This window comes from Cydia splendana, chromosome 19, assembly GCF_910591565.1.
Source record: "Cydia splendana chromosome 19, ilCydSple1.2, whole genome shotgun sequence".
NCBI lineage: Eukaryota > Metazoa > Arthropoda > Insecta > Lepidoptera > Tortricidae > Cydia > Cydia splendana.
This window is the reverse complement of record NC_085978.1, coordinates 5,839,918-5,912,006: the sequence shown is the minus strand read 5'-3', so window position 1 is coordinate 5,912,006 and position 72,089 is coordinate 5,839,918. Positions and strand designations below refer to the sequence as shown.

Below are 72,089 nucleotides of genomic sequence, written 5' to 3'. Positions count from 1 at the left end.
ACACCCTTAATATAGCAACATCCATAGACTACGAAAACCACTTAGTGTTGCTTGTTAGTCTCCATAGGCTACGGTGGCCAAAATCGAGAAAACAACTGTCTAAAAATTGAATTTAGCGCGGAGCAAGTACCAGGGCCTCATGAGTTACGAGAAGGTGTCGTTACCAGCTCGCTGTAGGGCGCGGGGCGCGGCGGCCGGGTCGCGTACCAGTATGAAGGTATCACAGCTGTTCGCGAATCTTAGCTGTATACTTTTGGTTTGGTTTGTTTGTATGATTCTACTAGTTTAAAGTATTATTTTTGTTGACTAGTAGAAAAAGTATTGTATACAATAGTGATATAATCAAGCTTTTCAATCTCGTACCTTACTTAGGCAACTCAGCAAGCTTCGTTGCCTAAACACGGTACTCGACTGAACAACTCTCTATTATATCACGATTGTATAAAATACTATTTCATGCCTTTCATCTAAATCTAAATCCATTCAGCGGTTTAAGCGTGAGAAGGTGACAGACGGAGAGACAGTGACTGTCGTTTTTATAATATTAGTAGGTACGGATCTTGCCACCGTTATGCGACTTATGTGTCCGCTAATTAAGCCATTCACACACGAACGTCGCATCGGCCGGCGACATGTTATCATTATCATTATCACATTCCATACTTTGATTGGCGTGAAAAGGTCAAAGGTTATTTTTACTCTGCGATATCGCAGTAATACGGTGAATGAGATGGATGTGATATTGTTACTATTTATGTATTTCTCATTTAAGTACATAAACGAAATAAACTAATAACTAAGTAATTAAGAAAACAATATAACTTTTATTTTGTTCATAGTTTTTATAAAATACTTCATTTGCCTACTTTTCATATTACATATATGTAAATACGTAATATATTTAGACATAATTTGGCAATAATTGTTAAGATTATTTATGAAATTTTTATACACATTCTAAACTATTTATAAAAGTTATAAAACATGAGCATACCTATGTATGTACATAATACTTAATTATCAATTCATCATAGTGTAAAAGGTCTATCAGCTACCTATGTAGCTCCTTACATAGTATTGCACTTGTGCCCTTCATTGCATAGACTTGGAGCTTTGTAATTTGTAATATACCTAAGTAAGCACATACAAGAAATTCCTAAAAACCAGGGATATCAGCTAATCTATAATACCGCAAATAAATACAATGAGTGCATCTACCTATAAAATAAATATATTCTTCAGTCCATAAACTTCACTATTTATTCTTTTCTAACGAGAGTCGTAATCACAATTTTAATAATACATCACTATCAGTTATAACACCATCAATGAACTCGTTCCATTTCTTCTCAAATGATTTAAATAATTTCGTTTTTCCCTTGTCATCTAAAGCACTGTACCTTATAGAGTTGATCGCCAGTTGCTTCAGCATCCTCAAGTCGGCGTGTTTACTGGCGATGGCCACGAAGGCCACGTAGAAGTCGTCAGACATAGGCTTCGCGCCCCACACGCCGGGGTCGTCGCTCGACAGTACCACGGGAAGACCTAGCGCCAAGTACGTCGCCAGAGGATGGTTCCTCAGGTCCTGGACTAACGATAACACCGAGTTCGATATCACATTCACTTCTATAGCTATGTCATTACGGTGGACGGCTTTAATAAGCGCTGGGTGCTTCATCAGCGCATACCCGTGTCCTATCCTTTTAGATCCCAGCAATATGGCATCAAATAGATTCTCGTCCGTTGCAGTCCCGTACCAGTTAGTTTCACCTCCGTGGAAGTAATAATTTATCTCATCCTTGGCTTCTAATAGGGCTGGCAAGAAATTTTTTAAAGGTTTACCCAAATCCTCTTGGCCTACAAGATCGAAACCTGCGAATATGTTTGGTATGGTCTTCTTTAACTGACGAGCTAAGTTTAAAGATTCACGCACTTGTTCCACACTTGCTGAACGGGCTCTGGAAACTATAATCTTTATGCCGATAAAACCAGGGTTCTCCTTTATGAATTTGTCCGTAACTTCCTTATAAAGAGTCGCTAAATATATTTTATCATGCTGAGTGCCATCTAGCTCGTACAAGCTGGATAAACCGCTGCGCACTTCAATATACAATACATTGTCATTGTAAAAGTCCTGTAAAGCTTGGTAAAACATTTTTTCTCTGACAGGCCTATAGTTTATCAAAGATTTGATCGTGTAATAAACTTTGTTGAACTGTTTCCATGCTTCGTTTACATTTGTATTAAATCCCATATGGTCTTCGGTGCCTAAAGTGAAGTGTTCCTTTAATTTTGCGTCAAATTGGGCTACGTCATCGGATGCGTCTCTGAGTGTGCTCAGGAGATTCCATTTAACCGGGCAAGGTCGCAGCGGCTCGGCGTCGGAGAAGTGTAATTTTAAATCGTCCTCTGTGAGACAAGCGTATAAGTGGTTCTCATACGTCAGCTTCACCATGTAATCCGCGTCGAGCATCAAGGAGCTGTGCACATGCAACGCCGCCCCTTTCGGCATCCGTCGCATCAATTGATACACTTTAGAGTGCTTCATATCGTCTTTATACGTAAAATATGGTCTAGAAAAGTTGAAAAATTGCGGGTTATCAAAAGAGTTGTCCAGTTCTTTCTCTTTCAAGCGCATGAGGATATCGTTGACAGCTTGTTCTTTTTCTGTGAGATGCAGTTTGCCTCCGACAGATTCGTTGAGTTCGAGTTCTAGTAGATCTGCTCTGTTGTGCGTGTAATCGTTGATGATCGGTACGTCATCGTCGATGGCTCGCGCGCGGGACGGATCCGCGGAAAGCAAACACAAAACATTCGCGATCACAATAAGCCGCATGTTGTTGTTTTTTTCGCGGGACACCGGGATAGACTCCGTCTTGACTCGACGCCTCGAGTGCGATTACTGTGGTCAGAGTGTTGACGTCCGTTCGTTTATATAGGTACCTAGCAAGTTTTATTTTTTCGCGGCAAATAGCTTTTACACAGAGAGGAATAAAAAATTCAAGGTAAAAAAAGTTACGCAAAGAAACTCGAGACTGAAGGATCATTATTAAAGTACTCTGCGTTTATCAATGTTACCTCTATAGTTTTTTCTCGCTGTTTGTAAGTTATGGGGTCGGTCATTGAACGTGTAGGTTTGGTTTTTATTGATAGATTGGCGTTTTATGTGAGCGATTTATTTAGGTGTATGGGTCAATGACCAGACAATGTTAAAAAACCGTTATATCGATAAGACGTAAGATTAATCTACGAGTAAATGTGAAATGTTTTGGCTGCAACACATGATTTTAATGACATTAATATTGGAAAAATATTGTGTACGCACCGCACCTACTTTTTTATATATCACGTCGGTGGCAAACGAGCATACGGCCCGCCTGATAGTAAGCAGTCACCATAGTCTATGGACATTTTGACCGCTGATTTGATACAAAAAATGCCTATCTGTGAAAAAAAATCGACACAATTCTAATTTGACTGGTAATCTCCCGGCTTCATCATCAGACGTCGAAACCGCCTTTTCATACATAGTCCGCAATTTCCTTTCTGGTTGTTGTCATTATTGAAAATGTTTTGACACAGCTTGATGTAATCAACCACAGATCTGCTATGCACCTTGTTTGTTGTTTATCGATTTTTTGTGTATTACACTTATAAGCCAAATTTTTGGTTATTTCAGCCAAATAAAAAATAATGCGTCGTATGAGGAAATTAAAAGACTGGCGCAAGAAAGAGATGATTGGCTCCACCGACAAGAGCAAAGCTCTTAAGTTATGATGATGGTGACACTTATAAGAGTTAAGAGCATTAAAAAAATTGTATATATCTATAAAATTGTTTTTCGCTTCTCATAATAATCATAAAATCTAAAAAAAACGGCCAAGTGCGAGTCGGACCCCCGCACGAAGGGTTCCATTACGCATAACACGGCCATAATATCACAGCCTTTTGTCAGACAGACAGACAGTGGAGTCTTAGTAATAGGGTCCCGTTTTTACCCTTTGGGTACGGAACCCTAAAAAGGTCAAGTTACGGTCAATAGGTATACATCAAAATGTGTAAACATACTTTCTATAATGTTAACATCCAGAGAGGAAGATGAGGATTACATTTGTATGGATAACTCATCGCTCTCTTTCCTCTCAATATTGAGTTAGACCAAGAAAAGTCTGCAGCGATTCTGATAGCCCACGCAGCGCGAGTTTAAACGTCAAACTTCTACTACGGCCCCGACACTATCATGAATCTGACATGACTTGTAATGAAACTCCAGCGTTTGGTCCAGTCCGGTCATGATAGTTTTAAATCTCCCTATGAAATTATGACGTAGGTATAAATATTAAATAACACGTGTACTGCGAGGGCTATCAAAATCGCTGCAGACTTATCTTGGTCTATCTCTACCTAATATTCCATTATCAGCAGAGTTGCATAACTTATTTCATCATTAACCGTTTCTCTGTATTAGCTTTATCAATAGGAAAATTGGTCTAAATAAATCGTAAACATCAACTGATGAGTCATCTCTGTATCCTAGCTGAGGGTCTACCGCGAACGACGTTCGGCGTGTTGCCTCTCTGTCGCGCTTGTACATTCGTACGTAAGTGTGACAGGGAGGCAACACGTCGAATGCGGTTCGCGGTAGGCCCTCTGGTTTGCTCTTGCAAGATACCTTGCACTTGCAAGTTGTGACTAGATTTAAAACAAGACAAAGTCTGCAACGATTTTGATAGCACACGCAGTGCAAGTGTTATTTATACGTCATAATTTCATAGAGGTTAGACGTTTAAAATAACACTCCGCGTCCGCACCCCATTTTATCGGTAATATCTGTCATAATCGGCGGTTGAATTCAGCGAGCCAAATTGGCGTTTGCGTCCGCACGGCCCGATTTGATCGGACAATTTAATCAGATTGGAGAAAAATTGTCCCCGTCTGGACACGCCTTTATCTAATTATTTCCGACCGGTTTCTTGAAATTGTTTTTTCACTTGTTGTTTATTTTGCCTTCTAGTAACTTTAACCTGAAAAATAATGTGATAGGCACCGCGAATTAAAATGAAATGCACTACTATGATCACATGTGTCTCGAGAGATGAAAAAAGTTGATTAGGTATAAGTAAGTAGATTTGCATGATTTGTTAGTGTACGAGGTTATGTACCGAGTTAATTATGTACATTAATAATATAATTGGTTTTACGTTTTCAGCGAATCACTAACTGATAAGATATCTAACGAGAATAGAACGTCAAAGGTTGCTGACGGCGATAAAGTATGACATGATCATTCCAGGAACGTAGGACAGACATAATTAAGTACGTTCCTAGAATGTTCTCATATTTTCGAAAGAAATAAACACTATATATTTCGAAAATTTTGATACATCTATAGACATATCTCTTTTTGTTCAGTTATTCAAGAATGCGTAGACTTTTGCGCGTAGTCTGTTCTGTTGCTTTTGATATTGACTGTGTCTACCGGAATTGCAGCACATGCCACGAAAATGTCAATACAGGTGTCTGGTAAGACTAAACTGTAACTCTTTTAGATTCGGTGTCATATCGCACTTGAATTAATCAGTAGCATTAATCAAGAAAAGTAGAATGTCACCCACTTATCACCCGCTTATCATTTGGCCGAGGAATTCGGTTTTACGCCACTCTAGGGCATTCTACATTTCGCATGACAACACGTCCTTACTAGGTATTCTATCAGTTATATGCAGGTATAGGTATATAATCAGCAGATTTCTGTATTATGAGTATATAGGCGCTTTTGAATTTACGACAGTTAACGAGTAAAGCTATATCTTATCAAACGTTCGTCATACGATTTTTGGTCGATCAACTGAATTCATTGAAGGGCAAACCTTGGCTTATCGGTGATACTTGGTAATTCGGTGATAATGCATTGTTAAATTACGCTGAGCTCACAATGCTGAAATGTAAGCAATTAAATCGCTGCCAACCCGATTGCAAGCATCAAAACTAACAGCTGCCAACGATTTTATAGCTCGCATTTCCTCATGGTGAGAACTGTGTAAGATTATAACGGAGTATCACCGAATTACCAAGTATCACCGATAAGCCAAGGTTTGCCTACTCTGTAGTTAGCAGGTACAGGTAGGTACTTATAGAATATTGCATGATTTGCATGCAAGTTCTTGAACCATCTAAATAGGGCTTTATGATCACTTTAACGGTAACCCAAGATAGCGTAAACACCCCCAATACTCGACATGTTAAGACCCAATATTCGACACCTTGCTGTCAACTTTATTGCTATGACATTATGATTGAAAATGTCAATTATTGGACCTGTGTTGGGCACTGGAGCCTCCATACTACGATATCTGACTGGCTAGCATAACTTGCGTTTTCGCGCGCGACTCCATACGCGACTTCAAGTATGGAGTCGCGCGGGAGAACGCAATCAGCCGGTCAGTTTTACTGTAAGTATCTACCTAATGACATTCTAATTAAGACATGACACAATTTGACACAGATACAGTATCAAAGATTTCTTCAGGCTTGTGTACCTACTTTATTTCATTGTAGTAAGGTGTAAATTCGCTACAATCTTTGACTTCGTTCGTACAGTTGATGTCAAAGATATGTTTACATTTTTCGCCTTATTACAAAGGCATAAGGCGCAAAAGTGTAAACATATCTTTGACGTCGACTGTACAGTACTGCTTGTGGAAAAACTAACGCCTGCGCGTGTTTCATAGCAAAGTAATTTTAACAATATTTTGCTCGCTTAGCTTAGCAGTCGTAATGTGAATAGGTCATAGAAGGTAGGATCCTATAGAAGTGGTATACGCGTGCCTCCACAAAACATACGCAATGCGTCACTATGATTGGCCGAATTTATTTGTTATCTCATCCACATATATCTCATTATCCATACTAAAAAACGGTGGGGAACAAAAAATATGTGAGACTGTGACAAGGACAAACAATAATACCTAGCGCTTTCTCTGCTACTCCTACTGAAAGATACGTAAGACTATCCCGTTCTGTCAGTTACCCCCACCACTCATGCCCAATCCAGTTTAATACTAGATTCATGGAATAGGTAAAGTCGCCATCAGGCCCCAATTTCACCACGGTGACAGGTGCGACAATTGTAAAATCACTGTTGCTGACGTCACAGGCATCCATGGGCTACGGTTACCGCTTACCATCGGGCGGGCCGTATTCTTGTTTGCCACCATCATTGTATTATTTAAAAGAAAATTTTTATATCGGAAAAAAACAGCTATTTCTTTTGCGAAAATTCTGACAATTGTCAAGATTTAGAAGAATTGTAGGTAATTCTTGACAGGTAATGAGTTATATGTCGGAATTTCGTGACAATTGTAGTGTTTCTTGTGACAATTGTCATAAACTTAGCAAGAGAAATATCTGTTTTTTTCCGATATAATAAAGTTTTTTTAATAAAACAATGATGGTGGCAAACAGGAATACGGCCCGCCCGATGGTAAGCGGTAACCGTAGCCCATGGATGCCTGTGACGTCAGCAACAGTGATTTTACAATTGTCGCACCTGTCACCGTGGTGAAATTGGAGCCAGATATACCCTTAGAGGATATAACCAACGGAGACGCCATGTCTAAAATTTTCGGTACAAAATAGTCTGCCGTTTTTTGCGGGGGAGGGGCACATCAAATGTATAGGTAAGTACGTCATGTCAGATAAACGTCAGTCCATACATATGGTTGACATGTGGTTGACCATTGGCCGCCTATTTTCGACAGAGGGGAACGCCTGTTAATGGCGGCTCCATTGTTAATTACTCCGAGGATATACCTATCGGAGCGGCACTAGTGCGGTAATTAGCAATTAACGTGCCTATTTTTGTCGAAAATTTAAAGGGCTGTAAAACGTTTTATGTATGTAGTACGATACACGTGCGAATAGGTAATTCGCAACTCGTGTCGATTTAAAACACGTGTTTTAATTTATCACTACTTGTTGCGAATTTCCTACTTTCCGCACTTGTATCATAATGTAGTATTTCCAGCCATTTTACCCGTTACTATCTGATGCAGAAGTTGCTGAGAAAGTGGCTCAGATTCGCAACCATTCTTGTTTTGATAATTTTCTTGAGTTCGCGTTATTCCCTGTCGAAAGCCCTTCATCATGTATTACTATCCCACTAACCCGGGGTTAAGCGGTTAAACCGTTAACCCAGTGTCAAATTGTACTGGTAACCATGGCAACTCCAGGTTTAACCAGTTAACCCCGGGTTAGTGATTGGTGCTAGTGGCCCTAATAGTTACTTATAGGTATGTTTTTTAGTTCATTATTCTATCATCCTTATCTATTAAAGATTGCGGAGACCGCCGCCGTCGGTGACAGTAAACTCGGTATCGTTCAAAAGTTACACTATTCGCCGGCAGATGTCGCGCGTTATCGTGTTTGAATATTGCCTATAGTTAGTGCTGCCATCTAAAATCGAATAGAAGCACTAAACTCACTAAAGTTATACAGTGTAAATGAATAGTTTTTAAAAATAGGGAAATCTGAGGGCAAAAGCCGAAAAACTACCAGATTATTACTAATTCAGATTCAGAATCAGAATCAAGCATCTTATTCGTGATAAACTTAAAACTAAGATTACATAATAGGGAATATTAGGCAAAGCTCTGCGTAGGTGGCACCTTTGTGGCACATACAGTAAACAAACCACATTGACGCATGGCCTACCGCGAAACAAGAAAATCGAAATTTCGTTATCTAATCTCTCTATCACTCTTGCATATTCGAGCGATAAAGAGGCAGATAACTAAATTTCGATTTTCGCGTTTACCGGTAGGCCCTTGTTAACAAACCGCCTTGATGCATCAATGTCGTATTTTATTGTCTGTGAAAACTTGTCAAAAAACAGTTTAAGGCACAGTATGTATAAGCAAAAATAATAGATAGTATAGAGGGGTCCTGTCATTGTAAATTTTGTAGTCACTGTAAATTTACTGCCATCTATCGACACGCGATTAAAACTCAAAATGAAAACGTATAAAGTTATCAAAAAATTTATATATATGGATAAATGATTTTATTATTTTTATATAATTTTGATCCATGTTCATTTACTGATATCTATGTGTTAAAATTGTTAAATATGAAACGGTGTCGTCACGCCATCTAGCCGAGGATAGGCTAAAGGTGTGTGCGGCATCTATTCGAGAATGACTTTTACTTGAATACCGAGGCATGTTTTTTCCTTAGACTTTATTCGTCTTATACGAAGTTACATATGTCTTTGGTATAAGTTAGTCTATGAATTTACTGAGTCGGTAGTGCTGCACTCTGACGGCAGAACATTGCAGTAATATCCCCTATTGATTTATATTTTGTCTATAGTTCGTTTTTATAGCATTAGAAAGAAGGTAAGCGATCTTGACGTGTCTTTTTAGTAAAAATCACAATTGAAAATTAAGGTCACAGCAAATATATTAGAATTATAAATCATATACGATCTTTTACATTATTTTGCTTTCATAAGTAATTATAAACTAATTTTTTAAAGCGTTTTTCAATATTAAAAAAAAGACACGTTTGTGTTTACCTTCTTTCTAATGCTAAAAAAAACTATAGAGTTAGTTATTTTACTAAAATTGTTCCGAGCGTATTGTAGATTGGTATAGTCAGAATCGTAGCTGATGAAATAACGCGCCAAAAGTATCTACCACCCGGGAATACTTTTCCAAATTGTTAAGAGGAAAGGGGGGCGACCGTTTCTCCATACAAACGTAGTCCTCATTTTCCTCTCTGGATATTGACATTATGGAAATTATTTTTACATTATTTGATGTATGTTTACCATAAGACCATAACATAACTATGCCCCTTAGTACGTTGACTTTTTTAGATTTTTTGAATATTGTAAAAATTAGGTGCGAAAAACAGATTACATATACATTTTTAAATACTCTCTAACTCTTATAATAACTAAAATTTCTAAAAAAATCAAGCGTAGGGGCATAGCTGTGGTTAATATAATAATATACAACACATCGTGTCAAAATATTTTCAATAATGTTAATATTCAGAGCGAAAAATTAGGTAGTTACGTTTGTATGAAAAGGCGATTTCACGCGAGTCCTCCATTTTCGTCTAAGCTATTCAAGTATGGTAGGTGATACTTTTGACGCGTAGTAGTCTGATCCGCTACTTTTGATGCTGACTGAGCCTGAACTGAACTTTGAAACTTTGAACCTACTCGACCGTTTAGATTACTTCTTAAACGTGTAGGTATGTAATTATTTTTGTAATTAAGTTACTTGTACATAACCAATTCTGCTTAAATCCGGAATCAGAACAAAAACTCGAAATCCAACTGCATACCGTACGGTCCCCATTCATTCACTGGCCCCCCACAATCATTCGGTCAATTTGACAATTGTATGCCCCTGTTTTGGTAATGCCTGCCCGGACCAAACAAATTCGTCTAAGTGGTTTGGACCCCAAAATTTTCAATTGAATAATGGTATGGCTTAATAATAATATCTGCCTCGTTAATACAGGGAAGTGCAGAGGAAGTGATACTGCGGTCATACTTAGGGCATACTGAAAATTCCTGGAACTGGTCACTTAGAAAAAAAAAGTCTTCTCATATATGGATGCTGATACGCAATAATGTGTCAACCCACATTAATTTTTCAATAAGATGTCAACTCAAAATATTGACGCTTAAAGTTGACATTTTATTGCAAAATGGATGTGGGATGACTCATTTTTGCTAAACACCATCCATATCAGAATCCAGAAACTTTCAGTATGGCCCACGTATTTGGTAAGTACGTACCTATATGGACATATTTTATCTCGTCGGTTCAAAAATTACCTAATGGTTGTTTTTCATTAGGGTAATTCGCCAGTAACTGGCCACCGGCCAATAACTGGCCACCCTAAACTAAAAATTAATTCTATTCACCTATAAACAGAATTCATTTTAGTATAAAGTTTCAACTGGCCAGCCTTCAATAACTAGCCACCTTATACCAAAGACATATGTAACTCCGTATAAGATGAATAAAGTCTAAGAAAAAAACGTGCCTCGGAAATCAAGAAAAAGTCATTCTCGGATAGATGGCGCACACACCTTTGGCCTATGGTCGGCTAGATGGCGTTGACACCGTTTCATATTTAACAATTTTAACACATAGGTCTCAGTGAATGAACATGGGTCAAAATGATATGAAAATAATGATAATGATATAATTTTTTTCGATAGTTTTATACGTTTTCATTTTGAGTTTTAGTCGTATGTCGATAGATGGCAGTAAATTGTCTGTGACTACAACATTTACTATGACAGGATCCCTCTATACTATCTATTCTCTTTGCTTATACTAAAATGAATAATATTTATAGGTGAATAGAATTCATTTTTAATTTAGGGTGGCCAGTTACTAACAGATGGCCAGTTACTGGCGAATTACCCTATGTACAGTCGCCATCAGATATATCGGAGCGGCCAAGGTGCTCACAAATATCGGAACACGCCTCTATTGTCAGGGCGTTAGAGCGCGTGTTCAGATATTGTGAACACCTTGGCCGCTCCGATATATCTGATGGCGACTGTACTAGAAAAAAAAAATCCAACATTTTATCTGTGGTAGGAACATGGAGATAATACATATTTACATAAAATACTTTACATTGGATATTTACCAGTTGCTTTTCGGTGAAGGAAAACATCGTGAGAAAACCGGACTAATCCCAATAGGCCTAGTTTCCCCTCTGCGTTGGAAGGTCACATGGCAGTCGCTTTCGTAAAAACTAGTGCCTATGTCAAATCATGGGATTAGTTGTCAAGCGGACCCCAGGCTCCCATGAGCCGTGGCTAAATGCCGGGATAACGCGAGGAAGAAGAAGACTTTACATACATGCATACGAGTATAAGATTGTCTCTTAAGTTAGTGTACAAAAATAAACAAAACATGAAAAAACACAAATCATTAGTACAAAGGCGAACTTATCCCTTTCAGGGATCTCTTCCAGTTATCCTTGAACAAGTGAGGGAGAATTAGAGAACGGTAGACATAAAAGCTGTACTAAACGGCATAAAAATATAGATGGTCAAGCAAATCTTGTCAGTAGAAAAAGGCGCGAAATTCAAATTTTCTATGAGACGATATCCCTTCGCGCCTACATTTTTCAAATTTGCCGCCTTTTTCTACTGACAAGATCTGCTTGACCAAGTATAAAAGATTATAGTTATTTGTACAACAAGAGATCAAAGTTTGATATTTCTTCGAGTGCTTATTTTGAGTCCCGTGCAAGCGAAAGATTCTATAATAGATTCACGAGCGTAGCGAGTGAATCTAATTTAGAATCTTGAGCGTAGTAAGGGATTCAAAAGCGCACGAGATGTAAATAACTTTGATCTCGTGTAGTACACAAAATTTTTCACCCTAAGCAGTGAGAACATACCTAGAGGGACAGAGATAATAGAACCCAAGTATATCGAACTTGTATTAGACCCCGCATGTTGAAATGACATTTGACTATAAAGGTCACTTGAATGGCATTTTGTCTCACTCAGTGAGCAAAATCGGATTTTGCTCACTGAGTGAGACAAAATGACTCAGTGAGCAAAATCGCATTTTGCTCACTGTTTTTAAGAAGCAAAGTACCCTTGTTCGAGCTGCTGAGGTGAAAAAGATTTTTATTGTTACATATTTACATAATTTATAATATTTTAATTCGTCATGAAATAGATCATAGAGGTAGAGCTGAATACCTATTTGGAAAAGTATCAACATCAGAGAAACATCCAAACAACTAGAGTCTGGCTAGCCAAAAATTGTTGACAGATATTTCGTGGTTGTATCACCAATTGTCTATGATTTTAAAAGAAAGTTAAAAGTCAGTTGTCAATTTATGTCATTCATTCAAATTGTTTGCGGTTTATAAGGGGTTTATTTTAAATAATATTAATAATGTCTATACTGAGTGAGGTTTGCAAACTATTATTTAAGCTCGTGATTAATTACGAGAATGTGCGAAGTCGACGTGTAGCGTTGTATAGGGAAAAACTGCAATGTTTACAACTCCTAAACAAATGTAAACAAATTAGAAGGTTGGTGCTCTATAAATATTTTGATACTTGGCATTTAGCATATTTGGCATAGTACTTATGTATTTTTTTTTGTAATGGATTAATATTACGGTATTATCGAGCTAGGTCTTATTTCTACATTTCATTTTTCGCCTTGTTACAATGGTATAATGGTGAGAAAGTGTTAACATAAGTGTTTATCGTTGACTGTAGCTACTTTACATAGTAGTAGAAATTATGTGAGCTGACTTTGAGTGCACGTCAACGTATATTTAACTTACTTATATCCTTAGGTACCTTACGTGTGCACAGAAAATTAAAAATATTTTCTAGTATCAAAACTATAATTCCTACTACACAAAGTGTGACCAGCCCAAGATTTTTTTAATTTCCCGCCAAACATTTAGGCAAAAAGAATAGATAGTATAGAGGGGTCCTGTCATTGTAAATTTTGTAGTCACTGTAAATGTACTGCCATCTATCGACACACGACTAAAACTCAAAATGAAAACGTATAAAGTTATCAAAAAATGTATATATATGGATAAAGGATTTTATTATTTTTATATCATTTTGATCCATGTTCATTCACTGATATCTATGTGTTATAATTGTTAAATATGAAACGGTGTCGTCACGCCATCTAGCCGAGGATAGGCTAAAGGTGTGTGCGCCATCTATTCGAGAATGACTTTTACTTGAATTCCGAGGCACGTTTTTTCCTTAGACTTTATTCGTCTTATACGAAGTTACATATGTCTTTGATTTAGGTAACATTTCAGTAGCCAGACTCTAGCACCCGCGGGTCTTAACGTTATACCAGTTATCCAAACATCTTCAGAACACAATCACCGCATTACCGACTCAATCTTGACCCTTTTAACTATACTTATAGCATGTAAACATTGGAGGCACGGAAGTGGGGGCACAAAGGAGGCCGCTCTTTGATATTACCGCCACCTGTGGGCTACCGAAGGAAATTAATGACGGGAGTTGCGGCCGTATTCCCAACGGTTGCTGAGAGACCCGGGGGCAGTGGACAAAATAAACGGTACTTTTAACTTTTTTTTACCGTTTCAAAGACATGACTAGATGACGCTGTAGTAGGCACCTAGAGTTAGACCAAGAAAAGTCTGCAACGATTTTGATAGCATACGCATATCGCAGTACAAGTGTTATTTATATACGTCATAATTTGATAGAAGTTTGACGTTTAAAATAACACTTGCACTGTATGTGCTATTGATGATGTGCAATCGGTTACTTATTTGCTACGCTTTCGTTATTATTAGTTTTAGGTATGCCTGTGACCAAGGCTCGAAACCGGTTTTTTCTTCGTACAAAAAATTCCGGTATTATTACGTTATTTTTCGTTCTTTAGTTTATTATTTAATTTTTGATGGGTCAATCTAATAATACGAAGTCGTTACCTAAATAAGTACATGCATGATTCAGTCTTACGGAAAGAGCATAAAATAATTAAAAATATTGGGCTAATATGGGATTTAAAAAAAAACCGGTTCCGAGCCCTGCCTGTGGCAGCGATTAAAAAAGCAGAGATTTGGTTTAAAAGTTAATAGATACTTAGCAGTTCAATAACAATTAATGTAAGATCCGTCCTGACGGTACCATCGTTACTTTTGATTTTAAAACATAAAAGAAACGTTTCTTTTTTAAGTCCAAGCTCATGCTACGAGTAGCTTACGTAGTTTAAAACTGCAGTAATTCACAATCAGCGGCTTTTATATTGGTTTCACTCTGGCGATCGCTCGCTTGGTACACAGGAATATCAAGTATTGTCCATGACAGTATGTACATTAGTAACACAATTAACTAACTATTAATATACCTTATTACGTTGCAATAAGGATTATGAATGGACAGTCCACTGCGTCAACGATGGAACTAGCTGCGGCATATTTATCTGACTATGATTGGACCTTATTTTCTTCACAATAAGGTTTACTATAGACAGTTATTAACGTCAACGGTATGGTAACAAAAAGTGGTGCCGTGCCGATCGATCGCTTGATGACGATGAAAATGTATTGTTGTATTGGCCTCAGTTAATTTACGTTTTACTCGCTAATTAAGAGTTGTCAGGATGCTGTGCTGGTTTTATCTATTTTTACAAGCTTTTAGGGTTCCGTACCCAAAGGGTAAAAATGGGACCCTATTACTAAGACTCCGCTGTCCGTCTGTCTGTCCGTCTGTCTGTCACCAGGCTGTAACTCGAGAACCGTGATAGTTGAAATTTTCACAGATGATGTATTTCTGTTGCCCCTATAACAATAAATATACATACTATAAACAAAATAAAATAAATATTTAAGTGGGGCTCTCATACAACAAACGTGGTTTTTGTCGTTTTTTGCGTAATGATACGGAACTCTCCGTGCGCGAGTCCGACTAGCACTTGGCCGGTTTTTTTTATATTTAACTTGCCCTATTAGTATGTAAGTTAGATAGTTAGTGTGGGTCAAATCTTGGAAGCTAAATGTGACCCACTTCCCGATTTACGATTGAGCTGAAAATTTGCATAAGTACATATTACATATGTAAGTCGGGTGACAATGCAATATTAGGGTACCATCGAGCTGATCTGATGATAGAGACAGGAGGTAGCCATAGGAACTCTGTGATGAAACATGCAATCTATGTTTGGGGTTTTTAGAATTGTCTCGATTAGTATTCGTTGTCTGTGGTAAGAAAAGTACAGTCAGCGATAAAAGTTTGTACCAAAAATGCAATTTTTGTCAAAAACTTTTAAGTTAAGTCTCTGTGCTTGGCTAGGCTACGGAAAGTCCCTTGTGGTGCTCTGGCGCCCCCTTATAATTTAATCTCAAGTACCTAGTTACTTAATATATAAGTATCTTAATATGTATCTACTTACTCGCAAAATGATTGATTCTTAAACCCCCCAACTATTTCTGGTCCAAAACATCCCAGCTATGGTCCAAATTTAACTGTGTAATATTTGAATCTTGCAAGTATACTTCTAAGGCCTACTGTCCACGGAAGCGTAGCTGCATAGACGCGTATTCGTCATTGTACGCTTGGTGTACGCTTGCTTGCAGCCTACATACAAAACCGCACAATTCTGTCCACGGAGCGGCAACGTCGCGTCAGCCGCTCCGTACACCAAGCGTACAATGACGAATACGCGTCTATGCAGCTACGCTTCCGTGGACAGTAGGCCTATTAAGGCATAATATTTTTGTAAATGAAAAAAAAATGCCACTAAATAGTCCATCCACTGGGCCTGAGTACTACATATGCCATGTGGCTCAACTGGCTCATACCGTGATACCAAGCTGAGTGAGGACCATTTAGCGCAACTCTTAATTTTGTGTAGGTAATTATTTTCAGTTAGTTTTAAGGTAAAATATGTTATTGCGCTAATATTTTTCTTTCTTTTCTTTCTATTTATAAAAAAACCGGACAAGTGCGAGTCAGACTCGCCCACCGAGGGTTCCGTACTTTTTAGTATTTGTTGTCATAGCGGCAACAGAAATACATCATCTGTGAAAATTGTCTATTAGCTATCACGATTCATGAGATACAGCCTGGTAGCCTGGTGACAGACAGGCGGACAGTAGAGTTTTAGTAATAGGGTCCCGTTTTTACCTTGTTTTCAAGATGCACCTAAACCGCGTAGGATGCGGACCGTTAGCCAACATATGGCAGACAAAATGGTCGAAAACCGCAATTTGAGCGCATGCGCGGTCGCGCCAATTACTAATTACCTCGCATTGTTGGAAAAAGTTTCTTGTTATGTTTAGGGTACCTACGGTGGGAAGAAAGAGAAACGCAGTTCGTTCAACTAAAAAAAATCGGATATTTATAAATGGTAATTTTCACTTAACTGTGTACTGTGTACACTTAATGGTACCATTAACGGCCGGCTAGCATAGGTAGGTACGTCACAAAACTGACGGTCAATATCAAACCCCATACATTTTGTCAGGACTGTGACGGTTAGACATTACTGAAACACGACTTAAGTCGCGCTTTAAAGTACAAGTTAAAATGAAATGCACAAATATTAAAGAGAGAAAATCTAAGAGAGTACCATAGGTTTCTAAAGGGGCCCACGATTACCAGTTCCCCGCACGATATCAGCCTGTCAGTTAAACGCAAAATTTGACAGCTCGAACAACTGACAGGCTGATATCGTTCGACGAACTGGTAATCTGTGGGCCCCTTAAGGGTATATGGATTACTTGCTAAAAATGACCAGATGTGCCAGATGACCTCAAAACTCTACCGACATGTAAATTTAAAAAAAAAAATGTTTCAGTGGTTACTTGAAAAATGTTTTTACTCTGTAGATGAATTTTTTAAATGACATTTATTATAATCTTATACATACATACATACATACATCACTGGCTCAGTGACCCAAAGAGGATCTTGGCCTCTGACACAAGAGAGCGCCACTCTGCCCTATTCTGCGCCACTTCACGCCAGTTGGGTATTCCGAGGGCGGACAGGTCTTTTTGGGCTTCGTCACTCCAGCGGTATCTGGGACGCCCCGACGGACGTTTTCCGCCCGGGTGCCCCACATACGCTCTTCTCACAGCACGATCCTCCCCCATCCTCTCCAGGTGACCGAGCCAGCGGAGTCGTGTGGCTTTGATCTCGCCAATTATATAATCTATTATATTATAATCTTATACTGACTGAATTTTAATTTTAATATTTAATTTTACTCCCCATGTACATAGTTATGTAAATATTTCTACGCTGATGCATGCCGGCAGAATATGCTGACCTAACACCTTTTACTAACCAACATTGTATGTACCATATTCTTGGAAATAAAGTATTGAATATTGAATATATTGAAATAAAGATAAAAATAAAAAGATACATTTTATTTCTTTTTTTACAAGCTTTTATTCAACTGTCCTGTTAGTATGTACGTAGGTATCTAGTTAGTTAGTGTGGGTCAAATCTTGGAAGCTGTAAATTTGACCCACTTCCAGATTTCTGATTGAGTTGAAATTTTGCTTAGGTACATATGTAAATCGGATGACAATGCAATATGTATTATGATGACATGCCTAATTGCCTATTATGATGGATCTGATGATGGAGACAGAAGGTGGCTATTACAACGCAAACTAATTGTGTTTAGGGTTGTTGGAATTGTCTCGAAGAGTATTAATTGCCTATAAAAAGAAAACTGCAGTCACCGATAACAGCTTGTAGGCTAATTCGCCAGTAACTGGCCACTCTTAGTAATTGGCCACCCTAAACTAAAAAATAATTCTATTCACCTATAAACAGAATTCATTTTAGTATAAGGTGGCCAATTACGGCAATTACTAACAGTGCCCAGTTACAGGCGAATTCCCCTACCAAAAATTAAAGATTTTCCAAAAACTTAAATTATACAATTATCACGGAACCCTCCTCTCCCAGGGTCCTAATATTCATTGTAATATTAAGTTCGCGTGTCAGCCAGGATTTTTTGTGTTCCCCGACCTAAGGGCGTTTTTTACGGGGGTACAGGGTGATTATTGTGTATTAGTAATCAAATTAGCCTGGCGGATGTACACACTCGTATAGTTCCTGTAGATAATTTTATGCGACCTTCGCACAAGCTGGTGTCATAATTTGGATGCAATTATTTGTCATTACCATATTCCTCTTTTTAGGAAATCTAACGATAGGTGAATTCACAATGAGTTTTGAGTAATTATTGGATTGATATGGGTTTTGTTTGGCTTAATAATATATTTCATTAAATATATTATATAGGATGTACATCAGTATATTATGGAATATGGATAGCTACCCAGTTATAATGTCCTACCCCTTACCTAAAAACAAATGTATAAGCTTGTGGGGTAAAAAAATAAACAATAATCCATCCGGGGTAATAGCGGAAGCATGGAAATTTTTAGTAAAAATGAATCATGTCTACTAAAATAATTATTAATAAAATATTGAATGGAATCAGGCGTTACTTAATTAAAACCAAAATATTACTTTGCTAATCCGCGAGAAAAGTTTCTTTTCGCCGATTAGCAAAGTAATATTTTAATTTTAATTAATAAAATATTCTTTATAAAGATAACAGATAACCAACAGCGACATGGCTAGCCATCATTCGCGATCGGCGTGACTTAGGTCGCTGCCCCGTACTTTTCGCGATGAGTTCGCAACAACTCATAGCGAATGAATTACTGGCGTTTGTACAGAACGCCGTAGACACCATGGATGAAGTCAGCATCAGGCAGATCTGCAAATCAAGTTTCAGTGAAGACGACATTTGCAGTGGCAAGGCGCTGCTCTTCCAGACGCTCGGCAAAACTGACCAGATGCCATCCCGTCGGAGGGATGGCGGCGTGAAGAGTCTCCAGGACATAATAAAACTGTTCAAGGAGACCGATCCAGACGACGTGCCTGCCTTCGTTGCGAAGCGGCTAGACCGGTTACCGCCAGTTACCTTTGATCACGTCGACGTCACCAGGCTGCTGAAGGACATAACATTCCTGAAGACGAGTCTGGCAGAAGTACAGGCTAAGTTAGAGGTATCTAATAATACCATAAGTGAGCTACGTTCCGAATTGGCGTTATTACGTAGCGCACATTCGGAATGTAGGTCAGATACCTCTAACATAGCCGTGTGTCACGTTGCGCAGAATGTGTCCATCGGCGGTTTTGAACCCGCGAATTTGGATGCGTCGGCAATTGCTGAGCAGGCGACCGCCGACCCGCGCCCCGCCGCCCGCCCGTCTACGTCACCGGAGACGCGCACGTCACGCGAGAGTACGTTAACCCCAAAACGTTCCTACGCTAGTACTGCCGCTAAGCCGCCTGCTGTGTCCAAGCCTAAGCAGCGGCCGAAGAAAGGGGTGCAGAGCCTTCGTGATCCTGTTCACAAGGACCAATCACAGCCGACTCTAAGGGAGTCGCGATGTGACGAGGACGGTTTCAAGAAGTTGGAGAAGAGAAGAAAACCGGCTCGTCAGAATCAGTGTGGTACCGCACCGACTGGACCGAACCATTTGCTGCGTCCTGCAACACCGTCGACGCTGCTGTATGTGTCCCGTCTACATTACCTTACGAAGGTCGATGACATCGTAAAGTATGTGAAAACGAAGACCGGATTCATCCTGAGGGTCGCGAAGTTGGAATCTCGACACAATGCGAATTTTAATTCGTTTGTGGTGAGCGTTCCGACTGACCATCTAGCGACCTTCACCAAGGAGGAGTTTTGGCCGAAGGGTGTCAAGTTTCGGCGGTTCCGCGGCCGGCTCCCTGACACTGCGGGGTTGCGTAATGCATATCAGCCATAATGTGATATGTAGTGTTTAGTTTTTTAAAGTTTAGTTATAAAATATATTTTTATATAATATGTATGCTAGTTTTAAGGTATTTATGTATGGGCCATTAGTTGCCTGAAATAAAGATTTTCATTCATTCATTCATAGCCAACAGCTAACTATGAATATGTAGGTACCTAAATTTTGAAAAACAAATTACTATCGGCATGTGGTTGAAAACAAAACAATTGACTACTGTGTTTCGTGACACGCCTTCTTCACTTGACATAAAAGATGAAACAATTGTCGTTCTACACAATTCTGCACAATGGTAGCACACAGGCATGTTGCCAATTTTAATAGACGCAGAGCTAGCCCGAAACAGGTATACAGTTTTGGGAACAACAAAAGCGCTTTAGTTAATTAAAATTAAATAGGTACATATTATTATATGAAATGAAATGAAAATTTTATTTCAGGAAACTAGTGGCCCATACATAAATACCTTAAAACTAGCATACATATTATAAAAAAAATATTTTAAAACTAAACACTACAAAGCACATTATGAGATAATTATAGATGGGCAATACTTGCTCGAATTGACTAAGCCTAGCTTGTGTTGTGGGTACTTAGACAACGATATTATATAAGATATGCATGTTTTATGATTCATAAGTGCTCATCACACAAATAAATATCCATACGAAGAATTGAACCTGGGACCATCGGCTTCATAGGCAGGATCACTTCAAACTAGGCCAGAGATGTCGTCAAAAAGTTGCTAAGACCAGAGTCATTTTTGCAGTTTTGAATTTGGAACCTTCTTTTATTCCATTATAGTTCAAAATTCGATTTTAATTTGTTCTTTTTAAAGGAACTTGGGACTTGAACCGGGCTGCAAGTGGCTACTATGCGTCGGTGGTTATTAGTACTGTTGTAGTAGTGGTGGTACTAAGTAGGCTAGCAAACGAAATGAAAAATAGAAAAACGTAACCTTTTGAGTATGAGTTTACGGCGCTTGCTATAGAAACTATGGGTCCTTGGTCGTCCGACACCAAAAAAATTATTAAAAAGGTGTCGGAACGTCTGATAGGTGTCTCGGGGACCACAGAGCGGGCTCCTTCTTTGCGCAGAGGTTGAGTCTGGCGGTGCAGAGAGGTAACGCCGCCAGCATTCTGGGGTCTATGCCAGAAGCAGGGGATTTGGGGGAGGTTTATATTTAGTAGTATTTTAGTTTTAGTCCCTTTAGGTTTTAAGGTATTAATTTTATCACCCCTGCTTTGTGTTTGTGTGTATTATGTATTTTTGATTAATAAATGCCTGTTGAGAACCTTTTTTCTAAAGGTTGCAAGTTCGAATCTTGCCCGAAACGATTAATATGTATATCATTAAATAAATAAAAATTTAATACCACAGGTAATACCTACTTTTTTCTTGGACTAGCTCTTTATCAACAATAACATAATCACACCTTGATTGAACCCCAAGACGTACAAGAAAGATCGCGACATTTGCGACGCCAAACCATAATTTACCTGACCTATTAATTCCAATAACAGAATTAGGACAAAAAGGAACAATACAAATGACAATAATTGTCAACAACTGCTGCACGAAGACAGTTGGGGAAGTTTTTATGTTAATTTATAGAAATTATCTGCGACATTATTTTTTAAGGACATTGTAGTGGTGTTCATGTTCTTTGTAGTTTTTACTGAGCCCCGGTTTAATTCTATGTTGTAAGTAGGTTGTGTATGCTCCTAAAATAATGAGCTAGACGGCTAAACCATCAGGCGCCTATTTCACCAACCTATTTCACCACCACCTATGGCACTTGACACTGACAATTTCTTGTTATGTTTATGAAACAACCAAATCCAAATGGATGTACTTGCTGAAAAAGACTATTTTGATTTTTTTGTACATTCCTGGGTCGGTAAGTAACGACAGCACATAGCGTTAATGTTTACTTATTGAGTAGCTGTAGTGTACGGTGATTTGTCATTGTCACACCTCGGACACTGGCGATCAAATGTATGAAACAAACGCGTTCCTACGCACACAGTCTAAGCTCGTGTAGGTGAACGCGTACCATGCTTGTGTGAGTGAGATAAGACGTGTTAGGGTTCCCGCCATTTTGTTGTCAAGTTCGATGACCTCAATGACTCAAAACTCATTGCGCGTATTAGGAAGAAATAAGAATCGTATTATGCTGTAAGGTGGGTATCTAAGCTCGATTTATACAATAGTTTCCTATTTTGAATCAGTATAAAAGAAGTAACAAATTTTTTGTAAGGAAATTCAGGCCACCAAAATATTACGTAAGTTGAAAACATGATTTTATGTTCATATAGATATTGTGTTGTTTTCAGTGTGATCTGATAGGTTTTATTTAATAAGTATTTGAATATTTTACGTGGCCTCCGCTCTGCGCACCGCGTTGTCGCGTCCTTGCCAGCCGGTAACTGTGAGGTAACCGAGAGCGGGTGGGCGTCACTTTAGGCAGGGAGTGTCCATACTGTACGTTAGTACTCTTTATTAAACTGTGTCATTGTCGTGTTTGGTGTGTAGTGAAACAGGGGCCAGGCGCAGAGATTGCGTTGAAACATGAAATCCTCCTCGTTTGATTTGTGCGATATAGTTAAAGAATCTAAATATTAAATCACTTAAGTGCATTTCTAAATTTAAATGGAGGCTATGATACAACTACCTATAATCAAAATTACACTCGTTACGAAAAGTTCCATAAAGTTCCATAGTAGTAGTTTAAAAATGCATTTTTAGATGATTTTTATGTTTCAACGCAATCTCAATCAATATGTTACGTTGCTGCCTGGCCTGGCCCCTGTTTTACTACTCTGACAATTGTCGCCTGACAATGAGAATTCACCGTACACTACTACACTACTAAGTTAATACCTATTATCATCATCATCATTTCAGCCTATATACGTCCCACTGCTGGGAGGCCTGTGCCTCCTCTCATGCGCGAGAGGGCTTGGGCTATAGTCCCCACGCTAGCCCAATGCGGATTGGGGACTTCACATACACCTTTGAATTTCTTCGCAGATGTATGCAGGTTTCCTCACGATGTTTCACCCCCCGATGCCTAATAATACCTATTATACCTAACTACAATCTAAAAACCTGTCCGCGACACACTTGCCACCAATATTTAATATTAGATTGTCACTGTCAGTGTCAACCGACTAATTGACAATGACCTTGCAAACGTCAAACATAATCACCTAAATTTATCGGCTAAAAACTAGTTCGCCCACTAAGTTCTTTAAATCCCAGTTAAGGCAATGCACGAAATACAGAACTTAAAATCTACAGTTTATATATAAAGCTCAAAATTAACCATAATATAACAATGTAGGTACCTACTTACCTGTTTATGTCATAAACAGACCTGTATGATTATCTTGAAGACCTATGTTATTACCGTATCATGTAAATGTAGGTAATGACACTAATAACATGAATGATATTGATGACTTTGACAGTAGTTGACAAGTTGACAATTGACATGAGTACTTACGCTAAAATCAGTTCAAAGACACCGACAAATGTATTGACATGATGACAATGAGTGATGATAATAAGGTAAAAGTGAGGAGTCTGATGAAAATTAAATGCATCATTTGTAAATCTCGATTCACCGGCTACGTACAGTTGCATTGAAATATGCAACGAACAAGTAACGGTCAAAAAATATTTTAATGTAATTTTTATCAGAATACCTAAGTTGAAACAATATCAGATATTTACACAAAAATAATAAATAAAAGATTGCTTGATTAGATATCGCTAATACTTGATATCTGTATTTAATTAATCACTACCACTGTAGGTTTTTGCTCCCGAAAAACCGGGCTATGCTTATGCGCAATAAAATACATAAATATTAACCCGACTGTACTTATTGTTAATACAAACAATATAAGCGACAGATTGCAAACGGGAGCTTCCGCGGATTGATTTCTTACAACTTTACCATTTTAACTCAAAACATAATGAAGTCTTATTTTCATAGACTGAAAGTTGAAATTGGCGTGATATAGTCGTAAATGTAAATTGGTCAAAAGAAGATGCGTTTGTAAATCATCGAAAAAGCCTAAAATTGCGGTTTTCTTTTGTAACTTGCGGTGTTTACGGGAGAGTACAGTGTATTGATGCAAACAGTCCGTGCACAAAGTGTAGGTATTGCACTTTATGCGCTTGGATTATGTAATAGGTATAATCTGTTCGAGAAACGGAAAACGGTGAAAAATAGAGATAATACTCCTAAAAATACGTGTATACGACGATACCTCATTAGATTCGTAATAATGGCTAGAAAAATGTATTCGAAGCGTGTATTAGCACACAAAAATTATCATGTGTTATAAACAAAAAAAGGGGGAAAACAGTAGATATGTTTTATTTCCGTAATATCTCAAAAAGTATTAATATTTAAGAAACCAAAATTAATATTTTAAAATAGGAGGATATTTCCAATTCAACATTCCCTACTTGCAGAACTGTATCTCTATTATTTATACTTTTTATTCAACGCTGAACACACCCCTCCGCGCCTCATTTTCGGATACGCGCGCGGTGTGAAAAAACGATTATGTAACATTAAATATAATTTTAAAGATATTAAATATTGATTGATTTTTTTTTAATTATGGTAAAACATGACGAAAAACGAAAAATCAAGGTAAAATTGTAAAATATAATACAATATTATAACCAAACTATTAATTTTTTCAGAACTTTTATAACGTGATCTTATTAAGCATGTATATGAGAAGGGCTCTAGAATGCGAGGAAATTTTACAATAGTTATTTATACATTTTTTTTTCGTTTACAATAAAGAAGGAATTTCGAGAAAATTTTGTTCATTAACAAAATAAAAACGTACAATAAATATTTTTTGACGCACTGGACGAGCTGACAACACTGTAGGAATGGAGAGTTAGTCTCATCGCAATTTAAGATGTAATAATTCCTAGTCATTGTGTTGTCACCCGAAACTACAAATTTACTTACTTTTTTATATTTTATTTTATTTTATTTACTCATTTGTACCAATTTGGCTTATTCGAGCCGATTTTTATTTTGTTGTCGACTTTTTTCGACAGATTTTGATAAATTTGGTGAATGGATAGAGTTACCTACAATACAAGCGCAATTTCATCGTAGGGGGTTATTGTGCTAGTTTTCGACCAATTGACGAAATTTGAACATAAACCTACATTGCTACACAAATTTGGACTTATTGCAAACCTTAATGTCTAAATAATATATATTATACCCATATCTTGCATGTAGCAAATTAAAAATCATTCTTTGCTAATCCGTCAAGTGGAGGAAAACTAGAGCATGGACGGAAACTAGCGCAATGACCCTATGTCTTAAAAAAAAATCTGAGTCATGAAAACGAAACTCAATGGAAAATTATATATTTATTTCGTCTTTATTCCGCGTAGAATGAGGAGCTTTTCAAACTTAGCAAATTTTATCAAAATCTTACGAAAAAAACTACAATAAAGTTTATACTTAATCAAGTTTTACAATAAAATTCGGTAATAAATTAATTCCTTCGGTAATTAAGTGAAACTTAATTTACAGATACTTAGATAATTATTACTTAACCTTCTAATTATTAATGACTTTCGAAAAACTTGTTGTGCTAACAAACCCATCAACACAAAATCGAAATCCAAAGAATCCACCACGTTCCACGTTCAAAATTTGCAATGAATATTGACATCGCAAATCAAGTTTTTACAACTAATGAAGGCAACATAAATTGGCAAAAGCTCTCAATGACAGCCGAATTTCGGAAATCGAATACGCCCGGACCGCTTTACGCGTGCAGACACTAACCATCTTATTTCCTTAGTGGTAACGTTGAAAATGGGTTGTGGTTGTGGTGAAAGGAGTTGGTGCGGCTTATTAAATACGCGGTGATTCTGGCTCGAAATTACATTTGGTAACCGATATGCTCGTTACGGCATCATTCGATTGCTCGGAACGCGGCGGGATTCAAAAAATACGTGAACAGAAGCGTCAAATATTGAACGCGGACGGTTGGTGTTCTTTATTCAAAAGCTGAAAGCGGCAAAAAGGTTTATTGGGTAATTTTTATCGTTTACAAATTTACACTGAGTGATTATGGGGTACTTACTGTTGGGTTTTACAAAAACAGCCCTGAAGAAACTGTCATATCCGTTTGTAAAGGGGCCCACTGATTAACAGTCCGCCGGACAAAATTGACAGCTGTATGTAGTTCTGACGACAATACAATAATATGGTACTGTCGAGCTGATCTGATGATGGAGACAGGAGGTGGCCATAGGAACTCTGTGATGAAACAACGCAACCTAATTGTGTTAGGGGATTTTAGAATTGTCTCGATGAGTATTAGTTGTCTGTCGTAAGAAAAGTACAGTCAGCGATAAAAGCTTGTGCCAAAAACTTATTTTCAAAACTTACTTACCCGAAATATCAACAGTTTTTATTGCATTATGTTTGTTCTTTTAATGTAAGTAAGTACTTATTAATTTTTAAACTACGCAATTTAACGGATTTGTTATTTCTCAAAAATAAAGAAACAATGAAAATTAAAAAAAAAACGATAAAAATAGTTCAGATAAGACCAACACACTACAACCCGAATCGGGAAAGCAAATCATATTGTGAGGACAACAACACAATCGTCCGAAAAACATGCTAAAACTACCTTTGAAAACCAATCAATTCTATATCTAATGTCATTACACTAAGGTTTAAAATTGAATGATTTTCTAAATATAGTTATTACAATGCTACAGTACGCTGCTCTCCTAAACCACATGGTGCTATCTCAAAAACAAATGAGTTTGAAAATGGAATTCTACATTCACAAACTTACTGCAATTGGGTGGTTTTTACTACGAAAGTAAATGTCTCTTGTGTCCTTTTGGGTGGTAAAAAAGAATATGATATAGAAGTTGATAAATCGGGAGATAAGGAGGATTGCTACCGTAACCACGAGGTTATTAACTAAATGTGGCCTTGGTTTGATGGTCTATATAGTACCCACCCAGTATCATATGGAAGCCGTAGAAGAATACACTAGCTAAGTGACATTAATACCTATACCTACGTATAGAAAAATACCGAGACATAGATTAAATTCACAGTAAATTTGTGAGGCTGGGTAAAAAATTGTCTTGAAGTAAATATAACTAAAATATTCGTTATTTTGCCACCCGTCCCCAATTTTGCCTTATCATTATTTTATAATGAAAATTCATAAACCAATTAATTACTAAACAAACGCCCATAATACAATTTATAGTGGAATTATGACTAGGTATATATATGTTAGTAATGAAGTTATGCACTAAATCGAATTAAAAAATAGGTATAATATTATACGTACCTAAGTACATTTTTGCGAACTCTTATTTTTAATGAACTACAACATTGATAACGGGGTTCGACTATGAGACATACTTAGGTACCAAATAATACTCTTCTTCTTTATATTTAAGAGCTGTGCTCTTGTCGGTGAAGCAATCTCCAACTCGTCCGGTCTTCTGCCAACTCCTTAACCATAACTTAACTCCTTAACCTTCTGGTATGACACCAAATAAATAGACCGTTTTAATTCAGATAGGTGTTCTCCGAAAACATTACCCTCTTTCATGACCCCTTCCAGCATATCTACGTCCCAGCGGTAGATAATTCGCAAACATTCGGCCCAAACAGCAAACCCAATAAGGGTTGATTACAATCAGTAGGATTAGATATGGAGCGTGACTCGAATGTTGCATGGCGTATGACAGTGATTGTAGTGTTACTAGTGTTGGCGTTTCGGACAATATCGGACAACGTCCTAAAATACGAAACCGAATCATTAGCTCTATTTCAAGATGAGATTTCTCGCTTGCTCGATCTACATAACCCCCTGGGTATTAAATGAATGAAAGTCACGGATCGCAATAGACTTTGACCATGCTAACTTTGCACAAACTTGACAGTTTCATACATATTACTATAAGCTCCATACTTCGCGCAGCACTAGCATTAAAACTTAGCGTGGTTTAATTATTAACTTTAAGGAACGAAAAGTACAATCAACATGTAACCGCAGTTGCGATTCGAATGTTACCTTAACTTGAAGCCCATTTTAATAGTTTTTAATCTATAGTCCATTTTTTTAGCATTAGAAAGAAGGTAAGCGGGTAAGGATCTTGACGTGTCTTTTTATTAAAAAAACACTTTTTAAAATTAAGTCACACCAAATAAATAACAATTATAAATCATATACGACTATTTACATTATTTTGCTTTCATAAGTAATATAAACTAATTTAGCGTTTTTCAATAATTTTCAATAAAAAAACACGTCAGGATTGTTAACCTTTTTTCGAATGCTAAAAAAAAGGACCTATAATTATTACGCGTCTTGAATACAAACTGTTGTAACTTGGACAATCTTGAACAATGTTAAAATATTACATATCAATGTCAGATAATGGCGGCCAAATATTTGATTTAAAAATATACTGTCCCTAGAGAGGGGTTGATTGGAATCAGTGTCGGATTAAATGTCGGAAGTACGTGAGTCGAATGTGGTTCTGTACAGCTAGAGTTGATAGCACACGCAGTGCAAGTGTTATATACCTACGTTATAATTTCATCGAAGATTGACGTTTAAAGTAACACCTGCACTGCGTGTGCTATCAAAATCTTTGCAGACTTTTCTTGGTCTAACTCTACCACCAGTTTGACACTGACATAATTATTCGCTAGCGTATGCGTAGCGCGAGCGAGTAGTGCGAGCGAGGTGTATAGAAAGTAAGTTACGCAGACGTTAGCGAATATGTCAGTTTGACACTGCTAACGCAGGTAAGGTATAGGTACAATAAGACACGGGTAAAATTGCATATAAACTTTTATGCTTGGGCACCTTTTCTCTGCAGCTCACTGTACATTACTCTGTTGCAATCGATTTTCAACCTTAATTAAAACTAACAAAGTAGCGTTTCATTTCTCTCGGTATTTTTGAACAAATAAAATCCTACTGAATTAAAAATACAACTAAGGTTAATGTGGCTAATTCCGTCATAGGGACTATTCCGCCCACGAGCGTAGGTAAGTATATTTATTTGATCAATTCAATCGTAGGAAAAAAAAACATTTGCATTTGATTGCTGATGGCTCCTCTACACGATGGGCCAGCGCCGGCCAATCCAAGGGACGCATTTATGCGTTAGAGGGAGCAAGTGATATTGCTATCTCATTCTACCGCATCGCTGCGTCCCTTGGAGTGGCCGGCGCTGGCCCATCGTGTAAAGGAGCCATGAAACTAAAAGGCTAAAAGCTATCGCTGCTTTGTCGACGAAATTATCAATGTTGTTCGTTTTCGAGAAAAACGCTAGTGGACGGAATAGCCCCTATGACGGAATTAGCCACATTGACCTTAGATTCAAATTTCCTTACCTGTAATTGTGTGGTGGGCGGCACCAGGACAAAATAGTTTTTATCCCAAATTGGGAATACGTAGATATTTATTCCACCCAAAATGAGAAGGTCTTAAACCAGCCATTTTTATCCAAATCTAACGAAAAAAAACGACAACTAAATAAAACGCACGAATCGATTTGCTACTTCTAGATTCTTCTTGATTCGAATGAAGATTTATAAGTTAGGTATATTAGCTAAAATGAACTAGTAATTAACAGTACTTTAGTTAGAGTACCTAGTACGTTATGTATACCAGAAGCAGTTCTGTAAATAGGGCGATGTGGTAGCGTGGCTGCAGCGTTGTAAATGACTTGGGATACTGTTGAACTAAATCATAAACAGCGCGACGAGGACCTAGCATGTTCCTTATATGTATTAGCTTTTTGCATCCATTGATTACCAGCCAGTCTCACTATTTCGTCAGTCCATCGCGCTTTGGGTTTGCCTTGTTTTCTTGTACCTGATGGCCCCTTCCAAGTCCCTTCCCTAATCATAATCAATCGTTTTTCTTTCAGCGTTACTGAAGTTTGCCAGTAACGAGTGTTTTATTGTCTACCTTCGCATGTGGGTTTTAGTTACTTTTGTATGCATTTTGCAGTCCATTTCCGCATTTTGGCGGCTCACATTATTAACTTCCTTACAAAAAGTTGCCGGTCATGGCAGCCACCTCGAGCGAAAGCGAGTACATAAAGGTAAAAATACAGTTGGTTAAGAGGTTAAGACGATGCTTATTACGTACACAATTTTGCATTAAAACTGTAGATTACACTTTACAGTGTCGTCACTCAAGACAAATGTTAGTAAGTATTAGTTTCGATCGGGTTTTGAAGTACCTATCGGTCGAGTATTGCAATCTACCTATTCAGTTTTTGGCAATCCACTAATGAGGGTTTCCGCGATCGAGATTTTCACTAGATGGCAGCGCCGTGACGAGAGGTCTTTTTGACAGCTGCTGTCAAAATCCACCAATAAAAACAAAACATGGTTAAACATGATTGATGGATTATGACAGCTATTAGACCTCTCGCCATGGTGCTGTCATCTAGTGAAAAACTCGATCGCGGAAACCCTCGTTAAACTCTCTATAGAAATTGGTCGGCCATGCTAGCCCCCTCGACCGAAGGATATCATAAACTTCATAACTGGAAGGTTTATGACCGACGTGGCGGGCTTATAAACGCCAGCCGTCAGCTATTACTCGCTAATAAATACGTACACGGAGATTTTAAACGATGCTGAAATTAAACAGTTTCCAACTTATGTTCTTACCGGCAGTTTGGCAAATGGAAAGATGAGAATATAAATTTTATACTAGTTAATTTTCAGTTGGATTTTTCTTTATCTATTTGCTGAATACGGGGTTTACAAGTGTACAATAACATTTTTAGTTCAATCATACCCTGCTTAGTGTAGCATGTACAATTTGGAGTGTATAACATGTCAGCTCAGATTAATTAATTAACATTAGAAGAGTGACGCAGCGATTTATCATTTATGTTAGATAGAGTGAGACCAAGATAAGTTTGCAACGATTTTGATAGCACACGCAGTGCAAGTGTTATTTTAAAGACATACTTCTATGAAATTATGACGTATAAATAACTGCAACGAACGATAAGTCTGCAACGATTATGATAGCATAGGTACGCACCTAGGGGGCCGTTAAACTTCGAAACTATCTTTACTTTAAATAAGTATTACTAGGGAATGCAAACCGGATTGATTTTCAATCCGGCCGGATCCGGCCGGATTTTAGCCTCAATCCGGCCGGATCCGGCCGGACCGGATCCGGTTAGGTATAAGGATATTAAGGTTAATTAAATGACATATTTTTCAAGTTTTATGCGTTATATGAGAAACAAAGGTTACAAGTTACAAATGTATTCATAAAACAAATATTTGATGTTAATAAGAAATAACTTTTTAACAATAAAATAAAATTAAGTGCTGATTTAGACGGCGCGCGAACTAGCATGCGATTTTAGTTACATTGCGGACTGTTGGTTACGTCCAATTCAACCGACCGATCAAAAACCGCAATGTAATTAAACTCGCATGCGAGTTTCATTACATTGCATCGTCTAATTGAGCCCTAAGTATTAAAAAGTGTCACAATGTCAGTCAATTAAAAAATAAAATTTGAAATCTAAGTCATTTATTAACTTTATTATATTAAATCATTCACATTCTGCTCAAATTTACGTTTACAATATACCTACTTATATATTAGATTAGATTCCAAAGCCTGTTAATGGGATAATTATGGGATGCGAATTGGAATTGGAACTCCTTGAAAGGACAAGTTTTCGTAACTGTTCTTTGATGGAATTATTTGTAACGCTGACATCCATTCTAGTAACAAGATATTTTACTTTTAACCAAAAATGCTTTAACTCGCATGCGAGTTTCATTACATTGCATCGTCTAATTGAGCCCTAAGTATTAAAAAGTGTCACAATGTCAGTCAATTAAAAAATAAAATTTGAAATCTAAGTCATTTATTAACTTTATTATATTAAATCATTCACATTCTGCTCAAATTTACGTTTACAATATACCTAATTATATATTAGATTAGATTCCAAAGCCTGTTAATGGGATAATTATGGGATGGGAATTGGAATTGGAACTCCTTGAAAGGACAAGTTTTCGTAACTGTTCTTTGATGGAATTATTTGTACACGATATTTTACTTTTAACCAAAAATATATGAAATGCGCGGCAATATTATCTTGCTTAAAATAGTTTTATAGCCTAAATCATAAATAAATTAATAATCCATGAATAAGTATTTGAGGACAATCTTATTCAGATCGACCTACTCGTAGACCCAAGCAAAGCTTGTACCTACTATGGGTACTAGCTAGCTGGGTAGTACTACTAGGCGACGATATATATACGTACAGTCACCAGCAATAATATGTTACTCTTCGAAGGCCGCAAAAATATGTGACACGCTCTTATGGCTCTATAAATAAGATGGTGTCAGATATTTTTGCGGCCTATGTTGTGTAACATATTATTGCTGGTGACTGTACCTATAGTATATTGATAAATACATGCTTATATACATAGAAAACACCCATGACTCAGGGACAAATATCTGTGTTCATCACACAAATAAATGCCCTTACCGGGATTCAAACCCAGGACCATCGCCTTCATAGGTAGGGTCACTGAATGGTCACTACCCAGCACTAGGCCAGACCGGTCGTTATACATGCCTTCCATGACATCTCCATCCTTTAATTTTTACTTCTAAGTATTTAAGTAATCGTCGTATCGTGCCGATTCGTGCCACCAACATGAAATAAGAAGAAATCATCTTCTGTTCTCAATCATCGTCATATTAAATATCTTCTTATTTTACTAAATGTTGACCTTTTTCATTCGTTCTTTATTCTGTTTAACTTCTTTCTTCTATCCGTCGCCTTTATCTCACGTAAAACGCACAGTATGTGTTGTGTGCGGTCTTTTTTTCTATTTTCCCGGATCCGGTCCGGATCCGGTGATTTTAACCGGATCCGGTAGCTCCAAAAAAGTGCCGGATCCGGCCGGATTACCGGATCCGCCGGACCGGATTGCAATCCCTAAGTATTACCTACTATTAAACTTTATAATAATATGTCTTCTACATCAAGTAGAAAATACATTAAATCACTTTAACGTTGACGTCTTCATAACTTTGTCAACGGTAAAATGCTTTAATGTATCGTCTACTATGTCTTCATAACTCCAAGATTACTGAGATTGCTAACACTCAATAACACACAGGAAATACATCGATTGAGACATGTGTTAGTAAATAAATGCTTATAAGTATAAACAGGGAATTGGCAGTTTTTCCACATCTCAGGTATTCTGTCTCCGCAATTGCCTTTTCTACTTCTCTGTCCGCCGCTATGCTTGCTCCAAACTTTTTACACACTTATAATAACATTTCTAGACTAGCTTAGCTTTTCGCAAGTTTATCAATAATAGTCCTTATACTGTGGACAAAAAGTCGACACGTACACGCAAGCGGAACATGGCAAAAAGTAATTTACTTGTTCCAAGAACTTGTGCTTCGAAGTGGGCGGGCCTTAGCGGGAACATGCCGCTAAAAAAACAATTATATTCGCCCCTGGTCTTGGAAAAACAACACTATACTCTCTGGCATACAATACATAACGACCGCAGCAGCTTATTGGTGTAGCACAAGGTGTTACATAGGCTGTTATGTGCTATAGTTTATATATTAAGTGCAAGAATGACGAAAGAACTAGCGCATGCCTAAGGAGGTGTGTTAGCGAGTGCGTGATCAAGGCAACATGGAAAATATGTTAAAAACATGCCTTTTATGTTAGCTGTTAATTACCTTAACACGCGAAAACACATGATTTATTATGCAAACAGTGACACTGGGACAGGACAGGAAATGTTCACTTAGTAAACTGTTAAAGAAATACTTTACAAGTTTTACAGCATGTTAAGTATACGTAACGAGGTATTGGAAAAATTGGCCTTTACTTTGGCCCTTTTTATAAGGCCAATAAAATTGTAAGGTGATTATGGAGAGGCATTTCAAGGTTAAATGTGTCGCTTAACATGAAACTCAGATAAATCTATTCGACACTCTTAGGAAATATATACCCTATACCTTTTCTTAATATCAAAATCGCAAAATCTGACAGTTGGATTTATCCGAGTTTGAAGTTTTTAAAAAGCGACTCAAATATTTTGTTAGTTAAGCGCCGCGTGCCGAAAGTTGCCGCTTTCCGCACGGACATGATCTATTTTTATCCTTATGCTCTGTACAAGTCAAACATGTCCTTACAAAATAATGACAAGGAGACTAGATTCTACTATGTACTAACCAGTTTTGATTCAAAACTGTAGGGATATGATGGTCGTTCTTGTCTACGTGACAGCGTGATAAAACAGTGTCTGTCACTTTCTATCCCACGGTGTTAAAAAGTGACAGTTATTTTATCACGTGGATAAAGATGGATAAAGCCATCCATAATACGCCGGCTGCTCTCATGGTTAACTATATTAATTTTCGCTAAACATACATATAGGGGTCAAATCGGTAGCTCTTAAGCTATCCGTAAGTACCTACTGAACGTGACACCCTGTACATATACCTACAAACAATATACCTATATATGTATAACAACATACTAATATGTCTAATAGATCACATTTATTGCTTATTAAATCCCAAACCCCATTTTATTCTTGAAAATCAGCTCCATATAAGCACTTGTGGCCTTTAGTGTCAATAACTTCGCCTTATATACTTCACACATGGGTAGAGCATGTATTTAGCCTCGCATAGCACAGCTATAATTACTCGTACTGCCTGTTGGTATTCGTGTACCACGGGTGTATATATTGTATACAACTTCATTGTTACATTGAAGTACATTGTTAGTATGTAGTATGAAGTTGCGTGTTAGCGTGGGATCATTTGGGGATCATATTTGAAGCCCTGCTCAAACCATTTTCTGTTTAGGTCCTTGTTTTTTTGCGTTCGATCCGGGTTGGTTGATTCGTACTGAACGAGACACCCTGTATATTTAAAATAAAACTTAGTAGTGTGCGTTAAGTAAAAGGATTTAAACGGCAGATTTCTGATTTAATAAAAAAAAAACCGGGCAAGTGCGAGTCGGACTCGCGCACGAAGGGTTCCGTACCATAATGCAAAAAAAAACCAAAAAAAAAAAGCAAAAAAAAAACGGTCACCCATCCAAATACTGACCACTCCCGACGTTGCTTAACTTTGGTCAAAAATCACGTTTGTTGTATGGGAGCCCCATTTAAATCTTTATTTTATTCTGTTTTTAGTATTTGTTGTTATAGCGGCAACAGAAATACATCATCTGTGAAAATTTCAACTGTCTAGCTATCACGGTTCGTGAGATACAGCCTGGTGACAGACGGACGGACAGCGAAGTTTTACCCTTTGGGTACGGAACCCTAAAAACAAGACATATATAAACCAAACTATTTATTTTTATTAAAATAAGATGAATGAGCGCGGATACTTTTTTTTGAAAATCACAGTCATATTCTAAATGTTAGTTAACCTTCTCTGTTTACGTCCAACCAACTTTTTCGAGATATTCCGAAATTCATGCAAAACTTACACTTTACGGATACTAAAGGGGCCCAGAGATTACCAGTTCGCCGGATGATATCAACCTGTCAGTTGTTCGGAATTGTCACCTTTTGCGTTTAACTGACAGGCTGATATCGTCTGGCGAACTGGGGTAATCTGTGGGCCCCTTAAAGTGATAGGCCTTTGGGCGATACGCCTCAATATCATGCACGCTGTTCTCTTGGCGAGTGAACTATTGTCACTAAATCAATCCGCAACACTCACGAAACTACAATCTCACACACGTCTCCCTTGCATTTCACGTTCCAAAATGATTTGAATTTATATTTTTAATTACACGAACAGGTCTACCACGATATGATTTCATTGTTTTTACCTTAAATTCCGACGTTTCAGCTGAGTTGCACCAGCTATGGACCAGCACAGTTGTGGTCTTTCCGTGACCACAGCTTTGCACCAGCTGAAACGTCGGAATTTAAGGTAAAAACAATGAAATCATATCGCGGTAGACCCGTTCGTGTAATTAAATGTGTACAAAACGTGAGAGTTTAAAGTGTTATTTGAATGTGAAATCGGAATTCTGCCACTGAGCACCCTGTACCTATGTAATAGCCAGAAATAGCAACAGCATTGCCAACGTCAGTAACTGGATCGATCTAAATCCACCTTTATGTGGTAGAATGTACTCCGAGGTGGGTCAAATATGTGCGGTAAATAACGCCAAACTAAATACTATCAATTAGGTAATTCGCTGCTTCGCTCGACTTCGTGTTTTTACATCGTATGATTAACATTTTTCTAATTAACAGTGATTAAGAATAATTAGAATTACATTTGGTTCTTTTTGTACAATAAAAGTAGAGTCTTATTCAGCTTGATAAATTCTATGGCATTATGTTTACTTACATAGTTTGTAATGTTTAAGAGACGCGTAGGTACTACACGAATTCTTTTACCATTGCAAAGCATCTACAACATCGTTCGCATTTTACATTTCAGTGTCTAATGTGTCTATAGTTCGTTTTTTTAGCATTAGAAAAAAGGTAAACAATCTTGATGTGTCCTTTAATTGAAAAACATGTTTTAAAAATAAGTCACGGCAAATATGTAACAATTATGAATCTAATACGATCATTTATATTCATCTGCTTTCATAAGTAATAGATACTGATTTTTAAAAAGCGTTTTTCGATTAAAAGACATGTCAAGATCGCTTACCTTCTTTCTAATGCTAAAAAAAACGAACTTTAGGCTAGGTGCTCGTTTGGTACTATATTTATGACTTATTGGTCGAATATTTTGCCGTTAAAATTTTTATATAAATGCATAATACCTACCTACATCGATGCAAGACAAGTGAGGCAAGTGCACCTTAAAAATGGGCGAAAATGTTTCTTATTTTTCATCTTAAAATAGGTAGTGACATTACTATTTTCAGTGATGAAAATGAAGATCTATATAATATCAAAATTCAAATAAATAGAACAAAGGAATGTCAATATGATTTATGTCATTCTAAGGCTTCTAAGCGATAGTGTCTAAAATAAATTTAGAAGATACTTAATAACGTCCACATCTTCGTAGTTTCTTCAGTCACAGATATAAACATGTAAATATCTTGCATCTGAAACATCTGCAAATTGCAAAACCGTACTGATTTTGAATATCGGATTGCAGCGTATTATAAAAAATCGGCCAAGTGCGAGTCGGAATTGCGCACGGAAGTTTTCGTAAGTATTATCCATCACACAATTCTGTGCACTTTTTGTGATGGGGGAAAAATGTTAAACTCGCGACAGGTCACGTGACCGTAAGATTCGTAAGACGTAAGACGGACACGTGACGATCGAAAAACTGTTACAATGTCATTGAGTTTTCACTTCTGCCGGCACTCCCGGAGTGTTTGGATTTTGTGTCTTTATTTCGATTCACGCCTACCCGTTTTTTAACCGAGTGACAGCGAAGTACAGTTTCAATAAAATTTAGACATAAATGCTTTGTTTGCTGTTATTTTTAAGGTCGCATTTCTCAACTGATTCTCGTGAAATTTTGTGAGCAAATTGATAAAATTCTTTGGTCGATTTAGTTTATGATACTTTTCAAAATGGCTGAGTCATGGAGGTTCGCAAGGGTCTACAGTCCAGTAGCTTAGGTACCTATTATATGATTTTGATTTGTGTGTAATCACACAAAGTTTGTTTGGGTATGCTTTTTCTGTTCTAGTTAGAGAAACAGCGAATACAAATATGGAACATTAAAAACGCTGAAAAAGGCATGTTTCCTTCTAACGGGTAGTTTTTTATCAACCTATCTATAAACTACTTAGGTATATAATGCATGATTTTGATCTGTATGTAATCACTGAAATTTAGGTAGCTTTGATTAGGTAGGTATATTTATCTGTTATAGAGAAACAGCGAATACTAATAGGTATGTACATTAAAAACGCTGAAAAAGTCATGTTTCAAAGTCAAAGTCAAATATACTTTATTCATGTAGGCCTAGCAACAAGCACTTGTGACCGTTTTACATAATATATTATCTTAAGCTAACAGAGCAATTTATTGATGTTAATATTATTCCATAGTATAAGTACTATTCTTTGTACGGGTAGTTTTTTATCAACCTACTATAACTTTACTATTAAAACGATACAACCCGATGACAAATAGACAGCAGAGGCTTAGTATAGTACATATAGGCTTTATAACAGGGTTCCATTTTGGCACCCCTCGGATACGGAACCCTAAAAACAGACACCTAGTCTGGAGGTGGTTTGAATTATTCAGCAGTGACACTTGGGCGAAGAGCGGGGGTGTCTGCCTTTGTTTACCACAGAACTTATTTACCTAATATTGTATGGAGTACGTTGCAGTATACCTAGGTACCTAAATATATTGTTCGACTAAGATATTATAATATGTTTAAAGTTTTATACCGCCAACCAACGAGGTGGTGAAGTGAAGACAATGATTTGTTATAGGCGTTCCAAAATTGAAGCGCTTACCTTCCGCTTGTGACAAATTGTACAAGTTGCCTTTAGTCGCACCTGGGCAAGTGAGAAATGTGTGCGCGTGCTAACGAGAGCTACACTACGCTACAGCCCGATATGTAAACCAATACGTACAGTCACCTGCAATAATATGTTACACAACGAGGGTCGCAATAAATATGTGACACGATCTTATTTGTAGTGTCATAAGAGCGTGTCACGTATTTTTGAGGCCTTCGAAGAGTAACATATTATTGCAGGTGACTGTACCTACCGATAAACCAGCTGGGATATCGCCCATAGCGTGAAAAAGGTTTAAAAGAAAGGTGACGAGTCCATGTATCCCTCTTTTATCCTATTTCTAAAGAATACTTTCCAAACACGTAAGTCATTTCTCTAAAGCGTCGTGTGAAATGTAGAACAAATACTTAAACCGCAATTCTCTTTAGATGTAAGTTTCAACCATTGGCATCAAAAATAGGTATAAAATTTAAACCTTATGTTATAGGAATAAGGTGGAAAGCTGTTCATATAGTTTTGACGTCAACCCTATGGTTTTTAGCATATAGGATCTTCCTCCTGTGAGCAGGATAGTCAGCCATCATTGTATTTGCGGAAGCGACCCCTGGCGGATGAATAATCAAAACTCATAAACACTCTACGTCTGACCCCCGGGTATACGGAATGGGAAAATACTGGGAATGGATTTTTTTATTTATCTTGTCTGTTTCTCCACTTTGAATTCTAATTTCTGAATTGAAAGTCGATGTTTAGGGCACGGACTGACGTAAAAAAGGTTTTTGAGACATATTGTTAATTAAATTAGTTTACATCAAAAGTATAGAATACAAAAAATACAAATACCCACAAATTAATTAAGTTAGGTATTTCAATTAATAATTACAATCAGCGTAGGCCTTATAATTTTTATTTTTATTTATTAGGAGAACAACAGAGTAAAATGTACATAATATTCTATTAAAAACTAACTTACCTACCTAGTTAATACTAAAACATGCATTTTTCTCCCAAGTAGTCGGACACCGAGAAAAGCGAGATGTGTATCTCGGTGAGGTTAAATTCGGTTTACTTATTGACCGAAGCGAAGCGAAGGTCTACGTTTTGACTCGGGCATTTTGCTTTCGTATGTCCGGATGTTCTCCTCTACAGGTCGCAATTCTTAACCGATTCTCGTGAAATTTTGTGACCGAATTTTATGACTAAATAAAATTTTTTTGTCAATCCGGTTTTTGGAAATTTTTAAAAATGGTGGAGTCGTGATACCTGGCGCCTAGACAAATAGTCGTATCGATATCATAAGACTTTTTTCTTTTTGAAACATGTTTACAGAGTTAATAGCAAAAAATGCAGAAAAAAATTATCGCTGGTTTAGGCGGTATTTAGATATTTAATTTTAACTAATTTTAATTTGAGAAGGAGTAGCTAAATTTCGTCAACCCATCTAAGAACTATTTGGCTCAGTTTGTAAACGTTCGCTTTTTCTGTTTGCACAGAGGGTCTGGGTTCGATCCCCAGTAATTGTATGCTGGGATATTATAACTTTTTGTATTTTTTTACACATAAATTTCGTATTGTTTTTCTTTAATTTACTATACACCGTGTTTTTATTGAATTCCGTTAACTTCGGGGTATAGTTAAGTACGTTTATAAGAACTAAATGGCATAGTTAATATTAAAAAAAAAAAATTTTTTTTGTTTTCTTTTTTGTTTTTTTTTTTGTTTAAAAAGTAATTAAATGTAGCATATAGCGTTGTTGTAACACGGGCATTACATTTAACTCAACCAAACAATTGAAATCTGTGACATATCAATGTCATTTCGTACATCAATCGACCGAGATTGTACTTAAGTTTAGTAGCAAATGTATGAACTCATTCTAAGCACTAATCAATATGTAAGCCGGCCCTAAGGCAAGTGTACACGCTTGTAGAGGCCTTATAGTAAAAAAATAAATTATGGATTATCTCCGAAATGGACTTAATTAGAACATCGGTGTCTTTGAGAAAGTTACTTGATTTAAGCTCAGGAATGCACCCTTGAAATTAACGGAAATCAAAAAAAACACGGTGTATTTAAAGCTCTTAGCACCATGTTATTTCAAGCTCTGCTCGCGAGGTCTACAGCTCACAGAGCCACTAGTTCTAATTATTAGTAGATATTTTCTATTGACACGAACCATTTGTAAACAAACACAAATAGTTTGTACAGTAAAGGGCCATAAAGTTTGCACATCGGAATTTCGGCTTCGTAGAGCGTTGTCTCTTTCATTCTCGTTGCCTCCAATATTCTCTTTCTAAATACCGATGTGCAAACTTTATGGCCCTTTACTGTACTATCTAGTAATTATTTGTGTTATTTAGGAAAATATTAGGGCCACGACAGCTTGTCTGTTTTTCAGCCAAGTGAATCCAGCGTCAAAGAGGGTAAAACAGAATTTGATGAATATCTCATATTATTTTAGTTCGTATACTACATACCTATATAGATATCTTGTAGGCTTTTTTAATACTACTACGTTGACAAGCAAGCGCCCCGCCTGCTTGTAAAGGGGCCCACTGATTACCAGTTCGCCGGACGACATCAGCCTGTCAGTTAAACGCAAAATTTGACAGCTCCGAACAACTGACAGGCTTATATCGTCCGGCGAACTGGTAATCTGTGGGCCCCCTAAGGGGTTACCGCAACCTATGCACGCTTGCAACTTCAGTGGAGTCACAACAACAATATCCGTGCTCATCACACAAATAAATGCCGTTCCGGGATTTGAACTCGGGACCGGTACGGACTCGGGTAGCGATAGCGACTATGCCAAACAGGTCGTCAATTATACCCACACATAACAACTAAATAGCCCCATCGTCACTATTTATATTTATTTTATTTTACAAGCTTTTATTTACTTTCACCTGTCCCGTTGTTTGTAATTGAATCTTGCAAGTTAAATTTCATCCACTTCCCGCTTTCAAATAAAGCTGAAAATTTGCATACATAATGTAAGTCGGGTTACAATGCAATATTATGGTACCATAGAGCTGATCTGATGATGGAGACAGGGGGTGACCATAGGAACTCTGTGATAAAACAACGCAACCCAATTGTGTTTGGAGTCTCGATGTTGCCTACAGTCAGTGATAAAGTATAAGTAAAATATGTAATGCTATTAGCATTAGGGTATCTAAGCTCCAAAATAAATGTAACGAGTACAAATCATAAAGGCTCGTTAAGAATCAACGTTAAAAACTGGATCATAGTTGTACTTAAGGACTAATAGTTACCTGATTTTACGGTACCAAAAATTAAATATTCGCCTACGTGACTATTTCTTTACACCAACCAAAACATCCACGTAGCCTGCAAGCACTTTTTCAAACCAACCATTTCCATTTTCCCGAAGAAAACCCCGTCAATCTTACAAAATGGCCGCTTGTCGCCAAATTAAACCGCGTGTGTTTTATCGTACTTTGATCTCGGCTCGCAGGAGTGTTTGTCGTCGCTGTTTGTCTCCGTGAAAGGACTCTGAATGGAACTCTTTCAATGGGAGATTTATATCGGAGCCGGCGCTGGTACCGCAATTTGTGGATAGTAGATATGTGATAAAAGGGGGGATGGATCGGTTGGCAAATGAGCAATGTTTCGTTCACGTATGTTTTTAATGGAAGTGTGAGCTAGCTGATTTTGGATAAGTTGCTCATTAGTGAAACGACTTTCAACAACTAAATAATCGGTCTTTTACCCTTACCTTGAATATAATACAAGTATCAAAGTGATATTGTAAAGAAATCGCAATATAAATAGTTAATATTGGTCAAGCGTGAGACGGTCTTAAAATAAAATTGGAACGCGAAAAAAATATGGTGCGTAAGTTGCGTAACCCTTAATACGCGAATTACGCACACACACGGATGTGTATTACATCCTGATTGCAATAACAGTTTATGAATTTTATTTGGACAAACTGTCATTTCTTCAACCAGACCATCCTGGTCAAATTCATAATCTGTTATTACAATTAGAATATATGCGCCTCAGGGCCGATTTCCTAGTAATAAACAAGTAACCGTCAAAAATATTTTTTGATACACACTTTTATTGCCGACTGTACTTTTTCTCCTTTGCATGTCTATCAAGTACTTCTTGATACCTTTCTTGTGTGTATGTTTTTCCATCGAAGAGTTCCTTTGGCTACCTTCCGACTGCATCATCAGATCAGCTCCATGTTAGCATATTATTGCATTGTCATCGGAAAAATGGAAGTATGCGAAATTTCAGCTCTATCAGACACCTGGAAGGTCTGATAGAGCTGAAATTTTAAGTTACAAGAAGGTTCAAATTTAAGTTACAAGATTTGAAGCACCATATATACAAAAAGATATAGGGATATACGCAGTGAAGCTAAATAAAAGTGTGTAAAATAGCCTTACATTTATGTAAACATTATCATATGTACAAATATTTTCGATATTGGCAAAATTCCTCGAGTTATTTCGATTGCCTCCCATTATCTCAACCCCCATAAGCTTAATATATTCCTCTTTCATAGTATAATCCTATAATCTAACGAGCTATTGACGGACGGTCATTATGAAGATGGACGGAATGAAGACCATCAATCTGTGTATGCTGGTGTGTCGAGTTACAAGACAAATTGATCATTCCTAATCACATTACAGATTTGAATAAATATAGTATTGTACGAACGCACCAAGTTTGAGGGCCTTGGGAAGTTTTAGGTATGCTTAGGTCGAATAAGGTATGCTTTAAGCACAAAGTACTTTATGTTTACAGCGATGATCTTATACAAAATAGGATTAAAAAAAAAAGGCAAAATGGGGAAAATGTCAGGGCTCCGATGTATCAGATGAGGATGCAACCGAGATAAACATTAAACGTTAAGATGATAAAGAAATTTACGCGAAATATAGTTTGCATTTTTTCTTCTAATGCAATGCATGTCTAGTGTACCTGCCGGCCTAGGCAAGTTGAGTCTCTCTATCACTCTTCCATATTAGTGCGACAGTGACATTTTCGTTTCGATCGCTACCGAGCGTAAGCGATTGGCATGTTGGCTACGCGGCCAGTATTGTTTAGAAATATTGATTACCCGACACTAGTTGCTATCGAAAATACAAAAAAATATTGAAGAAAAACAATTCAACAATAAATTGAATTAAATATAAATATAAGGCGGAACTATCGCAAAATTATTTAATTACTCCAACTATCTGTGCAAAGTGAAATAAAGTAGTGTTATTTGATTTATGACATCACAAACAAATATGGCTTCCTATAGGTCCCCCGCGTCGCATATCATTTTAATCCGGGAAGTGCTGCCATAAAAAAATGTCGTAAGGGAATACTTACAATTAATAAACTGGGAGGGAAAATCTGTAAACCGAATGTTTTTTTTTTTCATTTAGTAAAAGAAAATGAAGAAAACCATGAATAAGTACTACGATCCTGTTGAAGGTTATGAAAATTTCCGAAGATTAACTTAGAACAAGAAATTAATCTCTTGAGTTAGCACAGGGGTTTTGTATAAAGGGTTGACGGCACGCATGTGACACCTGAGATGCAAGCGAGCATAAGCTGTGAAGAGGCTGTCCAATATTACAATAACACATATTTTTCTTGCTTTACCTTGACAAATGATTTTGTCAAAAAATCGTTTGATTAACGTCAATTTCAAGGTGAATAGCAGCCTGGCTATCGGTAGCTTCTTAAACTATTATACTCTTAGTTGCCAGTTATTTTATAATTATTCGGTCCCCTACTGTTTAAAACTCGTAAAACAACCTTCATTTGCTCCGGCAAGGCAAAGTAAGCTAGAGTTAGACCAAGAGAAATCTGCAACGATTTTGATAGCACACGCAGTGCAAGTGTCATTTATAAGTCATAATTTCATAGAAGTTTGACGTTTAAAATAACACTTGCACTGCGTGTGCTATCAAAATCGTTGCAGACTTCTCTTGGTTCAACTCTACAATCGCCGTAGCAGGCAAACCACTAATTCTGCGCGCAAAATTCCTGCTCAGACACAATGAGTTGCATCCCTATAATTTATCCGTCTAGGGCACCCCTAGCACAGCTTCCGACGGCAAACGGAAGCGACAGCCGCCATTTTGGTTCGCACGCGCCCGGAAGTGACGCACGCGCACGTCACTTCCGCCGCGCAAGCGTTCGGATTTTCAAATTTAGAAACTTGGGGTTCGCGCGTCAAAATATTGCTATTTTAAGATAGTTGCTCTTAATGGTGTCATTGTGTGAACAGGGACGCTGGTGTTGAAAGGGGAAAATAATCGATTAAATTTATTACCACATTTTGACGCAAAAATACAGATTAACTGAGCACCATTTCACACTAACTCCTGAGATATAATTATTCTTGTGTGTGTGTGTGAGATTATTATACTGTGATGTATTCTTGAGTAGGATGATAAGAATATTTTTAGTTTCAGGTCGAATGCTGCTGTGCTATTTTCTAGTTGATTTGATGCGACATATTTAGGTACGATTAGCGTTGGGAAAATAATCTTTATTTATTATTATGATTTAAATATAGTAGGTACCTACAGGGTAGGCGCCAACAAATAAAAAGATTAGTAGGTGTCAACTCAGGTCGGATTTTAAATTAAGTTATTTTCTGCAAAAAAAAAACAATTTAAGTTTAATATTATTAGATGCTGAGGATAACTCAAACGATCTTTTAGTTTTATTTTTTTGATGTTTGACAAGTGACAGATAGGTTTGCCGCGGGCTTGAACAATAATGACATTGCCATTAGATTGCGACTTAGAGGAAATATGCAAGGTGTTGAAAAAGAAATTTATGTTGTTTTAATTACCTACAGAAAACTCAAAAATACAAATAAAACTATTTTAAACTAATTCGGAGTTTTCGTGAGTGTTCTTTCAGTATTAAACAAAAAAAGAAATATTAAAAATTAAAACAGATGACGTTCATAATTAAATGTCTATTGTGACAATTAGGAATTACTTATTACTTAGGTATTTAGTTGAGAAAAAAAAATGTTAGTAATAGACTCTAAAAGCAAGGAAGGAAACATGATTAAAAATAGTAGGTACTTATTAATGTTTTTAATACCTATCTCTTTAAGCATGTTTTATATAACCCTTCAATAAAATTTATTAATTTGAAATAAACCAACATATTAAAAATAAATCGATAATTTAGGGGACAACATTCATGCTTACTTATAATCATATTAGTTCCAAGTCATGGAACACCGAGATAGTACAGCAAGTCCAATAAAATAGTTTAATTATGTCTATTAAAACAACATTTGATATTTTGGAATAGGTACCTACTTTTCTTTTCATAAAATACGACGACAAAAATGTGAATACTAGACCCGATACCATTATAGTTGCCAATTCAATGACAATCAAACATTATTGAAATAGAATTTAGTAGCAATGTTAATTAAATAATGAAGTTTTGGCTGAGATTATGTTTGAGGTCAAAATTATAAATTGATAAACTGTTAAGTAATTCACGAAAATTGTTAAAGGATTTGAGTTAGACCAAGAAAAGTCTGCAACGATTTTGATAGCACACGCAGTGCAAGTGTTATTTTAAACGTCAAACTTCTATGAAATTATGACGTATAAATAACGCTTGCACTGCATATGCTATTATCAAAGTCGTTGCAGACTTTTCTTGGTCTAACTCTACTTTTTAAGTAATAACTCACTAATATTTACTTTAGGTATTAATTTAAAATATGTGTATTAACAGTAGTGAATTGAGCTCATAATGACAATATTTGTTTAATTACTTACCTCCTTAATAAGATTTATACATTTTTTAATACAACCATGGGATATTTAAATGCAAGCTCAACTGACAATTACCAATCAAAACAGTAGTACCAACCACACCGAATAAAGCACAAAAATGGCCAACAATTCGCAGCATCGTTATCCCAATTCATATCATGAATTAGACTACAAAAGAACTAATAAAACAGAAAGGACATCCTGATTACCATAATTAAATACCACTAAACTGATTTAGCGGCCCTCGAGGCCCCCATCTCTTAAGCCTTTCTCCTCCTTCATAATTGACGATCTCAAACTCAAATTTCCTTTTTTGTCCCTAATGAATTCAACCGGATATACGTCGTTGGGTATTTTTGTTCTCGATTGCAGCCAAAAAAGGCCATATGATATGACATATTTTATTTAGGCAAATTAGCAGGATATTTCAATCTCTTTAGCTTTTTATAGGTCTTTGGTGTACCGCCTCAATGAATAGTAATACGAATTGGTTTTTTGTCTGGTTGGTTTATAATCGGAAGTTGGCGTCAGTTTTTCGCTGTGACGCTGCAGGATGCGTCAGTCTGCTGTAAGTTGATAAGGATACGCCAATAGAGTCGTTTTGCTTAATTTCTTGGCCGGCGGTCCTCTCATTATGTATTTATTCGAGTCGATTGTTCTCGATTGTAATGTTTGTTTTATTGGATAAGGCGGTATTGGCATTGATTCTCACTTCATCATCATCATCTCACTTATAAATATACTCATCTGTAAAGCCCGCAGCGGCAGGGTCGGAGCCGCCAGCGGCAGGGTCGGAGCCGCCAGCGGCAGGGTCGGGGCCGCCAGCGGCAGGATCGCGGGGCGGCTGGCAGTATGACAAATTTTAGACCTTTACTATCTGTAAAGTAGGTACCTACGTATAGCCACATCAATATAATTAAATACAGGTTGTCTCAAAAACACATTCATAATAAAGTTTTTTTATGCACATTTTGTTGACAATTTTAACAAATTGTGTATCAAAGCCAAAGGAAAATATTTTGATGATACCTAATACATTTTGTTTCAGTTAAATGATTGCAGTTTAAAATTTTAATGACTTTTGTAAACGACATGACTGTATAACTAAGAAGAATATCCCTAAAAATGTTTAGTATGTATTTTTGGGCCAACCTGTAAAATGTTAATCGAGTGGATTTGGTGGTGTTTTTGTTTAAGTTTAAGAACTAGGTAACTTACACAATTATTTGGTAAAACAAATAAAAAAATGTTTTACACAAACTTATTTTGGGAGAAATATACATTGTGTGTAAGTGGCTGACTTACACACTTTACACAGTAATTACCATAAATGAATGTTAATTGGAATTAGGAATATGATCTAAACCCTAATTGTATCCAAGACATTGAGGCCTCAGAAGGCAGGCGCCATATCTCGAGCAATCACAGTGGTCTCGGCCAAGTCACAATTGAATCGATGCAACTATCCGAATTAAATTCAATGAGGTACCTAACTCTGGCGGCTCATCAAGCGTATGTGTGTTACGTGGGCTGCACACTGTCAGTCAATATTCAATTCAAACCAGCGACGAAATCCATACTAATCCATACTTAATATTATAAAGGCGAAAGTGTGTCTGTCTGTTACCTCTTCACGCTTAAGCCGCTGAACCGATTTAGTTGAAATTTGGTATAGAGATAGTTTGTGTCCCGGGGAAGGACATAGGATAGTTTTTATGTCGGAAATCAGCCCTGAAGAGAGCGCAAAGGGGGGTGGAATTGAAAGAGTTAATGCATTGTTGCCTAATAATTGAAGTAAGCAATGCGCGAATTGAATGATTGCTATTAGCATTATCCAGGCGCTATATCTACTTTAGCTGCTGTCACTATTTCCACGCAGGCGAAGTCGCGGGCAAAAGCTAGTATACAATAAAGACGAATTAAGCTTAGTAATATGACTTAGAAAACACTTATGTGACTGACACGTCGTATCACGGATACTTGAGGAGTGTAGAAAAATAAACCCTTTTGAAAAGACTCTCCTCATTTGTTCTTTCTGTATAAATATACCCCGCACGCAACTTTCAATATTTCCCAATACAAAGTTTCCCACTATTAAAAACCTTTTGAGTGGCTAAAATAAAACTCTATACCTACTCGTACATCAAACCTCTTGCGCGACATTACAATATTTGGCGTTGTCGAATATTGTAATGTACGAACAATAGGTACACCAGATGGGGTGATTTTTGAGCTCAGAAGTAAGACTTCTATAAGTATAGTTATTATATTACGTTGTTAACATACGAAACATAGTCAGCATTAAAAACAACGGATCAAACTACGCGTCATATATATATTTGTCAATCTCCAATAGCTTAAGAAAAAGATATCAGTCCTTCTATGTAAAACAATTAGACTATGACAGAGATTTAGAACGCGCCCTCTATCTCAATTTGGAAACTAATTTCGGGATGGCAGATACATACTTTTGGAGCATTATTTCTTCCGCTAATATTGATGCCTGTACTACTGACAGTGTACAGCGCACTTAAGCAAACGTAACCAAATAAAATAGTGGCGGAATGCATAATTGGTGGCATTCGGTCCCTCCGTAATTGGACCTCAGGGCCCAGATTGATGGTCCTTCGAGCCGGATCGGAATCTTTGAATCGAAGAGTGGTAATGGGCCTGATTAACGGCAGCATAATGGTGATTTTTAAACCATTCCTGATGAAGTTATTGTACTGGTATAGTTTTTAATGAGTTAGAAATCTGTATAGGTTTTTGCTGATATTTTAAGTGAATTGAAATTGGGATTTTTTGCTGTTGATAATCACTGGTTTTGTGTTTCATAGTTGTTAATAAAAGGCTTACTGAGAGGAAACAGGTATTTTTGATCTAAAGATTTTGTGTGAGCGTTATAATATTTTTAAATAAGTGCGGAGGTAATACGAAAATAATAATTGATTATAAAGGGTAGTTTGTATTTAGGTATAATGAAGAAGGTTAATTTAAATACTTAAGTATACTTTAATGTGAAACCATTTTAAAGTTTTCACACCGTACGCAAAAATAAAACAAACACGCGATAAAATAATCAATCCAATTGTACTTTTGGCTCTAACATTCTATTCGAGAATCACAACACACGAGAAACTACGTTGCGCCAACTGCATAAGGTTATAAATCCAATGACAAAAACTCAAAGCACTAGAAAACCCAGCGAATACAATATCATCTCCCCAAAACAAATGACAATCAAATTCAATGTGCCACACACTCCCCATATGTAACTTTCGATATATCGTATGTTACGGGTTGCTTGAAATTGGAACCTAATCAGTATGACATACCGTTGAATTTTAATTATTAGTGTGGTCGCTGTTTGCAATATAGTTCGCAGTACCTATGTCTGAATACAGCGTGTGTCCGATTGAGTTAATTTTATTTCTTAGTTTGAACAGTTTAATTTATTTTTCACCACACCAGCTCGGAAAGGCTTACTTTGCACTTCAAAAACGGATAGCAAAGTAATTCACATGTGAGGTAAAGTAATCAAATGCAAATTTTGAGTTGTTTTCTTATGTTTGCTGGTAGAATTGACTTTTAAAGTTTTTGGAAAATTGATTTTGGATAATAAATATTTAATAACATTCATTTGAATTTGATTTGGTTTGATTTTGTTTGATATTCTATAATTAATATTTGCTTCGGGTTGGTGCGGTGAAAAATTTCATTTCACTCGGGGGCAAATTTTGTTTAACCCTCGTGCTTTGAAACCCTCGCGACGCTCAAGATTCCATTTTTCGAACCACTCGCTACGCTCGTGGTTCAATTTTGGAATCTTTCTCTTGCTCGGGTATCAATATTAGCACGAGCGGTTAAACAACAACTTTGCCCCCGAGTGAAACAAATAACTATTATTTAATAATTTATTTAATAATATTATATGTATACATTATCATCGTCTAGTATCCACAACACAGTCCTTTATTGAGTTTAATGTGGGACTAGGTAGATTTGTGTAAGATTGTCCCATAATACCCTAAATTTTCTTTTAATGCTTTGTTTTTTTTTCTCTCTCTGTGCACCAATTATAAGTACATATCTCTGTTTGTCCCTATAGTTGACTGGTAGAGAATGCCATTTGGCATTAAGTCCGCCATTTGTACATTGATGTATATACGTTGTGCAATCAAGATTAAATAAATAAATAAATATGTATGTATGTTCATATATACCAGGTGATTCAGGAGACGTGAGCAGGACTAACACTGCGCATGTCGTTAATTATAAGCAACTGTTTCGTATCAGTATTAGTGAGGTTAACGTTAATTTTTTGTCGTGTTGAAAAAAAAAGTTATTAATTTTTTTACGACATGCATGGTCACCCTAAAATTAGAATACTAAACTACAGATATTCTGTGTCAAATTGAATGTCATTACTGTCATCACGGTCTGGTTACTTTTGAAAACTCGTATCTCACTCAAGTTTGACAGTTTATTTTCTTCGTAATCAAAATGCTATTACGGTTAATGATGTTTTATGTTTATTAATTAGGTCCTGTAGGGTGGCCATGATTGTTGAGAATTAAATTTGCCCTCACCAAAAAGTTAAAAAATAGGAAAAAGTGTTGTTGTTTCTCCTAAATACGACGGTGATCGATCAATTATCAGTTACTGATTGTGCAGGATAAGTCCTGCGCACGTCTCATGAATCATCCTGTATATGTAAGTACTTCATTGTACATAGAAATAAAAATACGAAAAACACAGTTACAGAGTGAATTAAATACAACAAAGGCGAACTTATCCCTGTATGGGATCTCTTCCAGTTAACCTTATAAATAATATTTAAATTAATATTTTACTTCATCAGAGCCCCCTGTATACTCATAGGGTCACGCGTTGTTTGCGCACGAAAGAGATCTGTTGGCTCAGTTGATTGCCGATCGCAAGTTCGGAACTGACCGCTCGGAATCGGATTGCCGGTTCGTTACCGGACATTTTTGCTGTTTGCCTGACCGCTAACAACGCAAACATGGACACAGTGTAAGTAGCGGGAACAGTATAGAGTCGGACCAAGAAAAGTCTGCAGCGGATTTAATAGCCCACGCAGTGCAAGTGTTATTTATACGTCATAATTTCATAGAAGTTTGACGTTTGACTATAGAGTCAGACAATTTTTTTAAAGGGTTTTAGCACTGATAACTAAAAGTTACTATTAACTTTTAGTTATCAGCGCTAAAACCCTTTAAAAAAATGTTTATTTCAGATCATGAGATCCATATTTTGTTAGTTAATCAGATAGAAGGCGTCCCTGTACCTTTAGGTAATAGTTTTTGAGCATTTATTATTTGTACAGTCAGCATGAATAGTAGCATATGAAACAACGCGCCAAAAGTATCTGCCATCCCGGATAACTTTTACAAATATAGACAAATTTCTAAAATTCACGTTCAAAAGTATATCTAAATGTTAATATATTTTCCCTTTTTTTTGTGGGACGTACCACATCCCACAATAAAAAAAAACAACGGGTTGCACTCCGGGAGTGCCGGCAGAAGTGAAAACTCAACGACATTATAACTCAAAATATCAATAACAGGGCCATATAGTGCAAAATGTCTGCAGCACTATGTATAATTGAGGTTAAAGCCATCTAGCGTTGTATCGTCGCATTACTTGAAACCCCTAAGCACATCACTGTGAGTATTAATACCAGTTTGAGGGAAACTCATTAGATGGCATTTAAATAAAAAAACAATGACATTGTCCGTTACACATAACATAACGTCACGCAAGCGCCCTGCGCCGCCTACATGAAACAGCAGGCTCAGGCATACATTTTCACCGTGGTAGAAAGAGAGGAGAGACGCCTTACGCGTTACGCCTTACGCTGTCTCGAGTTTATCATTTTTTCCCCACCTCAAAAAGTGCACAGCGCCGCTAAAGAAGTTTTCACTTCAAAAAGCATACCTTTACTACTACACTAACTACTACTCATGAACGGAGACCGTAAAAGACGTAAAAGATCACCTAACTATTATCCTTGTGTTATGAAAAAAAAAAGTCAGCCCATACAGAAAATGTCGCAATTCGCAATGACCTTCACTTCACTTCTTGAAAAAAGAGAAATACCATTTAGTTCCATTTAGGCAATGACATCTATGTACAGTCGCCATCAGATATATCAGAACGGCCAAGGCGCTCACAAATATCTGAACACGCCTCTATTGTCAAGGCGCGTGTTCAGATATTATGAACACCTTGGCCGCTCCGATATATCTGATGGCGACTGTACCTAGTTAATACCTACTGACTGTCATTTATATACATTTTACAACCGTCACTGGTATTAGTGCCATTCTATTTTTTTTAACAAGCTTTTATTAGGTCGACCTGTATGTACCTATGTAATGGAATCTAAGGTAACTAATTTAACCATCTTCCAAGGATCGTAGCGTCATGAAAATTGGCAGCTGTATGTAGGTCTGATGACAATACAATAATTAGTGTCCGACCGAAACATGTTTTTTTGCCGAAACCGAAACCGAATGTTCGGCTTTGGTTCTAGTTTCGGCCGAAACCGAAACTTTCGTAGACTTGTTAAAATCGTTGAAAAAATTTCCTAAAACCGCTTTTACACACATATTATGGGGTTGTCAACACCCAATGTCCTTGAAATTGATGATACTTAAGCAGTTTTTTAAGAAAATTACTAGAGTTAGACCAAGATAATTCTGCAACGATTTTGATAACACACGCAGTGCAAGTGTTATTTTAAACGACAAAACTTCTATGTGATTATGACGTATAAATAACATTTGCACCAGTTACACTGCGTATGCTAACATGTAGATACAGGGTCAACCAAGAATGAACCAAAAACGCGAGCGTAGCGAGCGCGAAATTTTTTGTTGACAATATTGAAAGGCCGGGTACCGATCTTAACCTGGGCCTAAAAGTCCGTAGTGCGTCAGTGAGGCGAATTTTCATGCGAAGTCAAAGCCGTGTTTCAGGCTTCAGGATAAGTAGTTGAGCACAGACTCCAACCAATGTCCATTGTATTAAAAAGCGAGACCGCAGGCCGAGCATGGCTCAGCGAGGCCAAAGGCTAAGCTGAAGTAGAGGACATGTGGAACACAAAAAAATGGTAAATCGAGGTAAAAAGTGAGGCTAAGGTCGAGCACTCGTATGAAAAACTGTACTGGGGACACTTTTAAGGGTTTTTTCTTCGTTTTAATCAATAGTCGGCTGTTCAGCCTCGCAAAATATTAACTATTGAGAAAATCAACTTCGCGGCACTAGTTGAGCGTAGCCTACTTATTGCCCAACTTTCGGTCTTTGTCTGATTTGAAGTACCATTTCGTAAGTTTCGGCCCGGCCGAAAGGTTCGGCCGTTTTTTGGCCGAAACCGAAACTACAGCCGAAACATGATTTTTTGGCCGAAACTGGCCGAAACCGAAACCGAAACCGAACCTTCGGTCGGACACTAACAATAATATACTAAAGAGTACAGTACAACAATAATATGGTACTGTAGAACTGATCTGATGATGGAGACAGGAGGTGGCCATAGGAACTGTGTGATGAAACAACGCAACCTAATTGTGTTAGGGGTCTTTAGAATTGTCTCGATGAGTATTAGTTGTCTGTCGTAAGAAAAGTACAGTCAGCGATAAAAGCTTGTACCAAAAATGAAATTTTTGCCAAAAACTTATTTAATTCCATGTTATGCGGATGAACACATGTCAGTAGTTAAAACAGAATGTATAGATACCTGATTACCTACGAGTAGACTCCTACGTTTTTAGTTTGTGGTATAAATACGGTAGAGTTAACCCAAGAAAAGTCTGCAGCGATTTTGACAGCCCACGCAATGAAAGTGTTATTTATATGTAATAATTTCATAGAAGTTTGACGTTTAAAATAACACTTGCACTGCGTGGGCTATCAAAATCGCGGCAGACTTTTCTTGGTCTAACTCTAGGTATAACGCTATTATATTTCGCAACTTCATTCTTTGCGATTTATGGTTTACATATTGTAGTTACGCCCCCACGCATCAGCCTTGCACGATTTTTTAAAGTTTTTTTTTTTTTTTTTATATATATATACTGGCAACACTAAAAACTTGTTCCCACTCCCATCCCCGCTACGGCGTCATGGTAGGTCCGTTAACCGCCATTTTCAGTCATTCAACGGTTCCGTGCTCAAGCCTTCGCACGTCACGCAACACTTCATCAGTAACTATGAAGAGGAAACGCAGAAGCAACGACGAGGACGACGACTATATTCGAAAGAAAATAAGAAAATTGGAGCGCAGACTTTGGCAGAAGTCACGCCGCCGCATAAGAATGGTCGACTCGTCGGAAAGTGATAGCAGCGGTAAGTCTATAAAGAACACATGGTACTAAAAAAGTGATGCGTACTGCTAAATTTGGGCTGTTACTGTCACGCTATAAAAAACGATGCGAGCTACTATCCTGGGTAGTCTCTGTCGTAATTTAAAAAACCATATATATGGCCTTTGTAAAAAGCTTTAATGTAATGCGAGAAACTATCCTGGGTTATCTCTGTTACAAAACACAAGCTTTTAGCTAAATACACGTTTTAAAGAACGTTTTTGTTCGATACAGGCGAAAACGAGTCCGTTTCGGCGGATATTGAACCATGTGCTTCACGTCGAGCCTCGACGGGTCAAAGGTCTGCTTCACCAGCACCGGGGACATCGCACCAGGAGGAAACAGCTGCAGCGCAACCCAGCCGAGATCCTATACGTCCGACATCTCCTCAACCTGGCCCGTCGTCTGCACCAGATCAGTACGTACCTACCGAACCCGCACAGCCCGCGCAGGCCGCGGAGCCCACACCGTCCTCGCTCGAGGACATAGAATTGGACGAGGATATCCTCAATTTACTGGGCGAGGCTCCAAAATTGGATACGCAGTTGGGAAAAGGTGTTCACAAGGACGTAGCTTGTAGATGGCAGGAAGTATTAAACAAGGGATTACAAAAAGAAGTTAAAGACAAGTTAGCTGAAGAATACCTAATACCTGACAATTGCACTTTGTTAGTCCCTCCTATTTTAAACGCCGAAGCAAAAGCGGCGTTGCCTGATGCCTTGATAAAAAGAGACACCTCTTTAATGCTTAGACAAAAACAGATAGCGTTAGCGTTGTCGGCACTCTCACAGGCTACGGATATTTTAATAAAACAGAAGTCTTCGTCGCCTGCCATACTAAAACCTATTAGCGACGCATGTCGTATTCTATGCGACTCTCATTTTACCGAGACGAAAATGAGAAGAAACTTTGTGATTTCCGCTATAAACACTGATTTGAAGGATACTTTAATTAATACCGAAAGGGACAAATTTTTATTTGGCGAGAACGTATCTGAGAAACTGAAAGCTGCGCAGACTGTACAAAAATCAGGAGATACATTAAAAAATACACAGAAGTCATATAATCCATTTAATAAAGCAAATTTCATAAAGAAAAATAGGTATCAACAAAATAAAGGAAATTTAAACTACAACACCCCGTATCGGAAGATGACGAACTACAACAGCAAGTCGGATGCGGGGCGGCCTCGTGCAGCAGCGCGGCCCGCGCCGGTGCCCTCCAACAGGTACAACACCCGCTACCGGGCCCGGGAGCGCCAGCGCGAACGCTCGCGCACACCTCCTCGGAGATACCAGCGGAGACAATAGACCATGAGGTAAAATACGCCGGCCGCTTGCAGCACTTCATTGAATCCTGGTCTGACATCACTGATGACCCTGTTATTTTATCGTGGACACAGGGTTATAAGATACCATTTTTATCTCATCCAATTTGTCAAGATCCTCCTGTAGTTTATTCAAAATCAGAGCAAGAAAGATTTGATTACAATATGGCTATTAAAAAACTATTACAAATAAACGCAATTTCAATATGCGAACACCACCCTGACGAATTCCTATCTAGCGTATTTTTAATACCTAAAGCTGACGGTAGTAAGAGATTTATATTAAATTTAAAACGTCTAAATGAATTTGTAAAAACGACCCATTTTAAAATGGAGGATTATCGTACAGCGTCAAAACTAATTACGAATAATTGTTACATGTCTACGATTGATTTAAAAGATGCATATTATCTTATCCCCATTTACAAACCACATAGAAAGTATCTTCGATTCATGTTAGATGATGTTTTATACGAATTTAATTGTTTATGTTTTGGGTTATCGACCTCGCCGTATGTGTTTACAAAAATTCTAAAACCAGTATATGAATACCTCAGACGCGAGAAGTACCTCTCTTGTTGTTATTTAGATGATACCCTCTGTATAGGAAAAACATACGATGAATGCAGACAGAACGTAAATTTAACAATATCTACATTAACGAAGCTTGGTTTTCTAATTAACTATGAAAAAAGTAGCTTGATCCCTAGCACCAGTTGCAAATTTCTAGGATTTATATTCGATTCAGAAAATATGCAATTAAAATTACCCTCATCAAAAATAAATAAAATTAGAGAAAATATCAATTCATTTCTGAACGTTAGTAAGTGTAAATTACGAGACTTTGCAAAACTTATTGGTCTTCTTACGTCAGCTTGCCCTGCATTGCAATTTTCCTGGTTGTACACCAAATTACTTGAACGACATAAATATTTATGTTTACTTAATAACCCTAGTTACAATGCAGTTATATCAATCCCAAAAACCTTACATTCTGATTTATTATGGTGGGCACGACACGTAGATCATAATTTCAACCCTTTTAGATTTAATCAATTTGAAACTGAAATTTATTCTGACGCTTCTACTACAGGATGGGGGGCTTACAACAATGGTAATGAAGCTCACGGGTATTGGAAGCAGTCTGAAAGATTATGTCACATAAATGAGCTAGAATTGAAAGCAGCATTTTTTGGCTTAAAGGTTTTCGCTCATGATATGTATGATTGCGAAATCCTCTTACGTATTGACAACACCACGGCCATTTCATGTATAAATAGAATGGGTAGTGTGCAATTCGAACATTTAAACTTAATTGCAAGAGAATTATGGCAGTGGTGTGAAAATCGTAAAATTATGGTTTTTGCTTCATACATAAACACGAAGGAAAACATTCAAGCTGATGAATTATCCCGTAAAAGATTTAGCGATACCGAATGGGAATTAGGAAATTATGCTTATGATCAAATAAAACAGTTATTTGGTGAACCGGAAGTAGATTTATTTGCCAGTAGATGTAATGCAAAATGTCACAAATATGTCACATGGAAAAATGATCCCGACGCTTGGAAGATAGACGCTTTTACAATATCTTGGAGAAAACTATATTTTTATGCTTTTCCTCCATTCGCTTTGATTTTAAAAATGCTTCAAAAAATTATACACGACCGAGCAGAGGGCATTGTAGTTGTTCCAAATTGGCCAACACAACCTTGGTTCCCATTATTTAAACAATTAACCGTTTCAGAGTCCATACATTTTGATCCGAATATTTATTTGTTGCAATCTCCTTTCAGAACAACCCACAGTCTTCACAAGACTCTGTCACTAGTTGCCGCCAAATTATCAGGAAAGCACTATTGAAGAGATCATTGACCCCTAGTTCTGTAGAAATAATGTTGTCTTCTTTAAGCGATAGCACTTACAAACAATATAATGGTTGTATACAGTCATGGCTTACCTTTTGCAAAAACAATGGATATGATTATGAAAATACGTCGGTAGATGTTGTAATTAATTTTCTTGCTGAGATATTCGATTCAGGTGCCAAGTATGGCACTCTTAATAATTATAGATCTGCTTTGTCATTGTTACTAGGAAAAACCCTTGATGACGAAAAAATCAAGCGTTTTATGAAGGGTGTTTTTAGATTGAGACCTACGGCACCAAAATATAATTTGACATGGGATCCAAGCATGGTGTTAAACTTTCTAGCTCAAAAATGGCCTAATGAAGGTCTAAATCTAGAAACACTCTCTAAAAAGACACTCACTCTGTTGGCTTTAGCTACCGCACACCGTGTACAAACTTTTTCGTTGATTCAAATGCAAAATATTGATATGAGTTATGCTTCTGAAATAATTATTAAAATACCTGATATAATAAAGACGTCTCGACCAAATACTTTACAACCGGTGTTAAGACTTCCATTTTTTAATGAAAAACCAGAAATTTGTCCAGCTAGATGTTTACAGACGTACATAAATAAAACTACTTCACTTCGCAGTTCAGAAAACAACACTTTATTTATTAGCTATAAAAAACCACACTCAAAAGTATCATCACAAACATTGAGTCACTGGATTAAAGACACACTTCACAAAAGCGGTGTAGACACAAAAATATTCACTGCCCATAGTACTAGGCATTCGGCCACTTCTACAGCCAACAGATTGGGTGTTAGCCTAGACGTTATACGCAAAACTGCAGGTTGGAGTGATTCTTCTTGCGTTTTTGCCAAGTTTTATAATAAAGAAATTGTAGATGATTGCAATCAGTTTGCTCGGGTAATTCTCTCGAAGAACCTGTAAAGAAAAAAAAATATATTATGTATGTAAGAACATGATTAAAAATAAATAAATAACAAATTATAAATATTATCTTGTTTTGATTATATAACCTATACTTACCTTTAAAGAGATATTTTTATATCTCGTAACTTTATTTATTTTATATCCTCTGTGTTTGAGAATTATTTCACATTTTGTGCTCTGAACATCCTACAATATGTAAACCATAAATCGCAAAGAATGAAGTTGCGAAATATAATTGATGATCAAACGAACTTACCAAGTGAAGTTCGATCACAATTATGTGAGCAACTTCATTCGACGCGATTTATCACAACCCACCCTCAATATTTAAAAATATTGTTGACTGACGTCACCCTACCCGACTTAAATAAGTAAAAATGATGAAATAAATTCTCAATATTTATGCTGTAAACAAAATGATTGAAAATGGCGGTTAACGGACCTACCATGACGCCGTAGCGGGGATGGGAGTGGGAACAAGTTTTTAGTGTTGCCAGTATATATATATAAAAAAAAAAAAAAAAACTTTAAAAAATCGTGCAAGGCTGATGCGTGGGGGCGTAACTACAATATGTAAACCATAAATCGCGTCGAATGAAGTTGCTCACATAATTGTGATCGAACTTCACTTGGTAAGTTCGTTTGATCATCAAGTATAAAGTCAAGATCCTGTATAATTCATATATTGTGACAATAGTGCGTTGGGGTACAGTTTTGTCGTCCGATTGTTTGTTACTAGAAGTTAGACTGATTAGTAGAAACTTCCACTAATGAAACAAACTCCAAACTAAATCTACTGATTTTGCTTAAATTTTAAGCTTAAGCTTGTAACTTGTAATACAAGTGGAAGTCCCTTTCTAACAAAAGCTTTCAAAAAGGGACTTCCACTTGTATTACAAGTTACAAGATTTTGATAAACAGGACACTGGTAAGTATTATATTGCTATTGTGTAGTAGTGCTGCAAATGCAACCAATCAGGGTGTAACAAATATGACTTTTTTTTTAATTTGCTCACGAATTATTCCGTGTATAATTAATCCTTAATCGTAGGATTAATGAAAGTAGGTTCATATTTAATTCCATTTGCACGTCGCTCATAGTCATATAAATAGTCATAGTTATTACTATAGTTCGTTTTTTAGCAGTAGAAAAAGAATACGCGGTCTTGAGGTATTTTTTAATTGAAAAACGCGTTTTAAAAATCAGTAACTATTACTTACGAAAGCAAAAGAATGTAAATAATCAATAATATATAAATAAATAATAGATAATAATATATAAATAAATAATAAAAGTGTTTGTCAATAAAAAGACACGTCATGATTGTTTACCTTTTTTCTAACGCTTAAAAAACGAACTAAGTACCTATATGAATAATAACTAGTAGGTATTGTATTTAGTGTCACAAATAAACAACGTTTATATTTCTGTTCATACAAAATCAAATCATTATGCTAATTTCCTAATATTCGAATACCGCTCCACCAGGCCAATTCGAGTTATTCGATCTAATTCCGATATTATAATGTTCTTCAGTGTAAAAAGTGAAACTTCTTCAACCAAAAACGTCAATTTTGACACTGGAAAATCAGTATCATATCGGAAACAGATCGAATAACTGAAGCTCGAATAGGCCTGCACGTCGGTGCGCCGGCGCCGCCGCAGTAGCCGTAAATACGACAGGCCGACAGGTAAATTCAGACCTATTGATTGTGCGGATGTATACGGGGATTTGCGAGAGCGGCGTACTTGTGATGTCTAGGTAGGAGATAAGCCACATACGTTTGTAGCATTGTAGCAAAGGTATATCGTCAATATCGTGTTTGAACCAATAATATTATTATACGTGTTTTATTTCATTTTGAATTTGTATACCTATAATATGTTATTGTGTCTGTTGAGACACGACGAAATAAAAACGAAATTGTGTTATTTGAGATATTTGAATACCACAAACTGAAATAATAATAACTAAAACTCTTACCTGAAAGAGAAACAACATTTAAAGCTAATATTCCATAATTATCTACGTATTTTATATAGTTTATTTAATTGAATAAAGCCTTTGACATTTAATGTGAAAACATATGTGTCATTTCATCGTCAAAAATAACCAGTCAGTACTAGGCGTACAAAAAGGCTTTATTTACATACCTTTAAATAAAACACCCTTTATAACTGTAAAGTCTGTACTAGACACAAAAAATATGTTTCCTAGAATTTTTAGATTACTTAGTTTAATAGAATTCTCCATTGAAAAACGGGAAAAGCTAGGATGATCCACAAAATAGTCAACGGTCTTAGTAACGGCCGATCTAGTGTCTGTCATCGTCGTCACCGGCAACAACTCATCCAAGCGAATTATACCAGTCGATGATCTGGTGATGGACCATCACTCAAAGATGAAAACAATAGAGTTGATCGAAATGAAGTTTCGCAACCGGCCCTCCGATCTCAACTCTGCCTACTTTCGACCGCCTTGTAACTGTATAGGCATTCCAAAATTGAAGCGCTTACCTCGTACAAATTGTACATTATTGGTTGCTTTTAATCGTGCCTAGACAAGCGAGGAATGTGCACGTACTAACGAGCTCCCGCTCACCGAAAGAGAAGAGACAGGCTTATATTTAACAACGAGTGTGATTATATTACCTGAAGCTGAAGGTATATACCTGCAGCTATTAAGACCTCCGAGGAACACTTGGAAAAGCATGGTACATCGCGCAGGAAACTCTTCAAACTAGACACGACCTTCAGCAATGAAGACGCCGACTAAGAAAAAGAGTGATTATATGTATTATGCATAATACTATATGACTGCGCCGATGAGTAGTTATAGGTATATAGTTTAATTTTGGTTTTCTAACCACAAATCGTCACCGTCACCCGTAAACTCGCTTGCCGAATCCCATCCATTGTCCAAAATCAATAGAGTCTGCACATCCCCTCGGGCATAGACAAGACATTTTGGCGCGCGTCATTATGGCCGCCAACCGGAAGTGGCGTCAGGCGTCGCGGCGCGTGCGTTACAAATCACTACTTTACAACTTCCGGTACGCACTGTGTCGCCGACAATAGACTATCCGTGCAAAAAAACTAGAAAATTCTACTAATAATTTTAGGTCACGCGTCGGCGGCGTTGGGTAATGGTCGTGAGATGATTTTATGGAATCTCCCCTTCAAGGGGAGTTGATAGGTATCTTTGCATTTTTATGATTTAAGGAAAACTTTGTATTGGAAGCGGAGTTGGTAAGTATTGAATTAAGTATTGGAATAGGTGCTTGAGTTTGTCGTTATATTTTTCTAATTCTATTTCAGTTCCCTGCGTAGGTTTGGCTTTAAAAATGGCCTAAAACCTATCTAAGTACAATATTAGTATCATTAAGTACCTCTACGTGTTAAGGATGACTCACGTTAGACCAGGCCGTGTCCGGGCCGGAGCTTCCGGCGCATCGTTTTCTATGGAAAGAATCACGTGATCGCCTGTCATGTCATAGAAAAGTAAGCGCCGGAAGTTACGGCCCGGACATGGCCCGGTCTAACGTGAGTTATCCTTTAGTTTTTTGGGTACTTAGGTACCTAGGTATTGTTACATAATCATGATGTCCTCAAAAATAAATACATATATTTAGGTACTAATACGTAGGTATGGTACACCCTACGTATTATTATTATTGCTATAAAAAAAGTTTATATCCAAAATTGATATCTAATTGACTCTCCGCCGCAAATCAAATCAAACACAAACAACCTAATATTAAACCCATCAACACCCAAAGATAATTCCATATTTACGACCACTAACGATGTCATAAACTTTATTGATCGCTATAAAATACTACTTCATAATAACCGAAATCAAATTTGACCAACAAACAAGCAACTGGAGTGCAATAAATTTTAAACGTATTAAATAAAAATCTACCATTACTGTCACTTTGACTAGTATAGCTTGAACCGCGACTCACTTAACAAACCCCTCTTTGTATGACTTGATAAATGTATGAAAGGGTCTTGATATACTGGAAATCGTCCCCTAGCATCGGACGACACGTGACCTACCCTTTCTGAAGCATAGGTATCAAACACAATAAATATTTGGACGATTTAGAACAACTTCCCTAAATCCGTCCTGATTTATGTTGCTTAGATATTTTTTGCAGTTTCGGATGAGGGGATTTTTGGGATAAATCGTTTATTTTAAAACTTGAATTTGTAGTTAAAACTTGTGGAACTTCAAAACTAACCTTGAGTATTCAATACCATAGGTATAGTAACTTATATATAACTTCTATCAGTTAAAATAAACTCAAAAAGTAAATAGACATCCAACACATTGGACGACCTAAGATTGTTATATCTTAATTAACCTTTTTGTTAAGCTATAATATTTAGATTAGCGTCGGGTGTATACGTTTGTGCCATACGCCACTTACATGGTTTGCAGGAGAGCGAAAAGAAACAAAAAAAATATTTTTCGGAAAGTTTTACATTTAGGAAATATTGAACGTATATACTCGTATCATTTAGGCATATATGTTTACTATTTATAGTACCAAACAAATATTGTGAATACAGTGGTAATCAAGAAATGAAAGCATTTTTATATTTGCCATATCCGTTTTTGATGAGCAAATGTTAAACGTATAATGTATGACATGACACAAAAGTTATGGAAATGTCACACTTTTGTGATAATTTTCTGTTGACAGAGTGTAATTATCCTATAGTAAATTGCGGATATGGCATAACATTTTTCAAAAATCGTTTTTTTTTTCATAAACCGATTAGTAAAAGCACCAATGATCGACGCTGCACCAATGTTCGACATGGCACTTATGTCAAAGTAATAATATAGTTTAAGTTTGAACAACGATTTTTTTCTTTATTCAAAATTAATTCCTGTCACTTTGACCTAAAGTGCTTATGTCGAACACTGGCTAAAAGTGTCGATCATTGGTGGTTTTCCCTTAGTGTCAGTTATAGCATATTTTTTGTTATTTTAGGAATCATTAAAAAACGATTTTCTCATAAATGTATTATGGCACAAACGTATTCTCAGCCGACGTTAGATGTGTTAAAAATCATCTAGAATTAAACGCTTACGAAATCTGTTTCGATTGACACCAAAATCTATTTATCTACCTATCAGGTTAATCTGTAATTGAAATATTCAAAGAAGAAATCTGCATTAAAATCTGAATCACAATTTTAATGGTATCTATTGGTATACCATTTCTGAAATATCGACATTTAAACATATAGACATTCACCTCAATCGAGACCGACTTACCTACTCGTATGCATAATTTTCCTCCCTTTAAAACGCTCTTTAACCAGACGCAAACTACAAAATCTCCTTATTTGCACGAGACATTTTAAATACGCCAACATTATTTATTTAACATCAAAGCGCAGGCTTGCACCGTCTTTATAAAAATCCAATCACCTAAGTAGAGGGTGGCATCTCAGGGGGGCATCACGCGAGCCCACATATTTCATTGATACTATCCTTCACTAAACTAATGTGGGTGAGTGAAAATAAGCGTTGCGTGGGACGGACAGCAGAATCTTGGAGGTTAATGGTTCTGCTGCCGCCGCTGCCGGTATCGCGGACGGTAATGCGTTGGGCAGTCTTTCCGAAAATATATTTTTTTTTATTACTTTTCTTATTTAATGATTTCTTCACTATGTATGTATTATGTAGTTTATTCTCATACCTACTAAGAAATGTTTTTGACCTTAGGGGCACCGGGCCACCTCATACTATAGCGTCATTTGACCGTCGACGTCTAGTCAGCGCTATGGAAAATGGCGTCGCTGTGCAGTTGCGTCAACGTTGCGTCTAGCAGTAGGCAATCAGGCATAGAGTTGACTAGACACTGACGCTAGGGAGACGCTAGTGTGGGGAGGCCCTTGTTAGTGTTACTCCTCGTAACATAACTAAACATGTACCCACCGTGCGCTAGGTGTAAGTACTAACTTTGTAAATCTTGCGCTCGGTACATGGTGTAGCGTAGCGTGAACTAATCTATAGCCGTGGGCGAAATCGCACGGCATCTGCGAGGCCCTATTCTTTCACCGTGCCCGAAGGGGCCTCGCGCGAGGCTCCTCTTGAGGCACGAGGCCGTGGGCGACGGCCCACTTCGCCCACGCCTAGCTACGCCATGGAACCGTACAACGCCTTCTAGTTCAACCCTTAAAACTGTGTCTTAAACTAATATTTTTGGATAACCGAGCGTCCTACTCCAACTACATTCCATTTTAATCCCCAAATAATTTAGAGTGCTTGTATATTCTGCTATCGGTCCTAGATGTAATGACCGGGTCACGGTGCGTGGTCGGCAAACAATGCACCCTACGCCATAAAAGAAATGTCTATTAATTTCACACAGGCCGATCTTTGCCGTACATGTGGACATTGATGTCTTACTAACGTGGGGACGGCTATGTGCAATTTTGCGGCCTTTTGCGCTAGTATTATTGAAACGCATGCGCGCGATAAATAGTTTATAAATAAAAGAGTGATGTTTGACGCGAAGTGGTAGAGTTAGACCACGAAAAGTCTGTAGCGATTTTGATAGCTCACGCAGTGTAAGTGTTATTGATACGTCATAATTTCATAGAAGTTTACACTGCGTGTGGGCTGTCTAAATCTCTGCAGACTTTGCTTGCAGTAATCAGACAATAAATGTATTGTCTGATTGCGTCATACTCTTTACCAACATTTTTAAAATGATAACTTATTTTTTTTATGAAATTAGGGAAAATTGGTAAGTCATTTGGTTACTACTGTAAATAATCATAATTTTCGACATCTCCTCACTTTAGGTAGCTAAGAAAAAAACAACGAGGGCCACTTTTCTCCTCAACTATTACCTACCTCATCCACCACCGTTCCTCATTAACGTATCCACAACTAATCACTTCATAGAACCGTATCACACACGAAATAATCTCATAATATTCATTCAAGTTTCCGTGTCAGCGCCACCCAGGGCGCCCCGTAATATCTATATTTACCGCTAATCATGGAGATAATCAGTATACCCGTGATTACACGTCAATACGCCGCGTCCAAGGCATTATTTATATCTTAAAGCAACAAACTTGATAATGAGATGGGCTAGAACGTGACGGCGTTTAGGAACAGGGGTGATGAGTTGCCATTGTGTTTAATTTTCTTGTAAAGCTATTTATTTTATATTTAAGGAAAATTTTAAAAATCCACTGCTTCGGGCAGGAGGACCTGCGATCTTTAGAAACCATCCAATCGCAAGAAGCACGCGAATCTTTCATTTCATCCTTCATGCGTATATACAAGCCTTGGGGTGGCGCCTAGCGACATCTACCGAAAGACAAATTGAATTAAAGAATAATTGGTTTAACGCTATTAAGTTTCGATCTGAATATGACTTTTGATATTCATTTATTTTGATACAGCTACAGTTTACTATGTTAACTTTTGTAAAAAATATAGATATACAAATAAATCTACAAACACGCCAGCGTTGGAAACTGATAATATAATAAGATTATTAATAGTACGCATATGATGGCGACAAACGTAAAATTGGAAGCGCGGCGGGAATGAGCTAATTCGAGAAAATAATCCTCGGTACAGCTGTTTCTACCAGTGTTGACAATTGCAGTTTTTACAGTGCCGGCAGTAACAAGCTGCATTCTGCAAAAAAAATTATAGGTACCAGTAAACAGTAACAGTCTGTCAAAAGGGGTGATAAAACTTTCCATATCTCAGTTCCCATATCATCGTGCGCTTAGGATTCTATGCCTTTCCTTTCCTTTCTGATACTTTTTTGGAGATGCAGTCGTTTTTAAATACGATTAACTAGCCTTTTAACTCTTCATGGTTCATAGGTTCGTGGACTGTGTACGTAGATACAACCTCTTACAAAATAATCTTAAAAGCAACTGGATGCCCTCTCTTGTTCATGTCTCGCAGGTGATAATACGGTGATCGCACCGCCGGCGGCAGCGGGCGACGTGCAAACGACCCACGACACACGTTCCGACCCTTGGCTATGAAAACAGATTGACAGTGAACTCTTGTAAATAAATTAATAAATATTATAAGATAATTCTTACCCAATTTATAAAGCCCACAGTAAACTCAAGCAGGCTTGTGTGTACTCAGACGATATATGTATATTATGTACAAAATAAATAAATAGAAAACACAAATGACTTAGAAACAAATATCTGTGTGCATCACACAAATAAATACCCTTACGCATTCGAATCCAGGGCCATCAGCAACTTATATTTACTTATTACTTAAACTTACGTGCATTAACCAGCTGAGCAAGAAACTTACCAAGATATATCCGATAAGTACAGTTGAAAGTTTTAATTTATGACCCATATTGTACCTTGTCACAGTGACAATAGTATGAGGTCTCTAGCGACTTTCATATTGATTGTCACTGTGACAAGGTACGAAATGGGGTCATAAATTAATTCTTCGACCCTTTCGACCGTATGTTCTACGACCATCAAATAATCTACACGTCAAACTGCCGGCGACACCGACTGCCACAGTAATAAAACAAGATGAAGGTTTTGGAGCTAATTAGGAATCTAACAGGTAACTTTTTATGCGAAATATAAATCTTGTCGAAGTAACGACCGTTTAAGCAGGTATTCGTGAGAATCTAGCACGGTTTAAACGTAAATATTTCATAGTGCCGTGCTAATTAATGATTAGCAGTTAATTCTTTGATGGTTGGACACCTACATCGTGCTTGTTTGGAGAGTAATAAACTGCGTGATTTCTTGGGTGGTCAAAACTTGTTTGAGTGTAACTACTGATCATGTTTTAATTTGTTGTGAGATTTGCGCGGTTTTTTAATGATATATGCAAACGAGCAGATAAGCCAGCAACCCGCAACGCTGACACCTGCAACCCGCAATGCGGACACCCGCAACCCGCAACGCGGACACCCGCAACCCGCAACACCAGCGGTGGCAGCATGGTCGCACTTAGAGCGTGACAGGCATGGTGACAGGCGATAAAAATGCGACCGTGCTCAGCCCGCAGAGGGGTTGTAAGTGCGTTGCCAGCATTTTAGATAGGAGTACGCTCTTTTTTTTAATGTTTGAACTTTTGAAGGTTGTTGGTTACTTTTTGCCATTACAAAATACCAAATTATTGGCCAAATAGGATGAGGTCTCGACCAATCGCGGGCCAATTTCTCGTGTTTCTCCTTCTTGCATATTTTCTGTACAGTCGCCATCAGATATATCGGAGCGGCCAAGGTGCTCACAAATATCGGAACACGCCTCTATTGTCAGGGCGTTAGAGCGCGTGTTCAGATATTGTGAACACCTTGGCCGCTTCTATATATCTGATGGCGACACTTAGTTATTAAGTCAAAATTGTTACTAACATCCTATGGATCATTGATCTGCAATAAATGATTTTTATTTTTTATTTATTTATTAGTTATTACATTATTAACGAATCCAGTATTAGGTATTTTATAACAACATGAGATAATATAAATGTTCAACATAAACCAGTCGGATAATATAATCACTTAATGCGTTCCAATCCCGTTACTAAACAAACTTATTTCCGTCCAACAAAATAGAGGAAAACACAATTAATATCAAGCATGAGAACACTAACCACCAATAACCCCGTGTCATAACTGGGTAATGCTTATGTTTAAATTTCCCTCCCGTACATCAAAATGATCGTAATTTACATTTAAATATGGTGGACATAAGATGTTTGTGTTCTGAGCGAGATTTGGGCTCGAGGCAGAGGTGCCGTGATGCCGGTTTGTTGGTTTTTCGACCTTTGTTTTTTATACGGAGCCAATTTTCGAGTTAAATGAGGTTGTATTAGTATGGATGGGTTTTCTTTTAAGGTATCTAAGAAATGGCCAAAAATAAATAAGGATGATTGTTTACTTACGAGTAAATGCACAATGCTTTGGTTATAATTCACATACAAACTTACAAAGATTTTTGACAAATAAGTACCTACCTAAATGTGAAACGAGACCAAGGAAGACTGCGACGAAAAAAATAATAAGACAAGAGAGGACTAATAGTTACAGACTTTGACGAGAGAAGAAAAAACAAATAAGTTAAATACAGAATACCTAATAAGAAATAAACGAAAAACTAATAAGATGAGCGTTGATCATAGGTACAGTCAGCTAAGAAAGTGGTCTACCACTTTTCGGCTCTATCGTCTGATTGACAGAGTCGAAACGTGGTAGACCACTTTCTTGGCTGACCGTACCACAACTTTTAATGTTTCTCTATAAAAAAAATCATACACCAAGACTCGGCATCTTATCATTTTAGAAAAAAAACATAATCGTTCGTAGCTACTTTCGAATCGAATCGAATTCGTATCGAATTATCGAGTCGTATCCACACAAAACATCGAGTTATCATTTAAAGCACACAAATTTGGCAGTCAGCACGCCGGGCTCCCATAATTTACGAGAGTTGGTGATAATCACGTGTTTAGACCTCCGCCTCGCCGGCTCTAGCTGGATGTGGGTGGCGCCACAACACAGCTCTGGACAGATGTTTCAGATGACTCTCTCATTTGATTTGTTCAACTTGTATGATTTGATCAACTTGTATGATTTGATCAGGACGACGGTAGTTATAGGGCTTCTGCTTTCTAATTGAAGTTGTCTTTTTTTAGGACAAAATAACCTAATAAAATTTTTCGGTTTATTTTATGTTTCTTTACTTATTTTTTTGTCTGTTACCTTCCGTGATTATTTCTCACTTGATGGTCTAATCGGAAGATCAGCGCTGGAAGTCGCCAGCAACATACTGAGATGGGACCATTTCGTGACACTTTATTTTTCACTATGTTTTTTCAATGTATGTCTGTTGTCTGTGTGTTTACGAATAAAAAACTATTCTATTCTATTCTATTCTATTCTAATATCCTCTATATTAGGCTCTACAGGCTAGGCCAAATTAGAGATCTATTTAGGGCTTAAATGTCATAAAGTTTTACAAAGTTTCTAAATGAAATATTAAAAAATATTTGTAAGGTGACCAATCGGTCCCTAATCTTGATGAAATGGTTGATGTAGGTACTCTTTGTCAAAATCCGTCCCGCGCATGCGTTTTCCGGTACATGGTCAAGATCCTTCATATACCAACGGTCATCGGTTCTATATACAATGTGACCCGTATATTGTCATTATCGCTAAAGCTCTCCTCTCGCACCGATGTCAACCATCACCTTGTGGTTTCCATTTGACCTTTGAGTGAATCTTAGGAATAGGCGCGAGTAGTACGAATACCTAGTAGGTACCTATACACTTATACAGGGATTTCAACAAGTTGCTAAAGAAAACTCTAGTTTTTTTACTTGTCGCCTTTAATAGCATACTTTTCACTGTGGCCTTCCGAATTAACTATAATGACTTCATTACGAAACACTTTAGGCACTCAGCAAGCTTCGTACCCACGGTACTCGACTGAAAAGCTCTCTATTATATCACGATTGTATAATATACTATCTATGGCCTCATCATTTGCAAAACAATGGTACATCTGTGCGAACATTCGTCTCGGGCACCGTGATTGTCGATCGCATATTGATTGCCGCCAAATCGCCGACTCGTGACCGCAGCCATAATGTCTCTCTCTAACTGGACCCCGATTATCCGAACTCATGTTTAGCGATTACGCGAACTATGACATTTGAGGGCTTTCGATTTGATGAGGAGTCGTTAGGAACTCGGGCAATCTTTGTTAATGGCAAATTCGAGGGTTAATTTTTGTCCTAATGATTAGTCTTTAAATGTTCGCCGAGGCCCATACAGACGATTTCCATGCGGTTATGCGAAAGAGAATCGTCTCGATGATGGGTCGGCTTAGGAGCAGTACCAACAGCATTCTGGATGTCATTGCAGAAAGGCCTGAGAATCCTATACTGGCGCATTGGATTCGCCAAGTTATAGGCTTTCTTAAATTTAGAAAATAGATTAGGTTATAGTTTCATGTATGTACATATACTAGGTGTAAAAATTAACATTAGTTCCTAAGTTATACTAACAAATATGGATGCAAATCTGAAATAAATATTTTCAATTTCAATTAAATGAGTTAAGTATTTAGTTGCTTTCGCTCACGCGCTCGAGGAGTTATTAGAAACTCTGGTAATGTGTAAGTATGACGTTGGTATGTGATGATACCACAGAATGAGGATTATTTTAAGCTAGCATGACGGTGTAACTCACGGGTTTTTAGTCACTCGCGCGTCATGTATTTTTTTAAGTTTAACGGTTTTATCCTCCGTAGGTTTCTGTAGGATTAGTACCTACAAATTCTGTAAGATTCGTAGTAGTTAGGTATATACACGGTGTAGCGTTCAGTGCGAATCATATGAAGCTCAATGATAAATAACCCTAAGAGCTACCGTTTGATCAGCGAAAATTAACTGTGTCGAAAAAATAGAGTAAAAGAATTTGTATGTAAGTATATCTAAACTAGCCAAAAAGGAATCATAAATGGTTACCTACCTGATACCTGAAATACTCGTTAAGATAATAATAATATTCGATAAATGTAATTCTACATAAATTGGAACTGGAACTGAACTAGCTTCTTGTGATTAGCAATTTCGCGGATTAGCATAGCAACATTATTGTTTTATTTGGCTACTAGTCCAATCAGCTTCTTTTTTAGAACTGTCAAAACGATTTGCTAATATGGAATTTATATGAAAACGTGCGTAGTGACGTCACAGTCAACTCACCTACTTTTTATACTTCC

At 37.2% G+C, this 72,089-nt stretch overlaps 2 protein-coding genes across 2 annotated transcripts; one reads left to right on the top strand and one right to left on the bottom strand.

Annotated features, from left to right (window-relative positions):
- Nucleotides 1-981: 981 nt before the first annotated feature.
- On the bottom strand, nt 982-2,956 carry LOC134799958 (adenosine deaminase 2-like). Its single transcript, XM_063772387.1, has one exon. It carries the CDS (start codon nt 2,834-2,836, stop codon nt 1,286-1,288), a length of 1,551 nt encoding a protein of 516 aa, XP_063628457.1. The 5' UTR covers nt 2,837-2,956; the 3' UTR covers nt 982-1,285.
- A 52,056-nt stretch (nt 2,957-55,012) lies between these two features.
- LOC134800317 (uncharacterized) lies at nt 55,013-59,310 on the top strand. The gene is made up of 3 exons (XM_063772816.1): nt 55,013-55,148; nt 55,400-56,483; nt 58,289-59,310. The coding sequence occupies exons 1-2, from the start codon at nt 55,013-55,015 to the stop codon at nt 56,473-56,475; spliced, it is 1,212 nt and encodes a 403-aa protein (XP_063628886.1). The 3' UTR covers nt 56,476-56,483; nt 58,289-59,310.
- Nucleotides 59,311-72,089: the final 12,779 nt, after the last annotated feature.

Bases quoted from the DNA above. Each gene is read 5' to 3' on its own strand.
- LOC134799958 (XM_063772387.1), bottom strand. From the start codon at position 2,836: ATGCGGCTTATTGTGATCGCGAATGTTTTGTGTTTGCTTTCCGCGGAT.
- LOC134800317 (XM_063772816.1), top strand. From the start codon at position 55,013: ATGAAGAGGAAACGCAGAAGCAACGACGAGGACGACGACTATATTCGA. The intron at 55,149-55,399 runs GTAAGTCTATAA...TGTTCGATACAG, and splicing joins GTCGGAAAGTGATAGCAGCG to GCGAAAACGAGTCCGTTTCG.